Source organism: Pinus tabuliformis, chromosome J (assembly GCF_031772625.1).
Source record: "Pinus tabuliformis cultivar Carrire ecotype Pingquan chromosome J, CPIR1, whole genome shotgun sequence".
NCBI classification, from domain to species: Eukaryota; Viridiplantae; Streptophyta; class Pinopsida; order Pinales; family Pinaceae; genus Pinus; species Pinus tabuliformis.
This window is the reverse complement of record NC_142295.1, coordinates 585,948,844-586,020,932: the sequence shown is the minus strand read 5'-3', so window position 1 is coordinate 586,020,932 and position 72,089 is coordinate 585,948,844. Positions and strand designations below refer to the sequence as shown.

Genomic DNA, 72,089 nt, shown 5'->3' with positions numbered 1-72,089 from the left:
CTAGTGGCTCCTGGAACTTCCACGAAGCTAAAACACCTGAAAATGACCTCCGATGGCTGTGAAACCTGTGCCAATGGCTTCAGAAGTTCAGAGAGACCCAAAATCAAAAACAAATTCATCCAAAAAAGACTTTCCTAGCCAAAGTTATGGCCATTTACTCCCAACTGCCAACTGGTCCTAGAAAGACTCCAGCTAACTTTAGTTGGAGTCCAGTTAACTCCGCCAATTATGGCGGGTCCGCCCAAATTTGGTGGTACACCCAAAAACTCCGCCATATTAACCGCACATTAACCGTTAGTGGACTGCCAGTTCAGTTTGCATGTGAGCGTTTTCCGGCTGTGGTTAAGCTGCATTGAATAGCGTGCTGGCAGTTAGTGTTCTGGCCCACCGTTATGGGCGCGTAGTCACATGGTATGGGGGGCTGGCCACATAGGGGCTGGCCCCCTTCGAGCCCCGCCCATTCAAAGTTAAAACCCATATAGAATTTTCACCGCTATCCAAACAAGTCCCAACTATATGGCTCATTGGTAAGACGTGGTAATGCTGTTTGATTGGTCGTGGGTTCAAACCACAATTCGACCAAAATTTTAACGTACGCCCAAAAAACTCTGCTGACGTCACCCTGGGCCACGTGGCGGCCTCCAGGTCTGCCACATGGCAACCTGTGGTTGGATGCCCAGATGGAATATTCCAAAGAATATTCTACGGAATATTCTTTTTTAAAATATTCTTTTTTGAAAAATATTCAAAAATTAAGGGTTATTGAGCAATTTTGTTTTTGGCATAACTTTCTCATACGGAGACCTTTTTTCGAACCGTTTGTGGTGCCAGAATCAGGAAGATGAGCTATATCTGGTTGTTTAGGTTCAAATCAGTTTTGAGCACTTTCTTTTTTGACCATTTTACGACACTTGGTCCTAAGCTCCTGATTAGCCATCAATGACAAAAGGGGAGATTATTGATATAGATTGTCATTGATGTCAATATGGAAATATTCTAGGATACTAAATGATGATATGAAGCCAAGGAGAAGCAGAGTATATCCGTGAAGAAACAGGAGCAAGAAGCCAAGGAGCAAAGCCATCATGGAAGCCATTGGAAGTCAAGAATAGGAGCAGTTAAAGAAGAGCTATCAGAAGAGTTCATCAGAAGCAGTAGATCTATGAAGTAACGGGAGATATCAAAGAAGAGCTATCAGAAGTCAAAGGAAGACCTATTGGAGCAAGAGAAGCATATCAGAAAATTTCATCGGAAGTAGTTTATCGAATGCCATCATGAAGCCAAAGTGTAAGAGCGGAAGATTGAGAAGAAGCCATGGGAAATCCAAGCCATGAGTAAGAGTCTATTACAAACTGTACTTACTAAAATGTCGCATATGCTCAAGAGTAAGAGCCATATCAAAGATATCACATGAAATATTGGAGGAGCCAACATATCAGAGGAGTATTGCAGAGTATCAGAAGAGTTAACATCGGAGGAGTATCACATGTAATATATTCCCAAGAAGAACCGATAGGAAGAATTCATCAGAAGGAGCAAAGAGGAACACACATCGAGGAAAGATCCAATAGGAGCAACAGCTATCGGAAGAGTGGGGGTAGGAAAGTACGACTCAAGTCCCTCACTCAATCCTAACCGTCGATCTCATAGTCAACCCTGTGATCACGGTCAACTGCGAGGGTTAAGGCCAGTTTTTTAATCCATGTGCCAGTCGAAGTCCCACAAACCGTTGTTTGTGATAAAGTTGTGGACCTAGTTGATTTATCAAAAGAATCTTATTGGAATACCGCATCGCAAGTTATGAAAGGCTTGTCACATTGAATCCCCGACTGCGATATAAGGTGCGGACCCGACCACTCCATTATAAACCACCCTATTGTAATATCACATCCATGTGTATCAGAACCTTTACATCGTAAGTCTTAAAGGAATGTCACACTAAAACTGCGATCGCGATAATATATGTGGACCGGAACAGGCTATAGTAATAGCCCTAAGGTAAGATCGCATCTATTGAATAGCAAAGTTCAAAAAAGGATGACATGTTAAATCGGTCGATTGCAATATGTATGCGGACCCGATGCATCATTAAAATACCTCCTAAAGAAATATCGCATTCGTCGCATGTCACAAGACTTGAAGAAATGTAACGATGCTAAACTGCGATTGTGATAAGGCTTGTGGACCCGACAAACCACTGATTGCATTGGAAGCTATGGACCCGACGGATCTATTGACGACTGTTTAATATTATATCGCTTCCATTTCATCGGCAGTATGAATATCAGCCATGTTAAGAGTTGCGATTGCAGGACCTCTGAAAGTTGCAATTGCGATTAGTGATGTGACGTGGGACTTCCCTATTGGTATAGCCTCTCCTATGAAATCCTCCATAAATATTGAGTCTATTGTATAAATATTAAAAAGGGCCTCTCTGATATATGCAACACTTCTGTAATTTTTCCTCTCTTATATATGCAACACTTTTGTAATTCAGCCTTTCTTCCTAATGAACGTGTCTTTTGAGTATTGGTGAACTCGAAGAGATAGAGGAAGTCGAAGAGCGAGAAGTCGAAGATCAAGCAAGCGAAAAGGAAGCTAAAGGTCAAGCGTATCAGGCATCTATAACAGAGAACAAGGAAAGTTCAAAAAGGGTGAACTGGAAGAAAGAGAGGAAGCGGTAGGTCCAACAGGACAGGAGGAAGTTGAAGGTCCAGTAGGATAGGAGGAAGCCAAAGGTCCAGTTGGACAGGAGGAAGCCGAGGGATGAGAAACTATGTTGATCGAGTTAACCTTTGAAAGGCTCAGACCAGTGATAAATTAATTAGGTACATAACGTAACGTGAAGAACAATTCTGTGTAGGGAAAAAATAAAGTTTCATTTGACATCGCTTGAAGGGAGCAGTAGTCAGTACCAACATTGAAGCGTATGTGAATTTTTTTCTGGGAAGTAAGAGATCGCAACAGCAAGAACAGTGAGAAGCAGTCATACCGGAAGCATTTACCGTGACAATGATAATAGAGGCTTGAAACAGAGATTTGGTTTTTGTGCAGAGCTTAGTGAAGTTCATTGTAGACACACTCAAGTTGTGTGGAGACATTATTGGAGATCACGATGGCTATTTGAATTCATCGTGAGGTAACTTTGCAGACTCTGTGTGGGCACTATGAAGAGTTGTGAAGACTCCTTCATATGAAGACAAGTTTCCATTGACAATGTAGCATGGAGACTAAAGTGAAGCTATAGATTGACAGAATTCAGTGAAGAAGATTTCAAGAGTAGACAATGACCACCAAACATACCTTGACAAGATAGAGTTGGAGCCCTTGATGTTGATGCCTCAAAATTGGAAGGATTGGTGTCCTTGGAGTTAGTGCTCCTAAATCCAAGGTTGGTGCCTTGACAAGACAGGGTTGGTACCCTAGAGGTTGGAGCCTCACAAAAGACCAAGTTGGTGCTTGGCAACAGATTGAAGCCTTATATATATATATATATATATATATATATATATATATATATATATATATATATATATATATATATATATATATATTGTATCTGATTTATTGTAAATATTATATGAATAAAATCATTTATTCCTATTGTTCATTTGTGTGTTCCAAATATACATGATTTAACTGGTAAAAATAACAATTGAAAAAAAATATTGATTCACCCCCCCCTCAGTATTTCCAACAAACCAATGTGAAGCAAACTCACCATTAATTTCAATGAGTGCCAAGCAAGTACATCTTGCGAAGTGCGAATAGATGAGCTGATTTCGAGCACTTGCAAGATCCAATGATCAAGGGATATTGATGTATTCCCATGATTTTCAATGAGAGAACTTGTCATTAAGGCATACAAGCCTCAAGGTACTAATAAGGACTCTAGTCTTTATCCCAGATAAGGTGTTGAGGTCGATGGGTCAAGACTTGTTGAAAGGTGGTCCTTAAGGAATCCCACATCAGTCAACGCGAGTTCGTACAAAATGATTGGTAGGACTATAGATAAAATATCTCATGGTCAAACAGTTTTTATGGCAAGGAAAACAAGGCAATGTAGAGAGCTGGATGGTTTTATTCATAAGAAAAAAGATGAACTGAAAAGAAGGAAAAATGTATGCGACTCAGAAAAGTAGACATGTATGAAGTCATGATGGGTAAGGCAATGAATCAGTGGACTCCAATATGGATGACTAATGAGCTTTGAAGGAGAAATGTGGGTAAACATATCATGACGCAAAAGGTTTCTGTGTAGCGGAAAATGTCATGACATATGTAATGAAGAATTAGCTCCTCCAAGCTTTCAATGATGCATGTTTTATTGTGATTTCTGGAGATCATAGCTGCATGAACTAGAATCATCTGCGCACCTATAAAAACTTAGTACAAATCCTACATGAAAACTGTGAGATCTTTTTAAAAACATAAATGCAGAAATGCTAGCAACCAAATAAAATGAGATGCATCTTTCTTACCTGTTGCCTTTGCGTGCAAGTTCCTTTGAAATGACTCCAAGAAACAAGTTAGCATAAATTGTTTTCAAGAGTTATGAAATGTCCATTTGCGAAAAAAAATTGTTTTTTTTTGTTTTTTTTAATTGTTTCTTTTTGTTTTTTTTAATTGTTTTGATATTTTTTATTATTATTTTTTTTTAGTGTTCACACAACCCTTTATGAAACAAATAAAATCATTAGAAAAAATCTCAAGCACAAAATGAAATTTACCTATTCAGAGGCAACATAATTTTTTTACATATTCCTAGAGTCATCTAGATCTTTAGTCTCGAATTCAATGTTTTTATTTATTTATTTAAAACAATGAATTATTGTGTTGTTCTGCTAACAAGATTGACACTTTGTTTTTCATGTTTATGTTTTGCCTCAGAAACTAAATTTCAACTCTATGCAAAAGATATTGCAAAAATAATGGAATAATCACAATATGATGGCATTTTTTGTGTTAGTGGGGATGATATTCTTGTTGAGGTTTGTGAAGAGAACCTTGTTTGATCATAATGTTTTTGAACTTCATGAAATTTCATGTTTTCTTATCCCCGACATACATCCATATTTTTCATAAAGTGTTCATTCAAATTTTTATTTAGTGCATAGATTTTGATGTTCACCATATTCTAGTTGTTCAAGCTAGTAATACCTATGGTTCATTGAATGTTGCCATTCATTTCTTTCACAAGGTCGGGTATTTTGATTATTCAAGGTGGGGCAACAAACACCTTTTTAAACTGTCATTCAATGTAACCAGGTCGTGGATGCTATACCAAAGTGCTTTCTCTCAGTGAATCAATCAACAACGAAAATTGACCTTTTCGCCTTCCTTCCGTCGTCGGTACTCCCGAGGGCCTTGCCATACTACCTCCTTTTTCAAATCCTTACTATCTTCTTCTTTGGACCGTATCATACACCTCCTCCTTGGGAACCTCACACCACCCCTCATACATTCAGCCTTGGTTGGAAACTTCACCTCTTCCTTTGGTGGTACTATCCTTGGGAAACTGTTTTGCTAAGCTTTGTCCTGTACGAATGAGAGAGATTTGTCTTGTATGATAAGTGTGTTGCCCCAGATTCTGGAGGAAAAATTAGTAAATAAATAATATTTCTATCCATGATCTTTACTGAACTATTGGTGGAATAACTTATCGAAGTGATGCCTAAAGGCACAATAAGAAGGCAAGCTTACACACCTATATGATTCCTCGATCAATAGAAGGCATATTATTACTTGATTTACAACTCCTTGATCACTTTGGAAGGAAAGGGAGGGTGAGAGAAGCTGGAAAATAAAACAAATGAAAGAACTATTTCATGTAAAGCATCGACACATGAAAAGGTTGTGGCTTTCAATACATAAGCATTCACAATAATCGCACTGACAGTGGGGCATTGCCAATTGCGTTATCACTGATAAGAAGCATGCCATTAAGCTCATCTTAACTCTTACGAACATGTTGACATGATAAATATTAGTGTCACAAAGGAGAGGGGTGTTAACATTTGGATCATACCTTGAATGATGGTTTGTCGATGGAAAACATGCCCAGAGCCTCCGGTTGGCATGGCACTGATTTTCACCATCGTTGCCTTTGTGCAGCATTAAGTACGATGGATAAGGTTCGATGAGGTTGCACAATGCATGTTCAATTACAGTTACTGTTGCATTGGAATATTTGGATACTCCTGAAAAAGATGGATCAAGACACATTGTTGTGGCCCTTGCTGAGGAATCCATTTATATCCTTCTGTGTAAAACGCAGGTCTTTGATCGGATTGACAGAACTAGAATTTCCATTCGAATTTTCTAGGGAACTTTAGTGAGAAGTAGAGAGACATCTCTAATTCCCAATTCATCGTGTTAACACCTAGACTGTAAATCGCGTGAAGGTCTGCGTTCAACAATAGTGCAATATATGTCTTTTCCCATTCCTGAATCATTCACACACTTATGCCGATAATTTCGTCGATCTTGATTCCTTTCAATTCCTCTGCCTTCTCAAAAAACCCCGGAACTTCAAGCATTAGCAAGGAAGAGAGCTTGTCTCTGGCTGCTACATTAATGAAGAGAATGAAAACCCTGTGTAGGAAAGACAGGCCATCCTAGCCTAAACGAGGAAACTCGTCGGCGATCATCATCCTGCCTAAGGGATCAATCAAAGCAGCCTCCATGATCTGGAGAAAGGGGCAACATGTAGTGAAACAGTGGCCACAGCTGCTGCTTACAAAATCCATGGTAAAATTTACTTCGAAGCTCAGGTGACAGAAAAGCCGGTACACACTTGAAATTCTCTAGCAAAATCTAAGCAACATCATCTTGTTCTCTTGGATCTATGTTTGCCTTTAAACAACCAACATAAACCACCTCCAAATCCTCTGAAATCCCATCCTTGAGCTGCAATAGCAATGAATCCTCATCCCAACTAAAAGACCAACCTTTACCTTCCAGCCTTCTGTGAGCTCGCAAAGGAAGCTGGTTAGCTACAATGATAATGCGTTGTGAGCTGACATATGAGGGTACATCTGAGGCAATTCTATTACTATTTTTTTCATCAAAATCAGACAATATCCCTAGCATAATCATGAACCTCAAAAGTTTCTTTACACTCCTCCCAAAATTTGGGAGATCTCTGGAACATGCTTCATACTACAAGTGGGAGTGAAAGCCTCCGGGATGCCGAAAAGAACAATATTTCTCTCAGAGGCCAAAGAGTGGATGGAGACTTGCAAAATAGGCAAGAAGGTCATCTAGAATCTCATCATTGACTGTTATAGGCGCTATTGCAAACTCTCTCTTATCAAAATCTATCACAACGCAGTCACCATATCACCACCCATCGTGGCTCCATCGAATAGTTGTTGATTCTCTTAGACTAAATTTCCTCCTCCATATTTGATCCAACGATCACCCTCTTAGGAATATAGCTTAATACGACGAAATTGAAATTCTTCGATCATGTTGGAGAATATCTTGGCACGATATCTTCTTCTAAAAACTGTAACGTCGATGCTTCTCTTCTAAGTTCGAAAACTATGAAGGCTCTGGCAACTGTCCAGCATTAGAAACTTCTTCCTTATTCTGCGAATAGAAATTTTTCATCATGGATTTTAATAAGCTGAATTTCCACATAGACAGATGGATTTTGGGGATTTTTCTCCAACTAATTTTAGCGGATGCGTGAAAAATTGCGGGCAGTTGAAACCGCCACAAAGGAATTTGCAACAACTAAATTGCAATATGATAGTTTTGTTTCTAGCTGAGATCATCGTCGATGTGTGGGTTTTGACCTGAAAAGGGAAAAGTGGCTGGTTTTTTTCTTGTTAGCATAAGCGACTTCAAAGTTGTCAATTCCATGTGCATCCTAATCGCATGGATATTTGTCAAAATTTCTTCCTCGTTTCGCGAATAGAAAGCCCAAATTTCTTATGGACAGATGGGTTTTTGAGATTTTTGTTGGTCTCCTACTAAACTTTAGCAAATGCATGAAGCTCTAAATTGGCCCTGAGGTTTATGAAAGAAACGTTCTGCTTATGGATTTGGAAAAATGTCGGTGGAAGACATGTGTTCATGGACAAATGGGTGTGATTTGGAGTGTGGTCGAGATACTTGGGGAATATCTAGGCATGGTGTTAGTCGAATAATTTCTATGGCTAGCACTGGTACCTTCTTTCTGAACCTAGATGCGCCATCAGATTGTCGAAAATACGTTTTTTTGGTATTATTATTAAAAACTATAATTTAAAAAGAAATTAAATTTTATCCTATCTCTAAAACAAACTAGAAAATTTTTTGATTTAGGATGAATTTTTTTTTTTTAGTAAATGGAGACAAGCATATTGCAAACCCTTGATTTATTCATTCCTAAAAATGTTTATAGACATCCTACTTTCTGATCCTCGAGATCGTGCAAAAACGCAGGAGGAGAGCATACTTATTTGAAACTGAAAATAACATCCTACCTACTTTATGCTAATTGGAAATTACAAATCATTACGTGTAATTAAATTTCCAATGTAACCATTCACGCAATAGTAATAAAAATATATTCATTTCCAATTTTGCGAATTTAAAATGAAAATATACAAGAATGATTGAATTTAATTGTTGTGATTGTGATTTAGTGAAATAAAAACAAAAACAAAATTGATCTAACCTGGTATTTGCTTGAAACCATCGAAACCATCTTTCGATAAGGCTTTCATAGGCATGATTTCCACTCTGATTCAGATCATGTTGCAGCTCCTCTTTGTCCTCCTTAATCTCTTGTTCGAATAATTGTTCCTCATCAGATGTATAGGATTCTTCGAAGGTTGATTCTTTGTTTTCTTTTGGAAGAGTAGTTAAGATTTTGACTATCGTCAAGATATCCTCTTATTGGGAAGAGGAGATCCTAGATTTTGCTAGGACCTGAGTGAGTTGTTCCAAACTTATACTCATCGTTGAATCATCTTATTGATACACATATGGATTAGTGATATACAAATGTATTAGTGATATACATATGGATTAGTGATATACATATGAATTAGTGGGAGTGCCCAAAACTAAAATTTGAATGTAAAACTAAATGAAAATAAACTAGCTGCATGTACCTATTCTTGAAAAAACCATAAATTATACTTTGCAGAAATTAAACACACTTGTGGTTATCAAGCAAGAAAACTATGATAATCTAGAAAGCAGTAAGTAACAACTAGTGATTCAGTTGTCAAGCAAGCAAACTAGGATAACTAGTAAGCAAGCAGTTTAATGACAATCAAATCAAACCTAGGAAATGAAATCACTCTTCCAGAAAAGTAAACTAAACTTCAATTCATTGTGCCTCCCCGGAAATGGCGCAAAAATGTTGGGAAAAAGTATTGTCGTTTAATAATTTCCCAATCATTGATTGCCAACCGGAGGATTTCGTAGACTTACGAGACACAGGCACAATATATGCAGAATTGAAGCCAAATTAACCTAATCTAATGTTTGAAATTGAAGCACACAACTGAAATTGAATTGCATAAATTAAATTAAACTAGAAATATGAAATTACATAAAATAAAAACAACATATGAAAATCAAAAAAATAACAAATAGCAAAAACAAACACATGTGAGCTCACATTCACAATAAAGAAATCTCAATCTATTACATTACACTGACTTACAATCCTCTCCAACCATAACATAACATAACCTAACATTACATTCCTCTCATATCAGATCTCCCAAATAGAGAGAGAGCACTCATATTTATACATGAGTTGCTTTGAAAAGGAGATAAGCAACTCATAAATACAATTCCACTTTTCTCTCAACCAATTTCCATAATTACAATATATGATCCCTTCAAATCCTCACAAAAATCTTGTATGAGATATCCATATCCTCATGATCTTCTCCTTGAAATGGGCTTGAATGATTATCACCTCAAATCTCTTTGAATAATCCTTTATTGAGAAATTTTCTCCTATGAGATATGTTTGACTCCTCCCAAATCTTCTTTCAATCTTAAAGAGAATTCGAAATTGAACCTCGAAGGCCACATAAGAGTGTCTTGGAAGCTTCCAAATTAGCTACACATGTCACCAAACTTATTCCACCTTTAGGTATAAGTAAATACATGTTATTTTTCTACATTTTAATCATAAATCCACTCTAAATACTTGAAACTATTAAATTTGGAAAATACTAATGTCACCACATATGAACATGAAAATGGAGGCCAATGTAAGGTTATAGAGTTGCGAAATATGAGTGAAATAGTGGCGATGAAGATAAAAATGTATGACATTTTGAAGACATTTTGGAGGCTCAACACATATGGTATTAGTAAGTCATGTATTGGCCCATGGTATTGTAAGAAAACCTATTAATAAGTTAAGAATCTTTTTACATGTTATATATATATATATATATATATATATATATATATATATATATATATATATATTAACTCATATATTAATTCTTTTTTAATTTTTTGTAATTATAATAATTATTATTATTGTCTGGCCCATGAGGTTTGAACCCAAAACCTCCGAAGACTTAAATTAATAATAAAATAATGTAAAATAAAGTTATAATTTAGTTAATTTTTATGATTATTTTTAATCTTGGCAATGTGTGATGTATCATGAAGTAAGTGTTTTAATGTCTATTATTCTCTTTCCACCATTTAATTTATATAATTATAGTAGTATATTGTATAAACAAAATGTAATATAACTTATATGATCTTAAGCTTCAAAATTTTCAAATTTTTAAAAGTTTGGAAAATGTATAAACTTACTGGATGTTGTCCTCAAAGCTATGGAGGTCAAAATTATATGGATTGCATTGACATTAAATAATTTAAAAATTATATTATGTGAATTTGTAAATGTTTGCAAATTGGTCAATTTATTTTTAACAAAAAATTATGATTGTTTATAGCATTTTATTAATTAATTATATATATAACCCCCTTCATCACCATTAACAAATTCTTTATAGAGATATCGAATAAAAAGAACAAAAGAACTTCCCACACTTGGTATGATAAGGATTATAAGTTTGCTAGGAAAGTGATTATAGATCCTCCTAATGAAACTGTAAAGCTTGAAAAAATGAGTGTGTACAAAGCTCTTATCAAACGGAAGAAAATGTACTATATAAATAAGAGGCAATAGCACCTCCTTCACCTCTCTAAAGTTGATCCTAGAAAGTTCTGGAGGAATATTATTATTCGTAAGGCGAAAGAAGATAATTCGATCCCCTTAAAGGAATGGGATATTCATCTCAAGAACCATTATGACTCCCATGGGAAACATCATAAACACTCTTATAGAGGAATATATGTTTTCTTTGGAAGATGTGGAGTTCGGGATTAAGAAGCTCGCTAAGGGGAAATCTAGGGATATTGAAGGTTACCAACCTAAAATTTTCAAAATGGGAATGTTTATCCTCATCCCTCATATACACAAACTCCTCACTCTTGCATTGAAACACAGCTTCCCTAAGCCTTGGACACAAATATTTATTGTGCATATATTTAAAATTGGGGATAAGAATGTTCCCTCTAACTATAGGTCTATCATGATGATGCAACCATATGGTTGCCACAATCAAAATACCTTATCGGGACTCTTAACCCTCATAAAACTTTTATTACTTTGGCTATACCCAGACTTAACCCACAATTCCATATTATCAGTGCTTTTTCTATTATAAACTTTTTATAATAGAGCTACTCCACAACATAGGAAATCTTACCTTTTCTGCGCTTTCCTTCAGCCTTTGCATGGTTCTCGAGGCATACCTTTATCGCTATCGCAATATCCTTTCGCACTAACATGCCTCCCTTCACCCGCAGCCGAAAACTTAAGTCCGGGCTTCAAATACTATACACCCACTTCTATAAAATCGTCGGGTCTGCTCCACCTCCAGCCTTCTGCTGCACTTCGCTGGTCTTCGATACCTCTGATCTCTACTTTATCGGCTATCGGCATATCGCAATATCTCTATCGTCGATGTGTCACCCGCCATCACTTGACACCTCCGATTTGCGATTGGTGATTAAATCGTGACCGTCAATCTGGTTCCCGATCTGACGGTTGTTGATTCAACCGATCAACACAACTTGCATGACAATCCTCCACCGTTGATCTAACACACTTGATCCGTCGGCTGTCAGAGATTTTGGGTGGACAAATAGCATGGGGATTACCCGCCCGAAAAGTGGTTTCCTCTCTCCTCCTGAGTGCTACGTGTCACTCGGTTAGTGGAATCGGGTGCTCACCCTGAATTACCACTTACCACTTATACCTCGTCTGAAATACCACTTTTGTGTATAAATCCTCCTTTCTTCATCAAAGTATGTCATTGCGATGTTAATCACTTTGTTCTCTGCTTTTGATCTGGTTCATTGATCTTCTAGATCCAACGGCCATTGTGCATTGATCAGTCTATTCCTCTTTGACTTCGTTACGTTCGTTGTTTGATGGATTCTGTGTTAAAACACGTTCCCCTGCCATACTCAGTTAAACACGCACACTCCATATACATAACAATCATTCATTTACTCAATGGATCACCATCAATCCTACAATGATCGATGGTCGATCAACATGCCTACAGATGGAATTTTAGCCATCTACACAAATAAATATAACAGAACTCGAAAATGCACAATACACAGTTCCTCTGTCTCACTCTCCTCTCTGTAAATAAATATATAAACACATAATTACATATTTGAGGCTCTCCATCCCTCTCTGGCCTAATTCTTCTAATTAGAGCCTCTAGTTCCTCTAATCTGCCCGTAGGCTTACAATTCCATCGTGAATCCTCTCCAATCCTCCCTCTCTGTCCTTTTATAAAAGAAAGGAAATACAATATATCTAAGCTAACCATCTCCTCCACAATTGAAGGGATAGACTATACATTTAGAAATCAAATCCTATCCTAATCTAAACAAACTAAACTACTTGGCTTGATCTCCATGCAGGGAGGATCAACTTGCCACCTATTCTCTCTTTTCCTTAGTATTTGGCAACAATATAACTACTTACATACTTTGCAATTTATAGAAATTAAGTAACCAATTCTTCTTCCAAACTCTCGTTAGCCACAACATGTGACCACACCATCACATTGCTGGCTAGGCCTAGATGCTCCTGCATCAGACTCCCAAGGTTAAAAATAATCATGATCTCTTAATCATGTGCTTCTGATCTGTGTCCTCCTAGATTCCATACTTTGTTCGGTAGTCTGTCCTTGGTTACTGCTGTTGTTGGTTGTCATTCTCCAGGTCTCCATACTTTATGTTGTATCGCCCCATTAGCTATTCTCTCACCATCTACTATTATTTTTTCATATAACTTACTGCATTTTGCTCATCATCACAATTTATGCCAGGCAATTTGCAATTTACCATTACCTTCACTTGTACCAATATTTCCAGCCAATCTTCCTTTCTCCTTTTGTCCTGTATTTATTCTATTGGAATGTTGTTGCATGAGTCTCCAAAACTCATCAATTTCTTTGTCCACTTCACTTCTCAAATGATGATTACTATTCTCCTGCAACTGGATGTGTCCTTGCATATGAACATCATAATCCATGTGCCAATATTTTCCCATATATATTTCTAAAATGTACAAATTCTTTCTCCATTTATCTCCTGCAACAATTCTATTTCCTTCTTCTAGTTTCTCATTCATGGCTTCGTCACTTCTTACTTCAATTCCCAGTATACCTGCAATTCCACAAATTTCTTGAAAACTAAGAATTCTTCCTGCTTTCTTAGGTACTTGGAATACCTCTTCTTCTAGTAACTTAACTTCTGCACTCTTAATGATTATGGCATCATATTTGTTTGCTTCTGAAATGTCATTTTCATCCTCTTCTTCATCAATAACTCCCTGTTGCACAATAGTATTCTTGTTACTATCATCCCTTGAACTCATCTCCAGTTCAACAATTCCATACTGTAATTTCAACGTCATTCCATCTTTCTGAGACATTCTGATCTCATCCTTCCTTACTTCGATCAGATCTTCAGAATCAACTTCCTATTTTAAATTGACTTCACATTGCGTTGTTTCTACATATGAATCTTCACCAAAATCAATCAATTCATTAAACACAAATGATTTACCTTGTTTCCTCATTATGCCAACATTTCTGACAACTTCTTTTCCATATTTGTCATCCATGACAACTTCTTCATTCTCATTTAGTTCTAGTTGTACAGTCTGATCACTTATTCTTTGGTTTTCTTGCCTCTTCTCCAAAAGACTTGACTCATGCCACAAATCTGCCATCTCATTTGGAATTTCTCCTAAGAGCTCTGCACGATCTTTACTAACTTCATTGTCTGCAACATCTGTCTTTAGTCCTTCTCTACTCTGGCTTTCTTCAAGGTCAATAATCTTCAATAATTGTTTAACATCTACCAAGTCTTCTATATCAATCTTCAGTAGTTGCTTTCCTTTGGCTTCAGTCCTCAATAGTTGTCCAATATCTACATAATTCGCTACAGCTATGTTTAACAGCTGCTCTTTCCTCTGCATCACAAGATTATGTGAATTTCCTTCTTCTAACTTCTGAAAAATCATATCTTTACTTTTCCTTTCCCTTATGACAACATTAAACAGTTGCCTTACTTCAGTGTATCCTGCATTTACATACAAAAAATTAATTTCGAAACTATGATACAACAAGATCTCCTCAAATAATTTCATCATCAATTCTTCCAATTGACTCCCACTTCCTGAATACACCATAAGGTTCTCCATTTGGTTTGTATTAGCTTCATCATTTTTCCTAAGAAAACTCTTTGTTCCATATTCATATGAATGGATCTCTTCCTTTCCAAACACTTCTTTAATCTCAATAATTCCTTTGCCATCCTCCTTTTCATTTATCCTTTGGATGTCATCTGACTGGACATCTTCATTCACTTGACTGTAACTTTTCTCTTTATTCTTCATATGATTGTGGGTAGTCATCTTTTCACCTGTCTATATGACAGTTTCCAATAATTGTTTGTTTTTCCCTAAGCTTACATGACCTGCAAGCACACAACAATTATTAGTTTTAAAAATACAATACCTTTCATCTGCTTTTGATGCTTTAAGCACCAATCTTCCATCATAGATCTTCTGGATTTCAGCAGATCCTCTTTGTTGTGACTCCATTTATTTGAGTCTCTCCTTCTCTAACAAATCAATATGAATTTTTTCAAGTTCCCTAAACTCGCTTATCATCTTGCCATTCCACCTCTGTTGCAATAGCTTCCACTTGACCCATTTCTTCGTTCTCCATCTGTATCTTTGATCTTCACTTGTCTTTCTTTATAGGCCCTATATTATTATATTTACTCCTCCTCTCATTACTGCCAGATTAATCTCTTGTTCTTCATTCTGTTGTTAGTCGATATACTCCTGCAATCTAATGCCTTCCTCAAATTCACTCTCATCTTGTTGATCATCTCTTTTAAATTGCTGGTTTCTTCCATCTTTATCCTGTTGGATTAATACTTTTGTTTCCTTCATGTCTCTAAGGATATAACTTTCTTGTTGCTCCTGATCTTCCATCTCACCTTCAAATAATCTCTGCTAAATTTCTTTGGGTTCAGCATCATATTTATTAATGTTGTCTTTCATACCTACAATGACATCATTAACTGAAGAGTCTAAACATTTACTTAACTCTATAAATGTTTGATACATTTCATCCTTATCATGCATGGTAACCATAATCTCTTCTTTATTAGGTTCTGAAAGATTTGTTTCTCCTTCAGGTTCCTTGAGCAATCTTTCCAAGAACTCTATTTCCATGTGAAATCTTTCCAGGAGTTCATCACAACTTTCATTCTCAGCTTCATTCTTTTCCTGGAAATCCTCCTAAGTTATCATATTTTCTGCACTATCATATTGCAAAGTTCTTTCATCAATTTCATCAGACAAATTGATTTGCTTACCTTCTTGGAATACCACTATGTAAATTTCATTAGACTTCTGGTCCATATCAACTTCATCTGACTGTCTTACACCAAACAGAAATTCATTTATGAACTCTTTCTGCTGCAATAAATCAGCACCTTCTTCCTCTAAAAGGCATTCTCCATCATACTTCACCTCAAGAGTTTCATTCCTGTTTGTGACAGTTTCACCAGACTGTCCATCATCCTTTTCATATCCTTCAAACATACACAAACTATGAGAATTAAAATCACAAGGCTTCATTGCCTCATCTTCTTCCCTTGTCAACATATCTTCTAATTGTTCTAAACTATTCCAATAGTTCATGAGATCTTCAGATGACCTCTCATTATCCTCTTCACCTAGAATTTCTCCCTGTTTTGGTCTACAAATGGAAACTTCCATTTCTGCTTCTGCTTCTTTGAGGTTTTCCATCAACCACTTTACCTGTCTTTGTTGTATCCTTTTTTACAACTTAGGCCACTTCACTGGCTTCTTCTTCAAGACCCAACCTAGTCTTTGGTTCTACTCTAGCAGCATTACTAACGCATCGAGTTCTTCTCTTATCTCAGCTATTTCCTTATCAGGCTCTACTTGACTCATCTATTTCCTATGGATTGTTTGAGCACCCTTCTCCTTCATCTTGTAGCCTTATTCTGAACCCTCCATATGACTTTCCGTAGCCATCTTCTCTTATGTGTGAGTTCCTACACTTACAACCAATCATCTTCCTTCTAAGTTGATCTTCTCTCCAAGCTTCTCCTCTGCCTGGTCTCCAAGTCCTCTTTCCTTAGAACTTGTACTGAGAAATCTTGCTCTCTCTCTGGTTGCTACACTCACTACTCTTAAGGACTCCTTTGTTCCTATCTATTCCAAGCCTCAGCTGAAATGAGGTTCTGCTATAGTCTCTAAGAAGTTCCCAAAGTTCTTCCTATAGTCTTACTGTTGTAGTCCTGTGCCAAACGTTGTCATTCATTCAACCGTTGCTACTGTCATACCTTTGTAATCATAACTTCGTAAGCAAGAAAACCTTGCTCTGATACCAAATGATGCAACCATATGGCTGCCATAATCAAAATACCTTATCGAGACTCTTAACCCTCATAAAACTTTTACTGCTTTGGCTATACCCAGACTTAACCCACAATTCCATATTATCAGCGCCTTTTCTATTATAAACTTTTTATAATAGAGATACTCCACAACATAGGAAATCTTACCTTTTCCGCGCTTTCCTTTAGCCTTTGCACAGTTCTCGAGGCATAACTTTATCGCTATCGCAATATCCTTTCGCACTAACATGCCTCCCTTCACCCGCAGCTGAAAACTTAAGTCCGAGCTTCAAATACTATACACCCGCTTCTATAAAATCGTCGGGTTTGCTCCACCTCCAACCTTCTATTGTGCTTCACCGATCTCCGATACCTCCGATCTCTACTTTATCGACTATCAGCGTATCGCAATATCGTTATCACCGATGCATCGACTGCCATCACTTGACACCCCTAATTTGCGATTGGCGATTAAATCACAGCCGTTGATCTGGTTCTCAATTTTACGGTTGTTGATTCAACCGATCAACACAACTTGCATGACAATCCTCCACCGTTGATCTAACACACTTGATCCATCGACTGTCAGAGATTTCGGGTGGACAAATAGCACGGGGATTACCCACCCGAAAAGCAGTTTCCTCTCTCCTCCCGAGTGCGTGTTGCTCAGTTAGTGGAATCGGGTGCTTACCTCGAATTACCACTTACCACTTCTACCTCATCCGAAATACCACTTTTGTGTATAAATCTGCCTTTCTTCATCAAAGTCTGCCAATGCAATGTTAATCACTCTAGTCTCTGCTTTTGATCTGGTCCGTTGATCTTCCAGATCCAATGGCCATTGTGCATTGATCAATCTATTCCTCTTTGAGTTCATTACGTTCGCAGTTTGATGGATTCTGTGTTAAAACATGTTCCCCTGCCATACTCAGTTAAACACGCACACTCCATATATATAACAATCATTCATTTACTCAATGGATCGCCATCGATCCTACAATGATCGATGGTGAATCAACACACCTATAGATGGAATTTTAGCCATATACACAAATAAATATAACAGAACTCAAAAATGCACAATACACAGTTCCTCTGTCTCACTCTCCTCTCTATAAATAAATATATAAACAAATAATTACATATTTGAGGCTCTTCATCCCTCTCTGGCCTGATTCTTCTAATTAGAGCCTCTGGTTCCTATAATATGCCCATAGGCTTACAATTTCATCATGAATCCTCTCCAACATTCCATCTCCGTCCTTTTAGAAAAGAAAGGAAATACAATATATCTAAGCTAACCATCTCCTCCACAATTGAAGGGATAGACTATACATTTATAAATCAAATCCTATCCTAATCTGAACAAACTAAACTACTTGGCTTGATCTCCACGCAGGGAGGATCAACTTGCCACTTATTCTCTCTTTTCTTTAGTATTTGGCAACAATATAACTACTTACATACTTCACAATTTATAGAAATTAAGTAACCAATTCTTCTTCCAGACTCTCGTTTGCCACAACTTGTGACCACACCATAACATTGCTGGATAGGCCTAGATGCTCCTGCATCACATGATACCCAACATTTTAGCCAAATTGTATGGGCTCATTTTGGAAAACAAGATTCATGTCTGGCTTGAAAATCATGGTAAAAGAGCTAAAGGGCAAGCTGGTTTTAGAAGGCATCATTCAACTACTGACCACCTTATCACTCTAAGGATCATTTATGAGGAGTGTCGCAATAGTAAAATTGATCTCTTATGTTGTTTTGTTGCATTCAGAAAAGCTTTCAACAATGTTTCTCAGGAGAAGTCATGGAAAAGGGTTGATGAGATAATTGTTCCTCTCGAGTTGAGGGTTGTTGTAACTAGGTTATACGAGAATTCTATTACCAAGCTTAAGACCATCGATGGTTGGTCTAGGGAGATGAAATGAAATATCAGAGTGAAGCAAGGTTGTCCCCTATCCCCTACCCTTTTTCGCATTTACATGGTTAAGCTAGAAGAGAGGTTAGAAGCTACATGATGCGATGGACCTAAGATCGTTGGTATATTCATTACTCTTCTCCTTTATACTGATGATATTGTTCTTCTTTCCAGAATCCCTGATGATCTCAACAAACATCTTAGAATCCTCCATGATTACTACTCCAAGATGGGTATGACTATTAATACCAACAAGACTAAAGTCATGATAATTAAATCCAAAAGGATCAACTATGATAATTTCATTTATGATAACAATTACTTGGAGAAGGTTTCCTCATACAAATATTTAGGTATTGACATTCACCATCAGCTCAACTAGAACTATAGCATTGAGAAAAGGATTATAGGAGGCTGGAAAGCTTACTATGAGCTTGAAAACAATTGCAAGTCAACTGATCTTTGGGTTTGGAGTAAAAAAAAGTTCCTCTTCGAGACTCTCGTCACCCTTGTTATTTTATATGGATGTGAGGTTTGGGGTTGCAATATATCTAGAGAATCGTGGATAAATATTGAGATGATCCAAAAGCAATTTATAACTTACAACCTCAAGATTAAAGGAAATGTTCCCTACCCTATTCTCTTTATTGAAGCTAGCCTCTCCCCCGTTGAAAGCATGGTTACGTTTAGGTATCTGATGTACAAGAAGAAGTTGTATAACATGGAAGTTAATATGCTCCCCAATATTGCTTCTAACTCTAGTCAAAACTCCCACCTCTGGCTCAAGGGGATTGGTATAAGGATGCCCAATCCTAGCTTGACCATTGGGGGATAAAGGAGGAGAGGATGTTGGAGAATAAATATAATTTTAAAAACACTATTATTTCCAAATTCAAGGTTAAGTTGTGGAATAATAAGGAGTTAGAGAGAAAAATGAAGCTAAGAAATTATAAGGAGGTGATCAACCCCACTCTTTCTAACCATAATTATCTTTCTGTCTTGACCAATGCTAAGAAGAAAATGAACATTGCAAAGATAAGAACTAATTCTCATGAGCTTCAAAGTGAAATTGGGCGTTAGTCTATTCCCAAAACACCTTGGGATGAAATAAGTTTCCCCCTTTGCGATACCAAGAGATTTGAAGATGAAAATCACTATTTATTGGATTGCCCAGCCCTTACTCACATCCATTCTCATTTTCAAAACATTTTCCACACTACCAACCTTCTTGACTTGTTAAGTCATCAAAACTAAAATGATCTCGCAATGCTCCTCTTCTACTTTTTTTATCATAGAAATCAACTATTAAAGAGCCTTAGTTAATCTATTTCTTTCTTTAGGTTTGATAGACCATATTGGTCTTTGTGGATGTTAACCACCACCACCACCATCATCATCATCATCATTATATATATATATATATATATATATATATATATATATATATATATATATATATATATATATATATATATATATATATATATATATATATATATATATATATATATATATATATATATATATATATATATATATATATATATATATATATATATATATATATATATATATATATATATATATATATATATATATTTATATATATATTATATATATTTAACATGTAACATGTCAAATGTAACATTGTATGGGTTATATATGTTTATGAAAATTTTAATACAACTAAAATAATTATGTTTATAGGCATGCTTATTTTGGAATACAATTTCCATAATTTTAATTTAATTAACCATAATTATTAGGTGGATGGTAGAGTTTTAACCTCAATGGAATATTATAGAATATTCATCGCAGTATACATTGATCAAGGGTTGATATTTATCTCCAAAACAGTTATGTCATTTTTTCCTCTTAATTAAATTGATTAATTAGAAAAATGTTATATGAACAAGTCTTATGGTTTTTTTGGGCACGTGTTGTATAATCCATGGTATTGACCCATATTATTGTAACAAAGCCTCTTTACACATTAAAAATGTCCATAATAAAGTGGGGGTAAATATTCATGGTTAATAATCTTGTTCCATGATTTTTTAATATATTTGTTTAAATTATATGCCAATTCATTCATGATTAATAACTAGTGCGGCCATATAAATTAAATGGTTGGTATATGCAGATACGCATCAATCCATAATAGATGTGAAAATACTTACTTCACCATACATTTCAAGTTATTAAAAAAAACAAAACAAAATCATAAGAATTAATTAAATTATAAATTATTTAAAAGTATTACAAAAATAGATCCATCTTAACCACAATCTACCAAGGGCCAAGAGAGGTCAAATCTTGGAAAAATATTTGCAACTTGAGAGATTTGATCCCTCTCAGTGCTTAGTGCTTAGTGCTTGATAGGCCCATGGTGAATATGGACTCTCTCTCTCTCTCTCTCTCTCTCTCTCTCTCTCTCTCTCTCTCTCTCTATATATATATATATATATATATATATATATATATATATATCTGTGTGTGTGTGTGTGTGTGAGAACAAATCCACACATACTATGTGAAATCTCTCATTATATAAATTACTTTTTTGACTTTATAAATAGATTTAAAGCCATGAGAAAACAAAAAAAAATAAGGATGGAAATTTATTTTAAAGTTTAGAAATCTATGTAGTCTATACAAATTTTTGGCAATTTTCAAGGTAAAATATTTGTAGGGAGAAACACTTTTAGAAAAAATGGCGATTGGTGAATTTGTTTTTGGAAAAAACCTGGAAATTAGCCCATGTGCAAATATTAACCCCTAAAATTTTCCTCGTTTGAAATTTTACTTGACATGGGCACTCAAATATTTTATTTATAAACTATATTGTACAAGTAAAATGTTTTTTTTTTATTAATATATTTTTAAATACATGTTAATATTTGTGTGTAGGTTTCCACAATCAGTGATCATATGGATAAGTGTTTTCGGAGTAATTCCTGATACTTATCACATTTATGTTGAACACTTCACAAAAAGTTGAGTTGTAAGATGAGAAGAGAGAGATGAATCATAAATAAGATAAGTTGAGGGGAACATCATTTATCATTGGTCTCCCTCTTCTCATCTTACATATAAACTTTATGTCACCATGATGAATGAAGTGTTCCCCAAAAATGTAGGATGTTTCAAGAAGAACAAACGATGTTAATATTGTTTAACTTTGCATATTGAAATTTTTTATTTCTGACATATAATGATTTCTTTTTATTAATATTTTAAATGCAACATATTAATTATTTGAATGAATTACACATCCCTTGTATTACTTTGATCGAAGTAATTGAACTTTTTTATTCCCAATTACTTATTCTCTTTGGGGATTGAAATATTTTATTATGGTACCCCCTCTCTCTAATTGAAATTGATATTCAAATAATTTATTTATATAGTTAAATATTTTTAAAAATATATACAAATTATACATTTTTAATACTCAATAGAGAAAATATAAGTTTTTTTATTTTTAATAACTTTATCTCTCTTTAAATTTGTTATAAAATCATGTTACTTCATATGGATATTGAAAGAAAAAAATATTTATGGTTGAGAATCACAGTGAAGGATTTTTACATCTTCTTCACACTGGATCGTAATATCAAGTAACCTAGCTGGCATAACGATATAATTAAAACTAACCAAACATGTATATTCATTATTAATTTTTATTATACCTTACTTTGTATTTTTTCTATGTGGTTCTTGGAACCAGGAGATCAGTGGTCATCCAAGAATAATTGTACCAGGAAAATCCTCACTTCTTATCAGCTCAACCATGGAGTGTGAGCCTTACAGTGTCTAGAGAATCTGACTCGTGATCTCTCAATAGCAAAGGTGCTTTAACTACAGGACAAATAACCCTTAGGGCTGCCTAATTCATATTCTTGTTTAGAAAGGGACACATGTCAACTCGAAGTTGAGCACAAAAGGAATCAAATGTAGTCGTCATACTTGATTATAGACTATGCCTCTTGGCACACTTAATTGGCATTATTAATAATGTAAATAATTAATATAAAGTTAAAGATATATACATTTAAAAAAAAACATGTAACAAGATTCTTCACCATGAGATTCTCCCCCTCTTTGTTACAATAACATGGGTCAATACCAAGGTAATACCACATGCTAGAAAAAACCATAACTCATTTCATATGCCACTTGTTCATATGACGCTTTTCTTAATTAATGAATTTAATTAAAAGAACAAAATAAAAAATAGAAATAGATCCCAACCTTTGATCTGTGTACACTTCTAAGAAGATTTTAGAATTTTTGAAATTGTTTTTCCCAATTAGTCACATAAAAAAAATTGATTCGACCTTTGAACCAACCAATGCGGTTCATCCTCAAGACAAAGATGAAAAATCAAAAATCCAATCTATCCATCGAATTAAATAGTAGAGATACATCATGTTCCACTTATAAACATTGGAGAAAGTCAAATAAAATTAATTAGATTTAATACTAAATTAATAAACAAATGTTAGGTTATAAAGTATTTAGTAAATTTTTACTAAGAAATTAATGATTCTATTTTATAAGATAATATTTAATAGCGCATGGTTAGTTAGGAAATTGGCCGTTATGGAATTAAAAAGTATTTAAAAACTAGGATAAAAAATAAACAAAATAACAAATTTAAATTTAAATTTAAAAAGAGTATCAATGTAAAGAAAAAATAATTTAACCCAAATATCTATAATAACAATTTATATTATCCTTTTTTATGATAAATTTTCGAATTAGAATATAGTTAAGTAATCAATTAAGACAAAATATCAAAATGTTGTTATTATTATTATTACTAAAATATATATATATATATATATATATATATTATGATTAAAGCCACATATGCTATGTCAAATTATAATACATTATATAATGAATAATTACTAATTAATGAATAATCTTATATATTTTTTTCCTTGAAAAAAATGTGTATAATTTCATTCATAAACTGAAATCCAAAAACATTTTGTATATGCAATTGAGGTTCACTCCCATGGATTTGCCCCAATCCCACATAAGGCTAAGAAAAAAATCATAAAGCATGCAAAACAATGACCTAATAATGCTAGAAAGATATGTACAAAACAAAAATAAAACATTATATGGAAGATCAAGTAGAATTAATCTTCCCCTTTTTTCCTTTTTTTTTTTTTTACTTTCTGCCAGACCCCCAGGTCAAAGCCCCTATGGACCAAATCCAAGGTACTCGCTGACAAATACGGATGATGTTCTTTTTCTAAGTCTGAGCTATCAGACACGTGGACTCGTTTTGTATCCCCCAGATCTTCCTCCGTGTTTATCTCAAAACCTTGATGTCCTAAAACCATAAGAGTTTCGGGATCTAACATTTTTTGTTATGAGTAACATCAGCAAGGGTGTCTCCACCCTCCTATAAATCGTGATGTGTCTGAGCTTCCTCTTCTATTTGCACTGGTTGATTTTCCGTAATTTCCTTATCGTTATCATCTGTAAGATGTGGCTCTGTGTACTACCATCCTTTTTTTATTTGTTGGCCTCCTCTTCTTTTTTGGGTTCTTCTTTGCCTGGGGGCATGTGTTCTGTAAATGTCTGATTTGAAAACATTCTTGGCATCGAAAATTTGTGTTCTCATAATCTAGAACTTGTGTCCAACAAATTTCCTTGTGTTTCAGAAGAATATGTATAGGAAGCCCTTTACTAAGCTCAATCTCAACACATATTCTGGGAATAGTGAAGATACCTTTCTCTATTCTTTCATTGTCCATTTTCTTGAATTTCCCAGGAGTGTTCCCAATGTCCTCTATGAATTTTAGGTGCTAAAAAGGAAGGGGAAGATTTGGGAGTCCCACCCAAACCGGCATGGTGAAAAGTGGGTGGAAACCACCATAGTTGTTGCATCAAATTCCAGAAACTATGGAGTAATAAAGAGGCCCTCCTTACCCCAAAACCATGGACCCTCATTGAGCAATGAATAATGTTATGTATTACGGAATGTATACACATATATATGGGCAAACATGAAAATTTATTTATCAAAAACATATAATCAATTATAGGTAATGATATCTAAATAAAAAATTAAAGAATAGTATTTATATAATACATATGGAAAAAGAATTTTAAAAAGAGGAGGAAAAGAAGGGAACCTAAGTCATTCAAGAAGAAAGAGGAGGAATCCAACTTTCACTTAATTTCCAATCATCATCCCTATTGATAGTATTCTCCCTCTTCTCAATTTCGGTGGCCTCCCTTAACTTCATATGATGGAAGTGAGTAATTCTTGCAATGACGCGGGAGTCCTCAATGCAGACATGGTGTTTAGTTTTCTCAGCATGCTTGGCTATAGCTAAGGATTGGGATTGATTGTGTTTGATTTTTGTTCCATGCTCTTGAATTCTCTGATTAATGGAGTAGCTGGTCTCCCTAATGTATGGAATCCAACAGGAGCAAGGGATTGAGTAAACTCCTTTCATATCTCTAAGGTTTACTAGGTCTTTTATTGATCTAAGGGAATTTTGAATGCTATTAAGGGGCTTGAAAGTGGTAGAGACTTTATTCTTCTTGAGAATATGAGCAATATTATCAGTGGTCCCATGGACGAAGGGAAGTTGGACATTGGTAACTACGTTATCAAGAGCTTTTAATCCTAGGTCCTTTACTAGCCCTTCGAAAAACTCTAAGGCCTTGATGTTTGTTATAGCCATTATTTTAAAAAAAAATCAAGGCATGTTTTTTTTCATCTTCCAGGTGATCATCATCAGAAATCCTTAGAGCACGGGCAGTCAGTGTGTTAATAAATCCAAGTTTTTGAACTAAAAATTATGAGAACTAGCATGAAGGTATTGATTATATGAACAAACTTGTAAGTTCTATAAACAACCATGTGGAGTGGCCATGGGTTTTCTGCTATCCCCTATCATTTCCAACTCGTTCATGGAAGAATTTGAGACCAAGGATTTAGCTTCTGCTCAATTCCTCCCTAAGATTTAGAAGAGTTTTGTAGATGATACTTGTGTCATTTGTCCCCATGGTCGGGAAAAGTTAAATTTGTTCCTTCAACATCTTAATTCTCAATCTGAACCCATAAAATTCACAATGGAAGTTGAGGTAGACAATAACCTTTTCCTTGATGTTCTCCACTCTAGAATCAAAGATGGCTCCTTGTCACAACAAGATTTTCATAAAAAAAAACTCACACGGGTCAATACCTTCATGTTTGTTCACATCATTTTCAACCGCAAAATCTCGAAGTTCTTAACACATTGACTACTCGTGCTCTAAGAATTTCTAATGATGATCACCTAGAAGATGAGAAACCCCATTTCCTAAAAGTTTTTGAAAATAATGGCTATAGAAAACATCAAGGTCTCAGAACTTTTCGAAGGGCTAGTAAAGGACCTAGGATTAAAAATATTCAACTCATGTTCATTCATGGGACCATTGGTTAGATTGCTCATATTATTAAGAAGAATAAAGTATCTGCCACCTTCAAGCCCATTAATACCATTCAAAGCTCCCATAGATCAGTCAAAGACCTGGTAAACCCTAGACACGTGAAAGGACTTTACTCAATCCCTTGCTCATGTGGGATTCCCTACACTAGGGAGACCGATTATTCCATTAATCAGAGAATTCAAGAGCATGCAAGAGATAGCAAACACAATCGATCTCGCTCTTCATTTATAGCCGAGCATGCTAAGAAAACTAAACACCATGTTTTCATTGAGGACTTCTGGGTCATTACAAGGATTAATCACTTCCATCATAGGAAGCTAAGGGAGAGCATTGAAATTGAGAAGGAGGCGAATAATCTCAATAGGGAAGATGGTTGGAAATCAAGCAAAAGTTAGATTCGTGTTCTTCTTCATGAATATCGTATGTTCCCCTTCTTCTTCTTCCTCTTTTTTTTCCTTTTTCTTTTTCCTATATATTATATAAATATTATTCTTTAATTCTTTATTCAAATATCATTATATGTTTTTTATAAATAAATTTTTCATATATACCTATATATGTATACATTCCCTAATCCATAACTTTATTCATTTATTAATAATTCTTCATTATATTATGTATTATAATTTGACATAGCATATGTGTCTTTAATCATAATAATATATTAGATATTATATAAATATGGATATATATAATAATAATAATAATTTTATTATATCCCGAATGCTTGTGCTTGAGATGGCAATTAATTCGACGGGACAAGGTTGGGGCGAGGCAGATCGCCACCTAACCGCTCAGTACAAGGTGTTAAAGAGTGGTTTGGCATTTGGCGCATGGCATGAGCGCAGAGTGCGGACTATCGGCTTTCAATCCAAAGGTTTCGGCTCTCACATCAGGTTCAACATTATGGTTTCTCCCTCCGCACGCTCTAGCCTGCATCAGAAGGTGAGATCCATCAACGCGAAAGTAATGGAAGGAGCCTCTCGAGGCATGCCAAAGGAGGATAAGGCCAGGGGAGGTCCTGGAGAGGCGGTGAACGTGACATTGCTGTTTTATTTGCTTTTCTCTCTTGCCTCTGGTCTCACTTCGGACTTCTGGTCGCCTGATGGGATTCGGGTTCCTCTGTCGCTTGGCTCCGCCCTCTTGGCGGAGCAAACTCTGCTCCTCTTTGCATTTCTTTCTGGTATTTTGTGCTGTTACTTTCATGTCCTTATCTCAGTTATTCATCTCCTTCTCTGGTTGTTGGTTTCTGGTACAGGCAGGGATTTCTCTGAGATAAGCTTGGCTCTCCTGGAGAAAAGGTTTCAGCTTCGCAAAGGTTGCTCGCTCAGCAGGAAAAGCTGCTGCCACCCCCCGGTTCGTACTGCTGTGCCGCATTCCTGGACCTCCGCGGTTGCTATACCACAGATGGATCGATTACGACAAAGAATGGGCTGTCATAGAGGCCAGCCAAGGCGAGCTCCCACCAGTTCGTCCTCTTAAGCGCCATCCCTTTCTAGTGATCTGTCAGTAGGACGTCGCCCCTTTACCCGAAGTGGGAGAAGGTGGTTCCGAGCCACCAGTTCCCACCACAGACCTGCATCCACTTCTGGTTCGGCCATTTTCACCTTTAACAACACTCTAAATAGACCCAGGATAACTGCTCATTTCACAGTGGTTTTCCATGAAGACAACCAAATAGAAGATACTGGTACCCATCCTGGGGGCTCAGGGGCAATCTCGGCTCCTTCTTCTTCCCTCCAATTGAATGTCGGAAATGCTCCTCGGCCGGAAGCGAATGATCAGATCTGCAGAGCTCAGGATGTGATGATGGCTGACCCTGGTCCCTCTGTTCAGAATGCGGCTCAAGCAAGGGATTTGCCAGATTTTTTATGGTGCCGAATCATAGAAGAGCCTCTTGATGACTAGCTCGTTCCCCCAAGCCTCTTCTTCTTGAAGTGCACCCTTCACCATTGGGCATGATTGTAAGGCAAACAGCTTAGGGGTTCTCTGGTGTTTCTTAGTTTTTTGGTTAATTTTGTATTGTCATGTGAATCTCAGTTCGGTCCCCTGCGAGGGTCCTAAAAACAGACAGTTTTTTCATCTGCTTTTCTTATAGTTCTGCCTCTTGTCAGCGTAGAGTTCTTGACTCCGGTCACACTGTAATTGTACATTTACCTTGTTAATAGAAATAGTCTTATGCAGAAGAAAAATAAATAAAATAAATAAATAAATAAATAATAATAAAATTAAAATTAAAATTAAAAATTAAAAATTAAAAATAAAATTAAAAATAAATAAAAAAATAAATAATAAAAAAATAATAAAAAATAATAAAAAATATAAAAATAAAAATAAAAATAAATAAATAAATAAAATAAAATAAATAAAATAAAATAAAAATAAAAATAAATAAAAAATAAAAAATAAAAAATAAAATAAAATAAAATAAAAATAAAAATAAATAAAAAATAAAAAATAAAAAATAAAATAAAAATAAAAATAAATAAAAATAAAAAAATAAAAAATAAAAAATAAAAATAAAATAAAATCAAAATAAAATAAAATAAAATACAAAAATAAATAAATAAATAAAAATAAAAAATAAATAAATAAATAAAATAAAATAAAATATGAGTCATAGGAAGGCCTCAAAGATATTGGAAGCGGCTCTGCAATATGGGCTGATGGAACCTGCATGATAGGGGTTACAGGCCGTTTTACGGCCCTGTAGCCACCTCGCCCCCGTACACTCCTTTGGATACTGTGTCGGGTCTTCCCTCACGGCCCGCGGTTTCACTCCATTTTACCCTCTCACCCCCGCTTATTTACCCTAGTGTTTTTACCCGGTCTTCGTCTCTCTACACCCATCGGAACAGCGCTTGGGCATCCTGATCTGCCGACAGCTAACGGCTGCAGTCGCTATCTTTCCAGCCTGCGATCGATCTGTGCTTCAGTTGATCTACTTGCAAAACCCTAACGGTCTTCCCCACAGTCGGTGCTGGTTCAAGACGGTTACCTGGTTCCGAGGCGGGTTCAAGCAGCTGTCGATATGGATATTGAAGAGGTGGATTACTCGGATTCCCCGCTGGCAGAAAGCTCCATCTGGCGCTCCACGTTCACGTCTTCTGGGGGTTTGCACAGTGGAAATATGTCTGCCAGCCTTGAGAATCTCTCTCCGTCGATCGACCCGTCTCTCCCCTCCTCACATTTCCCTGGCGAGCCCTCCTCCTGGAACTCTTTTGTCGTTCCCTCCCTGGCTTCTCTCGGTTTCCTTGCGGAATGTTTACAGTCCTCCCCGAACGGCACCGCTCCCCTCTTGCCGGTTTTACCCCCCCTTTCCCATCTCCCTGTTGATCCCGTGGAGAACCCTCCCCTGACTGACCCTAACCCTCCCATTGCCCCCCCCGTCCCCTCAGGCAGCTATCATGCTATCCCCCTTCTCCCGGAGGCCATCCCCCCCCCGGTTCGATCCCAAACCCTCCCCTCCCTATTTCCCCCCCGGCGGGCTCCAGGGCACCTGAGATCCCGGGCCGCATGTCCTCCCGCCCCTCAAAGAAACAGCACTGCTTCAAATCCAGAGCCGAGGACGTCTTCCTAAGGCTTGAAGAAGACATTCAGTGGGGGGACGCTATGGATTTGGCGGACCGAGTCCTAGTAGGCCGTATTCGGGGCAGGCATATCACAGCGGCAAAACTGAAGCAATGGGCCACGGATATTTGGGGCCAATATCTGGTGGAAATCCCCTCCGTCCAGACTTTCGTGCGAGGATGGTTTGCACTACGGTTTGCAAGGGCGGACCACACGAGCTGGGTACTTTCATCATTTTGGCATTTTGAAAAAGCTCCGGTCCTCCTCAAGCGATGGACGCCCCTCTTCGACCCGGAGACGGAACAGCTGGGGATCGGACCAGTCTAGGTCAGACTACCGGGCCTGCCCCTACAGTATTGGTCTGAAGACATCTTCAGGAGAATTGGGAACTCTCTAGGCACATTCATGGAATCTGACAAATCCTACATCTCGACGGGCTCGATGGCTTATGCAAGGATCCTCGTGCATATGGATACCAGGGGGGGTTTGCCGAAAAATATCACCATACAATGGAAATCCTCCTCAAGGAAGCAGAAGCTCGACTATGAGGGAATCCCATATCGCTGCAGAAGGTGCCATCAGGTGGGCCACCTCTTCAATGACTGCCCCCTCCTCCAGAAAACCCAGCAGGCAGCCACAGGCCAGGACCTGCCCACTTCAGAAGGTCTACCTGACCCTCCAGCAGCGGTGGCACCTAGGATGGAGCATAACATTACCTCTAACACGGTGGAAGTGCCTCCAGCACCTCGTCGCAAGAAGCAAGCTTCGAACCCGTCCAGGCCTCCTTCTCCTCCACTGACGCGTTCAAAGGCTGCAAAAGGAGCTGTTTTCTCATCGGGTACGTCTTTTCCTTCGTCTGTCTCTGCTTCTCTTCTTGCTTCATTGAGTTTATCATCCCCTGGCATGCCCCCCCCCGATCAGGATTCCCCCTCCCTCTTCCCCGTCTGCCCTCGACCTGGTAAAGGTCGCCCATCCGCCCCCTCCCCCTCCCCGCTCACTATATTTGTCTTGCCCCATCCCGAAGCCATCGGGCTTACCCACCTCCTCCTCCCTCCCCTCTTTCCCCCCCCCCCCCTCATTTCCATCGCCCTCCCCTTCGGTAAACTCTTCGCCAAGGTACTCCACCCGCTCGACCTCCAAGCAGAAAGAGGCGGACACCATTGGGCTGTCGGTGGAGTCCCTTATCCTCTCGCCCAAGCAAGGGCGCGGCCGACCAACCTCGCTCTCTAAAGCGCAGAAACAAGCGGGGGATGATGTCCTCCAAGGCAGACAGCATACTCTTGATAGGGTTCTTAGAGCACAGGACACCCTCCCACACCCCCCTCCATGAAAATTCTATCCTTCAATTGCAGAGGGCTGGCCAACCCTGAGAAAAAATTGGCCCTGAAGCGTCTCTTATTTTCGGACCCGGTGGACATCATCTTCTTACAAGAAACCCTATGCAAAGCAGACTCTGTCACCTCCACTCTAGATTCCTGGTTGCCAGGGTGGACCTTTTCCGCCATTGATGTATCTGGCCGATCAGGGGGCATTGCTATTGGCTTTAAGAACTGTTCCATAAAACTAAAGAATATCTGGGGTGGAGGGGGTTTTTTGGGTGCGGACATATACTCAAAAGACCTGGAGGAGAATCTAAGAATCATCAATGTCTATGGACCCTGTCTTAACAGGGAGATCTTTTGGCAGAAGCTCTTCAGCACCCCACTATTCCAAGCCGGGAACACTATTTTGGGAGGAGACTTGAATTTCTCTATGGGTTTCTCTGAATCATGGGGACACATGGCACAAATCGATCCCCTCTCTGATTTCTTCGAGCAGCTGCTCGAGGATCACCATTGGATCGATATCCCATCGGCCAAAATTCAGCACACATGGAAGAACAACCGAACTGGGGATCAAAGCCTTGCTAGGAGGCTGGACCGCTTTATCATCAAGGAGGTGCTCCACAGCAATCACCCCAGATCTAGGCAATGGGTTGGAAGTGGTGGGATCTCGGACCATAGACCAATATATCTGGAAATAGGAGGAAGACAACAGATTCCCAAGGCCCCCTTCAAGTTCAATTCCACTTGGCTCCGGGACCCCTCATATATTAAATTAATAACATACTTCTAGAAAGCACATCCGATCCCTGAGGATGCAGACCCAGCCACAGGCTTTGTAAGGAACCTCTCTGAAATCAAAGTGCTTTCAAGAGAATGGGCCAAAAGTAAGAGACAACGGGATGATCAAACGATATCTCTTGTTGAACAAGCTATTGCGGTTCTTGAATCCCAATCAGAAGGAACCTTCATCTCCCCTGATCAGAAAATCATGTATGAAGGCCTCATCAATCGGAGAACACAAGTCCTCAGAGATCGCGAGGATAGCTGGAGACTAAGAAGCAGAGCCATTTGGCTCAAGGAAGGGGATGAGAATACAAATTTTTTCCATCGCTTTGCAAATGGTCGGAAAGTGATCAATACCATCTGGGAGCTGCAAGACGGTCAAGGAAAACAGGCCAGCAAATCCGAAGAACTTGCCTATCTAGCCTCTTCACATTTCAGGAACATATACAAGGCCCCGAGAGAAGCAAGTCTATTAGAAATTATGAGAGTGGCAGAACTCTTCCCCAGATTTGTGGATGATGAGGATGCAGAGGAGCTTACAAACGATATACTTTGGAAGAGCTGGAAGCTACCATCAGGGGTTTCCAAAAGGACAAGAGCCCGGGACCAGACGGCTGGACCATCGAATTCTACCTAGCTTTTTTCGAGCTGCTGGGCCAGGACATCCTTAAGGTAATCAATCATTGCAGCCTCACAGGAATAGTCCCCTCAGCCATCAAAGCCACATTCATTGCCCTCATCCCAAAATCCGATAAGCCGGAATCCTTTAATGATTTTCGGCCTATCTCGCTCTGCAACTGCCTCTACAAGATCTTGGCCAAAATCCTTGCTAACAGGCTCAAGCCCATCCTCTCTGCCAACATATCCTCTGAACAATTTGCTTTCCTCCATCATCGCCAGATCCATGAAGCTATTGGCACTGCCCAAGAGCTTCTTCACTCAATGCAGAGCATGAAATTGAAAGGAATGATCCTTAAAGTAGACCTCTCCAAAGCCTTTGACAGGGTAAATTTACTATATATCAGAATGCTTCTTACCCATTTGGGTTTCCCCTACATGTTCATTAAGAGGATTATGAGTTGTATCTCTGATGTGCCATTCAGTGTCCTCCTAAATGGCTCCCCCTCCCCCTTCTTCACTGCCGAAAGAGGTCTCCGGCAAGGATGCCCCCTCTCCCCCCTACTGTTCCTACTCATCATGGAAGGGCTTAGCAGGCTGATTGCATCTGAACACAGGAGAGGCAGAATCAAAGGGATTAAAATTACGGACAATTGCTCCCTTACTCACCTTCTGTTCGTGGATGATGTGCTCATCTTCCTCAATGGAAGCATGGCTGACACCTCAGCTTTACAACAAGTCTTTGATCTCTTTCAGAAGACCACAGGTATGATAATAAATGTTCAAAAATCCACCCTAACTGCTACAGGTTGCTCGCAGAATGAGATCATCTATACAAAAAATCGTTTCCCTTTCCAAATTCACCCTATGGAGGAAGGGCTGAAATATCTGGGCTTCCGAGTGAAACATGGAGGATACAAAATAGCTGACTGGATATGGCTAATCACAAAGGTGGAGAAGAGATTAAATGTATGGTATAATAGATATCTCACCAGGGCAGGAAGACTCACTCTTATAAAAGCTGTGCTGGAAGCTACGCCTGTATACTGGATGTCTCTGGCTTGGATACCAAGAGGAACCTTATCCAGGCTCCAAAAAATATGCTGCAGATTCCTATGGAAGGGGAACAAACAGGGGAACCTTTTCGCATGGGTAAAATGGGACACCATAGCAAGGCCTAAGAAATGGGGAGGCTGGGGCATAAAAAGACTAGATTTTTTTGCAAAAGCTCTGGCAGCAAAGCTCAGATGGCAACTTCTCACATCCCAAAGTCTCTGGAAACAAGTAGTAGTGGAGAAATACATTGCACCGGAAAGCATATTAAGCTGGATTCGCAGGGAACATAGGGGGAGTGGAAGACACTCAATCATCTGGAAAGCAGTTCTCATCTCCCTTCCCCTAATTCGGGAGGGTCTAACATGGAGAATCCATCAGGGGAACTCTGTCCGCATAGGTATAGATCCCTGGATAGGATGCGGAAATGCACATCGTCTACCGGATCAGCTCACGGCACATCTAATGGATCAGGGTGTCACTCATATTGCACATATTGCAGATCAAGAAAACTCCAGTTTTCTACAACAGGCCTGGAAGACACCACTAGATCTCCACATCCTGGAGCAATGGAGGCAAGATTGGGAGTCTTACACTAAGGCCCTTACACAAGCACACATAAGGATAACGGAGGAAGAAGATGAGATCGTTTGGGCACTAGCAAAAAATGGATCATATACTCCAAAGGATGGATACCAAAAGCTCATGCAACAATATCAGCCTGAAATTACTCAGCAGTGGTGGAGAGCTATATGGCATCTAAAAGCAGCACCCAGAACGCGTATGCTCATGTGGGCCATCCTCTACAACAAAATCCCCACTGGTGCAAACTTGAAAAAACGATCCTTCCATGGACCTTTCTGGTGCCATTTGTGCAGGAACAATGAGGAAGACACTGAACACCTCTTCCTGTCCTGCCCTGTAGTTAGTGAACAATGGTCCCTCCTCTCTTCACGCTCCCCCTCCCTCAATCGATGGCATGGTCAGACCATCATCGATGCCTGGAAAAATTGGCAGGAGCAACACTCTGGAAAAGATAGAAACATCCCTCTCCTCATGTGCTGGTCTATCTGGATGGCGAGGAATCGCGTGATATTTGACCAAAAACTTCCATCCTGGCCTGTCATAATGGCCCATATCTTTGCAGATCTCGCTCTCATTCCTGATGATCCTCCACAGGCCCCTCCTCGGACCATATCCCCGGAATTCATTGACAAATCCTACCCCTAGGCTTATTTTGATGGCTCAGCTCAAGAGGAGGGCTGCGGGGGAGGGGCCCTCCTCTACCTCAGAGAAAACCACTACTTCATGCTCCAAATACATCTGGGACGGGGCACAATTAATTATGCCGAGCTCACTACTGCCAAACACCTCATATACTTTGCACTTGAGAAATGATGCACAAAACTACAATTGTTTGGAGATTCAAAACTTGTCTGCAACTGGCTCAACAGAAAATCAACCTGCTCTGCTTTCTCTTTGAGACATATATTGGATGAGACTCTCAGACTAACAGATGCTTTTGAAAAATTTGACTGTTATCACATTTACAGGGAGCGCAACGCTCGGGCGGACTACCTATCCAAGCAAGCAGCGCAGAGGCAAGAAGAGAACTGGCTAATTCAGGAAGAATTGGATGGAACCTACTATCAACACTATCACAGGCCCTTTGTTGATCTACAGGCACAAAGGGAAGCACAGCACTGAAGGGGTTCCATCATACACACTCACTGTTTCTTTGTTACTTATTTTCTGCTCTTTTTGTTTCGACCCACGGGGGTAACCTTCCTTCACGACAGCGTTCTACAGCTGCTAGCAACAGATGACAGATATTATAGAAAATTTTTCATAACAGTCATGTATATAAGTCTGGAGTAATATCCTCAGTTTTTTTTTATATTTGTTGTTTCATACATGTCTCCCTGCGCGGAGCTCACTCCCTGCATGGAGGCAAAAACAGTTGGGATATGTTTACGTGCCGTTTTTTGTTCATGGTTGGAACAACTATCTTTATTTTTTTGTCACTATCCGAGAGGCAGCCAGCCTCAGTATGCATATGCTCAGACATCTACAGAATGTAATTTCTTTTGACTTAATAGAAATTACGACTTTTTCTACGGGAAAAAAAAAAAAAAAATATATATATATATATATATATATATATATATATATATATATATATATATATAAAATAAATAAATAAATATAAAATAAATAAATAAATAAAAATAAAATTAAAATTAAAATAAATAAATAAATAAAATTTAAATTTAAATTTAAAAATTTAAAAATTAAAAATTAAAAAAATAAAATAAAATAAAATAAAAATAAAAAATTAAAAAAAAATTAAAACAAAAATTAAAATAAAATTAAAAATTAAAAATTAAAATTAAAAAAATAATAATAAATAAATAAAAATAAAAATAAAAAATTAATTAAATAATTAAATAAATATATATATATATATATATATATATATATATATATATATATATATATATATATATATATATAATTATATATATAATAAAATAAATTAATTAATTAACTAAATAAAATATAAATAAATATATATATATATAAAATATATATATATAATATATATATATATATATATATATAATAAAAATAAATTAATTAATTAATTATATATATAAAAATTAAAAATTAAAATTAAAAATTAAAAAAAAAAAATTAATAATAATAATAATAAATAAATAAATAAAAAATAAATAAATAAAAATTAAAAAAATAATAATAATTTTATTGTAATAATATAAATATATAAGAATATTTTGATAATTTTGACATTTTGATGTTTTGTTTTAATGGATTACTTTACTATATTCTCATTAGAAAATTTATAATTAAAAATGTATAATATAAATTGTTATTATAGATATTGAATTTAATTATTATTTTTTTATTAACACCTTGTTAAAATTTATATTTATATTTTTTATTTTGTTTATTTTTAGTCTAGTTTTTAAATAAATTTTAATTCCATAATGTAAGTATCCTAATTAACTATCTCTTATTAAATATTATTTTATAAAATAGAATCATTAATTTCTTAGTAAAAATGTACCAAATACTTTATAAACTAATGTTTATTTATTAATTTAGTATTAAATCTTATTAATTTTATTTGGCTTTCTCCATTGTTGATATGTGAAACATGGTGCATCTAGATTATTTAGATTATTTAAATTGGTGGATAGAGCATATTTTTCATCTTTGTCATGTTAGATAGATCATATTTTTCATCTTTGTCATGAGGTTTTTCATGATGGAGAACCACAACAAATCCAAAAAAATTGATTATGTGATTAATTCGAAAAAACAATCTAAAAAAATGGATCACACAAGCTTGAAATCAAAAATTCTATAATATTTTATGGAGATTAAATCCCTATCATCCACCTAATAATTATTGATAGCTAAATTTAAAGTTTGAAAGTCACACAATAATAATAATAATAATAATAATAATAACAACATATTATTTAAAATAAAGTTTTAATTTTGTTAGTTTTTATGATTTTTTTAAATAAGTCGATAGATGCCCCCTATTGGAATTTGGGACTCTAATATTTTTGTTAATTATTTTTTATCAGATAGCCTAAATTGAAAAATGTGGGTATATTCTCGTCATTGTCACTCCATCAACAAATGTTATTGAAAACCATAATTTCCTTGCATATCTAAATCATATGTTTAAACCATGCTTAAATTATTTATTTACAGAACATGATTAAAAATTTATTATACCTATTTACTGTACATATTGTTGATAACCACATATGTTAATTAGTGAGAAATAAATTTTAAAAAAAAACTTGAACAACCTACATTGCAATGTGGATTCATTGTAAAAGTTAAACATCTTTGTATTCTCAACTGTATGGAACCCTTTTGTCCAGTTCATTAAGTGAGTGGTACGCAATCATTTTGTCGGCCAAGGTATGGCCACATGGAAACCATATCTATCGTCCATTTTTCAGAGCATTGAGCATGGTTGTAACGAATATTATTAACGAAGGGAAGCCATAACAAAAATTAACGAGACGGGCTGCGCGGCAGCTAGTCCCTGCCCTAAGCTATTGTTGGCTATCCAAAAGCTAAAAAAACTAGTGTTTTCTTTAGAATAGGATAAGAAAAAAAAAATCTACTAGGAAGCAGCAAGAAACACTTAGTAACTTGAAAACAGAAAACAAGAAATTGAAGGCAGAATCTAAAAATGTGGTCAAGAATAGCATTCCATGCAAAACGGAGTGAAAGACCACGAAGAGGAGAAAATAACCTTAGAACAAAAACTATAGTTATCAATTCCAAGGTTGAATCCTGAACATGTCAAATTAAAAACCTGCAGTTACTGTTCTGTGAATATACAAGTGGAGAATTAAACACTTGAAGAGAATTGCCAACTACTTCTAGACGATTTTGGCGCCATTGAGGATAACTTGGACCTGTTGCAAAACGATTGTCTGCTTTTGACGACAACAGCTTCCGCAAGAATGATGCATCACAAACTGTAACTGTAACTGTAACTGTAGTAAAGCTTGGAAGTAAAAAAACCAACATTCAAACTGAAAAAGCCACGTCATAAGTCAATGGTGTTGGGCTAATTTCCACCATTAAGTTAGAAATTCGCCGAAATCCAAGAGATTTTAAACCAATATTACTAACCATTATTCTATTCTCTTTCTTCATTTCCAGAAGAATTAAACACATTTATATAACCACGATGTTGAGCAACAGCAGAAAGAACCACTAAAGACATTAAAATAATAACTATGCATGTTTTGTAACAGGTTAAAAACATGAAAACATTCTCTTCTAAGTTGGGTGTTTTTATATCACACATGAACACATATCCAAGCATTCTCTTCTCAGCTGACTGTTTTTATATCAGACATGAACGCATATCTTCACCCATCAGCACATATTTGAATGATGTGAAAGAAATAATACCCATAATCACCTTATTCATAGATATTTCTAGGTCTACGATATGCAAATTTCACAACCCTGAGATTCTAATGCATATATGTGGAGACCTGTTCTAGATCGAGTGCTTCCCTAACTTCTAAGGATCCTTTGATTTCTATGTTTATGAACTTATATTAAGTAGCCGAGGCTATATCGACATTAAAATAATAACTATGCATGTTTTGTAACAGGTTAAAAACATGAAAACATTCTCTTCTAAGTTGGGTGTTTTTATATCACACATGAACGCATATCCAAGCATTCTCTTCTCAGCTGGCTTTTTTTATATTGGACATGAACGCATATCTTCACGCATCAACACATATTTGAATGATGTGAAAGAAATAATACCCATAATCGCCTTATTCATAGATATTTCTAGGTCTACGATATGCAAATTTCACAACCCTGAGATTCTAATATGGAACAGATGGTAATCACTGCCAGTAATAAAAATATAATTAAAATAGTAAACTAATTCATGTTATAATATATTTGTAAACACCACGTGCATTGCATGCAAGCCATGTGCTTGTGTGTGCCATTATCATACTCTCTAGACTCGCCGCATACATTACATGTGTTCGCCTGTGTAAAACATATGTTGGGTAACATAGGCGTGATAGCGAAACCAAATTATGAGGTTTCAAAGACTTATGCCATCAATGCAATCAAATCAAGTTTATGGACATGAGCCTCAGCCTGCGTTGCATCTTGTTGTGCCTTCGCTCCCCTTTCCTCTTGCTCCCGGTGGCTCTCTGCATCCGCCGCTGACTCCAACAACTCCCTTCTCGTTTCTACTATTTGTCGAAGGGTTTCATTCAGCTACCTGACTGAGCTACTCACCTCTTGAGGAAGGATGATTGCTCGTCCAGACATGTCGCAAGCTTTTCCTTGGTCAATCTCAGGGTCTCATGCACTTATGCCTTGTGTTCCTTTCATCAGCAACATGTTTGTTGAAGTTCTCGACAGCAGCGACACTTTCTGCGGCTTGGGTGGTCATAGATGCATATCTAGTTCCTAGGCCCGCAACATACCTTCCAATTTGAGAGCCATAACCTGTTCCAGTTGTTAAACCCGTCGATTTAGTTAGTTTCTGTTGCTAAGGCTGTTGTGTTGATTTATGATGGTTCTACCTCTAGTACTTACAGGGTATAGTAAGGAAAAAAGGGAGATCTTATTCTTGCTGAGGATGATTTGAACACTTAGCTGAATTTATTGTCTCTGTGAACAGTTTGCTGAATTTATCATCTTTGTGCCTTCTAGAGTATGTGCCTTCTGGAGTATGGCCGTTCCAAAGTCATCCTCTCACCGTTTGTTTCTAGGCAGGTAGGTATACTCTGCACTTTGTTTGTTTACTCGGGTGACTTGGGTTCAATCCCCAACAATGGCGATTCATTTATTTTTCTGTTATGTGATCTGCTCATCTTTTGTTGACAACAGCAATCAATTTCAATTTTATCCTATTTTGATGAATGCAATTCTGTTTACTCATCAACTCTCACTGGCAGCTTTTCTTTATGTTATCAAAGCGATTTCCACTCAATATGTTGTCCATTAACAAGCATATTTCTACAGTCGAACTTTTGGATTAGTTACCAATTAAGTTCATTCTCTCATAAATACAAGTATAAAGGATAACGAATGGAAATCTCTATATTGAAATGATATATTGCATAACTAAGATCAAATTTCTAAAGAAATAGAATTGGGTATGAAACATGTACCAGGTTTTTGTTTAGCAGAGAAATTTTCAAAGAGATGATTGCAAAATAATAACAACGTTAAGTATATTGTTATATTGTTTCAGTAGAGAATTTTAAGATTGCATACTCTTTGCTGATTGTTGGGTTGTTTTGCAGTTTTACCCAGAAGAAGTTATGCAGAAGGTACGAATATGACCAATCTTTTATTGTCTACGAATGTGACCAATCTTTTATTTTCTTGCTCCAAGCTCGCATCCCTGAGCCGTCCACCGACTATCGATTGTTTCTCTGGCTCCAAGCTCGCATCCCTGAGCACATATGAAAAGGGGTAAGTTGTTATTCCTCCATAAATCCTGATAGGTAACTTACATTGGATGGAGCTACTTCTAAACCTTAAACGGCTTAACCAATAAAATCAATACATAATACATATTTGTGCTAATACATAATACTTGTTTGTGCTAATAGTATCATCATTAAATGCATACTGAATTGCTTGCTCTTGCTTCCTCTCCTTGCTTACTCTCCTTGCATGTACTAAGAACCTACCTACAAAAAGAAGTCGAGCGTATTATCATTTTTCTCTTGCTTCCTCCTCTGTGCAGGTGCAAGTACGAAGAACCTACCTGCAGAAAAAGCCAAGCGAGGGAAGCCAGCTTAAGAACTACTAAGAGAATTTGAAGGACTAAGAGTCCAACCCATTGTAACCTGCCTGGCCACGCCACGACACAAACATGCACTCCCGCCATGTGGCTACAGATGTGTTGTGCAACCGCCATGTGGTGTAGCCAGCGAGGTGCTATGTCCTGATGCTTATATAACAATTGCTGAGCTAACATTTAATGCCCTTGATTTAATGCCAACATTAGTTTAGGTAGTATTTTACGAGTTTGAAAATATCAAACAAACAAAAAAATTATAACCTATTCTTTTAGCTTCGGATTAGCTTCAGCCCTCGGGAAGAGGCCAAATAACATGATAAACCAATATGCGTCTAAAAACTTTGTTTATAGTTGATGAGCAGGGACTAAAAACAGGTGAAATAATACTAAACTACTCCTTTCCGATTACTATAGTCCCATGCAGGGACGGCAGGGACTAATAATGAAGCCATGCAATCGCAACTTTTTAATATGCTTATTCACTTTATTGTGTGTATTGAGGTCATTGATATTGGATATTTACATTATTAGGTTTTTAAGTTTCGTTTAATGAGATTTTATTAGGTTTTTAAGTTTCATTTAATGGTCAGTTGTTCAAGTTCCACAAAAGAAGTTTAGTAAAAAGGCATATAAACAGGTTTGTGAAGAGAATTTCAAAACTTTTTCACAAAGTCGAGGTTCCCCTTTACCGCTCAGGTTCAATTTGGCATTCAGGTTTCAATTTGGCATTCAGGTTTGTTGAGGTTTATCAATAGATATTTGTTTGTTTTTATATTTATGGTTGTTTAATTTTATTAGGTTTTAATAAAATGATTGTGGTTAACAAGTTCGTAGAAGTTCAATACATTAGGTTTTAATAAATTGATTGTGGTTAACATGGTTGTAGAGGTTCAATGCCCATAGAGAGGTTTGTCAGGTCTGATTTGATAGAGAGTTTTGGTTGCCAGTTTCTTTCAAGCAAAGACAAAATTGTGAGGTGTGTAGAAATTTCAATCATAAAACCTATTTTATGAAAAAATTAGGGATGATGCCAAATAGATTGACCCATTATTGTACTGCATGTGACAGATTGGGAATTAAAATATGTAAGTTTCCATTTAAATAGGATTTGGTTGCAGATAATCCCTTCGTGAAGAGCTACTATTTGTTTACAATTATAGAAGCTTGTAAAATTCCTCTATGTAGAGGGAAACTCAGTCTTCTATATGCATTTCAAAAAATTCCTTACACCATTCATATCATGGTTTCATAATTTTCTATGGAATTCCATGCTTTACAATCCATAGTTAGACATACCAATTATACGTTCTAGCCTAAATCAATAATTAGAAAAGATTTCTGAAATGCTTGGAATTTTGAATACTTTTCATATTTTCTATCTCCACATTTTACTTTTTCTTTATTACCTTTACTGCAATATAATGCTACACGATATATATATATATATATATATATATATATATATATATATATATATATATATATATATATATATATAATCAAAGTTAAAGTGATCAATTACCCCTAATCGGGGTTAGAGCCGGATGGAAATCCCATCAAAATCAAATTAATGAAAGGTACTTCGAGGTACTTAACCACCACCCCCCACACGCTCAAGGCGATGGGTGCGGTGGCTCCCTGCATGTATAAGGTTAATACCTCCACAGAAGGTGGCAGAGGTAGTAATTTAGTGTATGAGTATGGTGTAAACAGCTATGCGAGATCTGTTGAGTGTTTCAGTGTTTAGGGGATAGCAATGTGGATGAGGAACTTCGTGGGGAGAGAAGAGTTGCAGCTCCAGGAAAGGCGATGGACCATTTTTCTTCGGGCGATGGTAACCTGGTACATTAATTTTTTTTCTCCCCCTCCTCCATGCGTCTAAGTGTTTGGTTATGGGAGTGGGTTATGCATGGGGTTGAAATGTTTACGAGTGGGAGTAAATTGAGATGCTAGAAGCTTATGGCGCCAATAGTCTAGCAGTTGTATGTTATTCTCACTGGCCTGATCTCTGTGTCGGTTTGCTTTGAAATACTTCTTTCTCGCATGGGGTTATATGGGATGCGAGATAGTAGAGCCAACCCTGGGGAATGCTACTGTCTAGTTTGGTTCGAAGACCCTAGGGTCTGGGGATGGGTCGCCTTCAGCTCTACCTGTAGGGTCTATTTTACTATTTTTTATGGGGTTGAGGGGAATCCTTTCCTCCTGCATAACTGGGGGTTTCTGCATTGTAAATATTGGGTTGTTTGGCTTGCTTCGCCTTGCATCCTTGACCCTCGTGGAAGATTCTGCAGGGTCGCAATCAAGAGTCAACACCGCTCTGGGGTGGGGATTCATTATATTGTTGTTGGCACTGGTTATGGTGGGATCCTAAACCTTGTCTCTGGTTACTCTGCAAATTGGTCTTGGGGTAAGGAAAATGAATTCCTGTGTGGGTTGAAGGACCATGATTGGATGCATGGGCTAAGATTGGCAGAGATTCAACGTTTTATGATATGGAAATTATGGTTTCGTGCTCCCATGGCAGGTGCGCAGGGAGTTAGGCTCACCTGGGAGCGCAACACTTCTGGGCTTGGGCCACCACTAGTACAGGTATCTAGCATCACCCATTTTCACACCAAGCACCATGAGCAGGCTGTGATGGCAAGGGAAGCGAATGCTAGGAGCTATGGTAAGAGGCCTCGGGTGACAGTGCAGGAAGAACAACCTAGTTCCTCAGGTGGAAGAAGATGACGGAAGTCAGTTGTCAACATTATTAATGATGCAGCCAATGCATATCATGAAGGGACCAGTGAAGAAATCGAGAGATTGATCGAGGAGTGGGAAGCAGATCTGAACCGCGAGGCGAGCTCGATAAATATTGAGATGGAGGACTAGCGAGTGATGGTGTCGGATCCTAGGCATACTCACAAGCAAGTGGCCCATTTTAAACAGACTTTGTATTTGTACTAGACTATGAAAAGCTTCTTCGGCAAGGCCTTGTAGTAGATTTCAGTGAGAATGGTGACAGTGGGTCAGGACTTCCCCAATTACAAGAAGGACTTCCAGAAACTGCAATTCCAACTGCAAAAACAAGATGGGCGACTCCGCCAAATTGAGGATCACCTTGCCTGTCTTCTCTCATAGACAGTTCTGCCTAGTTCCAATGTTAAGGACCCAGTCCCAGTCGAACCTGCTTCTGATGAGGGAGATGAATAGGATGCTAGCTGGTTTTATTTTTGTTTAGTACAAATGTGGATAGATTTTACTTTACAACATGATGTTTTATATGTGTAAAGGAAAATAGAGTATGGACATGGTCATGATATACAAACTTATATAGCTTGGATAGAAATACTTATAATATTTTGCTACTAGATGGCTTATCACACGATTTGGTGGCCAACAGACTTGGTTTCCCATTGGGAAAGTTGAGGCCACCTAACCAATTATGTGTGGTTGTAACTTGCTTATATATAATGAAAATCGAAGGATCTACCAAGCTTACAAAAGAAAAAATTGATGAATTAATATTTGGAATCAAGCATTCTATCACCACATGAGTAGTTTTTATGTCCTCAATGACGCTTAACGAAAGCCAGAAAGCCAACAAAAAAACATTTACATTATAATATTTCATTTTTTGAAGTTTATATTGTGTATAATATATTGAAAGAAAAGTGATTAGGATAATATTAAAGGTTATGAGGAGTATTATATTTTTTTACAATGTTTAGAAATTAATGGCCATTCTTATGTTGCAAATTATGGGAATATCCTAGAATCTACAGTGAGAGAGATCAATTGTCTGACTCCTCTCCTAACTATGAGATTCCAAGAAATTCTAGAAATCTACAATCCATATAATTTTAGAAATAAGGCATCCTTATAGATTCTGGGAAAAAGATAGATCAATTTTTTGACCTCTTTGACCCATAGAAAATTTTAGGGGCGAATGTTCGCCCTTTGGCGAAATTAAGGGGTTTTAAATTTTTAGTGGGCGAATATTTTGTATCATAGTACATTTTTACAAATCACCTCAAATAGCCCACCTTATTTTAAGGGAGAGGGTAAAAAAGGTAAATTTAGCCCTTGAAATTAGGAGTTACAACCTTCGATTCGCCCATTTTCAAGAATAGGTTTTATTTAAGTGCATCCATTCGTCCATTTCCAAGAATAGGTTTTATTTAAGTGAATCCTATGGGCCAAAGGCCCAAATACCATATTTATAAAAGAGGTATGGTAAATTAATAAAAATATAAATAAATGAGAGGTATGGTAAATAAATAAAACATTTTTTATATTTACTCCATAAGTCACCTTATATACATGCAAGGGTATAAACAAATAAAAATATGAGTAAAGTGGAAGTATGGTAAATAAATAAAACGTCTTTTTATACTTACTCAAAAGGTATGGTAAATAAAAAAAAATATAAATAAACTAGACGCATGGCAAATAAATAAAACATCTTTTTATATTTAGTCCATAACCCTCGTTCTATTTATGAAGGCTCAAGAAAGAGGTTTTATTTAAGTGAATACTATGGGCCAAATACCATATTTGTAAAAGAGGTATGGTAAATTAATAAAAATATAAATAAACGAGAGGTATGGTAAACGAATAAAACATTTTTTTATATTTACTCCATAAGTCACCTTATATTTACGAACACTCAAAAAATGCATTATATTTAGGTGAAACCTATGGGCAAAATACTATGGGACAAATACCATGGACTAGATTGTTATTAATACCATGCAAAAAAACATTATTAAGCCTAATATTAGTATTAATAAAAATAAAAATGGCACATGGTATTGACCCATGGTATTCACCAAAATGGCACATGGTATTGACGGATGGTATTCACCTGGAATGTAGCCTATTTAAATGGGGGAATTAAACCAGCATAGATCCATATTTACTCTAGATCTACTAACTCCTGAGAGGTATCAAATATCATGATATGTAAACTAGCATAGAGTGAAAAAATATTTGATCCGATCAAGAGTAAAAATGGATGTTGTAATTTAATGTATGTTAAACATTTTAGCTTGGTTAAAATAAAAAATAAAATAAAAATCAACTATCAATTTTATTAATTTTTATAAATTACTAATAGTAATTTTTAAGCTCCAGGTTTATGATAACCCATGGTATTCATGTGAGCATAGACTATTTAAAGGGGAAATTCTATCATCTTAGATCCATCTGAATTCTGGGTCTACCAAGTGCTCAGAGGGATAAATAGATTTCACCCCCCTAAGAGTGGTAGATGTGGAGTTAAGATGGATATAGGTTGGTTTTTATGATAATGAAGATATTAAATAGACTTAGGAAATTATATTGTAAAAACATCTTAAGGTGAATGGTTAAAGCATAGACATTGGACAAGTATATTTGTATACTTCTGTTTTAAACTAAAACAAATCCAGGGCTAAAAGGAATGGATTGATTGCACTAGTCATCCTTCTATAACTTTCCAACATATGCTGGAGTAAACAGATTGTAATTTCGGTAATTTTTCTAATTGCAAACAGGAACATACTTGTGTATTGGCAGGGTGGTTACGAGGTCCCTAGAAGTGATGAATTTGAATTTTTCTTGGTTATATAGTATTAGGTTTTTTATGATGCTTTCTGTGAATGGCACGGGTGAATTTTATCCTACACCCACTAGGTTATCGATATGTAATTTCAGTAATTTTGATTTCAAAAGATATTTTAAAGAAATGCAATGATTTCATTTGTGTATTCAATAAACACAAGATTTTATAATTGAGTAAAATATTCGCCATGCCTGGTGAGAGAATCGCCAAAAATTATATATACATATCATATTATTAATAAAATCGCCTTCCATTTTTCCTATATACCATGGAGATTCGCCCATTTATTATACATGTAAATTTAGGGAGGGTTCTTAAAATTTTCCCTGCTTTGACCCCTCTCGTAACCATGAGATTCTAAAATATTCCAAAAAATTGCAATGGACATAAGTTCAAAAGAAAATAATGGATCAAGTTAATAATAATAGATACAATAATATTTTAGTAAAGGGCATCAAATAGGTCCACTTGTTTATGAAACAAAAGACCCCACCTTTATAATGATTTGATTATTTAACTCATAGAAGTGTGCAAATCATACTACCACTTCCATTTGAAACTATAATCTTCTGGAAAAAAAAAATTCTTAAACCCATATAATTTATACCATAAAATATGCATTTGTAATCCTTTAGAAGAATAGGTTTTCTCTCGAATGATGTTATGCCTTTGAATCATGTAAATCATAATACTATTGATTGAAATGTCTATACCATAGCAGTATCAACAATAACACATCAAAAAAGAAATCCAAGAATTAGAACAAAAGAAAAACATAGAACCAACAAATGGATGGTAAGTAAATAAGCATGTATAGTAAATCCTTCAAAGAAACTCTTATTCTTATAAAGGTATAATAATCAAATGCAAAATATCCAAAATGCAAGATTGAGAATATAATATTGATCCAATAAAGGTATAATAATCAAATGCAAAATATCCATAATGCATGATTGAGATTATAATATTGATCCAAGAGGTTGATTTTCAAGAATGTCCTTCCATATAGAGATAAATACATCTCTTCAATCTTACAATAGTTAAACTGATATCTTATGCATTAAAACCACCTTATATCCATGTTAACTCTGGATTTATCTAACTTGAATATATTGAATAAAATGTTTTGAACTTATTCAATAGAATATATTTCATTTTTTTAATTGATTTTATATATATATATATATATATATATATATATATATAGATAGGGTAGATATATAGATTGTATATGAAATGTCTTTTTAATAGATATATATTGAACTGATATATAGATTGTATATGAAATGTCTTTTTAATAGATATATATTGAATTGAATTTATCATTGGCTAATATCTACTAATAAATTTATATAATATATTTTATTTCATTTAAATTTTATTTCTATTGGTTTGCAATCCAAGAATTAGAACAAAAGAAAAACATAGAACCAACCAATGAATGGTAAATAAATAAGCATGCATAGTAAATCTTTCAAAAGAATTCTTATTCTTAAATAAATACAAAAATCAAATAAAAAATAAAAAATATGCATAATGCAAAATTGTATATAATAAATTTATTCAATATAAAATCACAACTATATTTACCAATATAATTTATTTTATGTAATAAATTTATTTAATATTAAATCTATTTTATATAATACATTTAATTTATTTTAATTTAATATCAAAATATTTTTATACTAGACTTTAGTTTTTTTATTTGATTCAATAGATTATTAGATTCGAATTTAGTTTATTTGATTTGATTCAATAGATTATTAGATTAAATGTACTAAATGCATTAGATTTATTATATTTTATACATTGCATGGATTTCTCAAACATGTATGGTTATTTTTTTTCTTAAGGGCCTTCATCATCCCATAACTTCGTATTTGAAATGATCGATACTTCTCCCACGGCAATATCCCCATTTAAAAAGATGGAACTGATCACATCCCCACGTGCCAACTTTGTATATATACAATAAAAGAATATGTAGAATAATACCAACATTAAATTATATGTTCAGGAAAAAGAATATACAGTATAATGGATAGGTACAAACATTTCTATGTGGCTCATGTCTATCGATTAGTCTGCGTTCAGAGAAAGCCAACGATATAACTTCTGTTTTGAAGTTTAATATTGTTTATAATATTTTGAAATAAAAGTAATTAAGGTAATATTAATGATTATATGGTGTATTATATTTTTTAAGAATGTTTGGAAAATAATGAGCATTTTTATCTGGTTGATTATGAGAATATCTTAGAATTTATAGTGAGATAGATTAATTGGTTGACTTTTTTAATTGTGAGATTCCAAGAAATTCTAGAAATTTGCCATCCAAATAAGTTTAGCAATAGGATATCTTTATAGAATCTGGGAATATTCTAAAATCTGATGGTCTAAAGAAAGAATAATTGTTTGACCTCTTTGACTTCTCTCCTAACCATGAGAGTCTAGAATATTCCATAAATTTTCAATGGACATAAGTTCAATAGAAAATAATAGATCAAGTTGTTGTATTGAGGCTTCTGTGATCCATACCAAGTTTATGAGAGATTCTTCGGCGTAAATCACATGATATTTCATTTGTCGACACATTTCGAACCAACAAGTGTGGTTCATCGTCAAGACAAGTTGAATGAACAAATCAGGCAAAGCGAGTTAAATAGATAGAGCAGACCTCCAACGGCTATATTCTGACAACGGCTAGATTTGACCAGTTAGTTAGGACAGGAAATAACCATTATCAAAAAGATAAGTTACCCCTGTTAGTTATAAAATGGACCCCTTTATTTTATTTTATTTTTATTTTTATTTTTTTTACCATTTTAAATATGTATTGAAATAAATTAACTTAATTTAATAGCTAGTTAATAAAGATTTTATATCTAAAAATTAGAGTATTAGTTATAAAAGTAATATATAAAAAATATAACTCAAAGGGTTGTTTCATACCCTTATTTATAAATAAATATTAAAATAAATCAATTATAAACTAGTTTAATTCTAGAATAATAATTAATTTATAGAGTAATTTAAGGGTATTATAATAATGATATTATAAATATATATAAAATAAAATAATTCAAATTAATGGTAAGTGATCCAAGTTACCCTAGTTAGTTATAAAATGGACCCCTTATAAATATGTATTAAAAAATAAAATGAATTAACTCAATTTAATACTTAGTTAATAAAAATTTTATATCTAAAAATAGAGTATTACTTATAAAAGTAATTAAATATATAAAAAAATATAAGTCAAAGGGTTGTTTCATACCCTTATTTATAAATAAATATTAAAATAAATCAATTATAAACTAGTTTAATTAATTTATAAAAGTTAAATAAATATAGAGTAATTTAAGGGTATTATAATAATGATATTATAAATATATGTAAAATAAAATAATTCAAATTAATGGTAAGTGATAAAATCTGAATATTAGAGTCGTTAGTTATAAAAGTTATAAATATGAATAATTAGTTATATTTATATTGAAAATGGACTTTTTTAAACACTTATAAACATATTTAAAATAAATTAATTAAAAGTAAATTAATTTCCAAACTAATCTTTACAAAAGTTAATATATAAATATTAAAGTAATTTAAGGGAAGAAAAAATATTTTAATATTTAACATAAAATTTAATTTAAGGGTTAAGATTATCATAGATTCATTACCAGACTATTATCTTTATTAACATAAAAAAACGTCACCAAAGGCCACAAGAAACAGTAAACCAGGGGAAATCTACAAACAACTAAACAAGAGGAGGGGAAGACAGGAAGACAACGACTAGGAGGAGAAGAAATATCATGTGATTTACGCCGAAGAATCTCTCATAAAAATAGATCAAGTTAATAATAATAAGCACAATAATTTATTTAGTAAAGTACATCAAATAGGTCCACTTGTTTATGAAACAAAATATCTCACCTATACAATGATTTGAATATAAGTGTACAAATCATACTCCCCCTTCTATTTGAATCTATGATCTTCCAAAAAAAAATGTTCTTAAACCCATATAATTTATACTATGAAATATTTATTTATCATCTTTTAGAAGAATAAGATTTATTTTAATGGTGTTATGCCTTTAAATCATGTAAATCATAATACTAGCACAACCATATTAATAAATATGGTTGATAACCCTGATAGGCCCATATGAATTGATATCATGAATTAATGTTATTAATGTTATTATCAATAATATTAATATAAATATAAAACTATATTAATAATAATTAATATTATATTATTACTATTATATTAAATAATTATTATTATTATATTATTACTATCATATTAAATAATAATAATAAATTATGTTAATAATCATTTAATAAATAATAATGAAGAAATTACCAAATAAACATTTAATAAAAATCAAACAACAATTTAAATGTGGTTGATATGAAATTCAACTTTAAACACTCCACTAGAACACAGTGATTAAACACTAGACCCTTCCAAAACACAATGAGAATGGATGAAATTTATTTGCACCCTACTACTTAGGAAAATACCTTGTTATATATTTTCTTATATATAAATGAATGTTATAAATAATAATGAGGAACTTATCATTAAGGAATTTCTTAGAATTGGAATAATCTCAAATCCCTAGGAAATTGGTAGGGTGGCGAGCCACGTGGCACAAATCTAATTTTTTTAATTTATTAAAAGTAATGGACCATTTTGATCAATAAAATTTGCTTATATATAAATGAATGTTATAAATAATAATGAGGAACTTATCATGGAGGAACTTATTAGAATTGAAATAATCACAAATCCATCTAATTTTTTAAATTTATTAAAAGTCAATGCAACCTAACAAACTTTTCCCTTTAGAATCAATATAGGCCCTCAACTAAAAATAAATAAAAAATCAACAAATCTCCTTCCATCTAAAGTTCATATATATAAGCCTATCCACGAATTATTGATTGAAATGTCTATACCATTGCAATATCAACAATAACACATTAAAAAAGCAATCCAAGAATTAGAACAAAGGAAAACATAGAACCAACAAATGGATGGTATATAAATAAGCATGTATAGTAAATCCTTCAAAACAACTCTTATTCTTATAAAAGTATAGTAATCAAATATGGTATAGAATCACAACCACATTTACAAATGTGATTTATTTTATGTAATAGATTTATATAAAATCTATTTTATGTAATAGATTTATTCAATATAAAATTTATGTAATAGATTTATATAATACGTTTGATTTAATATAAAAGATTTTTGTACTAGAAATTAGTTTATTTAGATTTAATTTGTATCGTTTGATTTTGATTTAATAGATTTATTAGATTCAATGTGTTTGATTATGATTTAATAGATTTATTATATTCAATGTATTAAATGCATGAGATTTATTATATTTTCTGCATTGCATAGATTTTATTCAATAAAAAATATTTTATTTAATTGATAGATTTTTTATTTTAGTTTGTTTATGTGCTACATAGATTTTTATGCAATAGCAATAGCAACAACAACACATACAAAAACAAAAAACAAAAAACAAACCTAGATTTAAATAGATTTTTATGCAATAGTAATATTAACAATAACACATCAAAAAAGCAATCCTAGAATTACAACAAAAGAAAATCATAGAACCAATAAATGGATGGTAAATAAATAAGTATGTATCATAAATCCTTCAAAAAAACTCTTATTCTTATAAAGTTACAATAATCAAATACAATATAAATCACAACCACATTTACCAATGGGATTTATTTTATGTAATAGATTTATATAATATCGATTCTATGTAATAAATTTAACTATTAGATTTAACTAAAATATATTTTATGTAACAGATTTATTCAATATAAAATTTATTTAATATACTATATTTATATGCATAGAATATAATTTCATTTTTACTTCAAAAATCCGTTATGCAGATCGTATGCATAATATATCTCTGCGGTGCGTAATAAGTTTGTATGGGTTTAACTCTGCGATGCATAAGGGTTTATTTTGTCTACAGTTCGTAAGGTTCATCTGCGATCTCAGAGTTTTATCATCCAACTTCGCTCTGCGCTGCTCAAAAGGGTGTAATGCTACAACTTTGCAGATCGTATGCATAATATATCTCTACGGCTTACGAATCCAATCTCTCCACGACTTGTATGAATTAGATCTCTCTGTGGCAGATGTGAATAATATATCTCTGCGACTTAGGGACAAGATCTTTCTGTTGGACGATTTGCGGATCTGTGGCTGGTTTCTCTTGGGTCTGCAACAACACTTTTGTGGTCTCTTCCAAGTGTGCAATCTCAGGGACTCTCAGTACAACTTTGACAGATCCAATCCAGTCTTCGGTGCCATCTTTGTGAAGAATCCAATCCAATCTTTGCAGTCTTATCCATTCATCTTTCTAGATCTAATCAGGTCTGCGGGCTGCAGTTCGATCCAATCCAGGGCACGTGCAGTCTGTGGTCTGGTTTGCTGATATCAGGTGCACACATTCCTTATCTTTTTCTAATACATATTTGCTCATATATTTTCAAGTATGAATAATTCACCACAACTTCCAAATATTACCAAAGGTAGACTTAGCATAGTTACTCTACAAAGCCTTTATGAGTATATAGAGTCTTTAGAGAAACGTAGAGAAAAAAGAGAAGTCAAGCTACAAACAGAGTTAGAAGCCATGCTGGAAAATAAATTCACATCTCTTGAAGACAATATCCAAAAACAAATAGAAAATAAAATAGAACTATTGGAGAATAAAATGGAGGCAATGGAGACTAGGTTGCAGGTTATAGAAAAACAAAACCAAGATACGAACCAAACATCCCAACAAGGAGATGTTGATAAATTAGAGAGTCTCAAAATGAAGGACATGATTAAAGATCTAGAAGAAAAAGTTAATAGCCACCTCACCCTAAATAGTGTGGCGGGTAATTAGATATCAAACCAATTAAAGATGAAATGAAAAAATTGATAGAATTAGACCATAAACATAACAAAAGGGCCTTGAAACTTGTAATATTCAGTTTGAAAGAGGAGGTAGACAAGGATACTTTAGCCATAGCCTAGACAGAATTACATAATAGATTACAAATTGAAACAACGTGTCCCACAGAAGCAACAAGGTTGGGGAAATTAACTGAGAATAAAGGAAGGCTAATCTGAATAAAGGTGAGCTCTACTAACCATAAGTATGACATACTTAGTAAAACCTCAAATCTAAAAGGAACGGGAATATTTATAAATGAAGATCTCATTCCAGAAGATCAAGCAGAATTAAGAAAGGAGGTTCAAAAGATAAAAGAATATAGGAAGGAAGGAAAATGGGCAATAATCAAAAATAGAAAAGCCTTTATTCGAGATAGAAACCAAAAAGATAGTAATAAATAGCAATTCAACATGCTCCGAGTTCTTTCTTGGAACTGTCGGGACTTTCCATGGAACAAAGGCCCCAAGCTAAGTTGGATCTTGAATGATGTTGATATGATATTGCTTGTTGAAATTTGGGAGCATGAAGAATATAAGGTCCCTAACATAGATGGCTTTGCACTATGGTCTACCTGGAACAAGCGATCCTCCCGTAGAGGCATTGGGGGTATAGCTTGTTACATTAAGAAGAACATCTCCCCCCATGCTAGGATTTATAAAAATGACCCTTACAACCAATATAGTTGGATAGAGATTACTGACATTAATGATAAAAATACCTACATAGCAATCTGTTATTCCCCCCATCAATTCTAACTTCTATAAGAAAAAGAATCTAGATAAAAATAGTCCTTACAATGGTTTAGAGAATGATATTTCTAGCCTAAGGAATGAAGGTAATATCCTTTTAATAGGTGACTTTAATGCTCAAACTTCAAGCAACCAAGCTATTCTTCTAAGCAAGCATTCCAACCCTAATCCTCTTTGGTTAGACGAAGACCTTACTCTGACTAGCCGGTACAAAAGGAGCTCTGAAGACCTCAGGGAGAATTTGTTTGGGTCAAAGCTAGTCAAGCTCTGTAGTGATCAGGATCTCATAATTTGCAACGGTCTAAAGAAGTGGCCTAATTCTAGCCAGATGACCTGCATCCATGGGCTTGGTAGTAGCGTGGTAGACTATGTTATTTATGATCTCCCTTTATACAACGAAATAATAAATTTTGACATCTTAAACAACCATGAGCCTGACTCTGATCATAGGCCTTTACTTATAACTCTCAATTTTGCCATGCATAGAGATCCCATAGAAGATAATCCTTATAGCCAAAAGAACTTAATCTTTGACAGAAATAAAAATGATCTCTTTCTAAATGAATTAAAAACTAATTTTCTTCCTTTATATAGTATAGGCAACATAGAAGACCTCTATCATAATTTTACTACAACCCTCTCATATTCTATTAACAAGTTATCAATTGAAGTTTCAAGTAATAAAAGAAATAGCAAAACCAACCCATGGTATGACAAAGATTGTAAAAGTACGAGGAGAGCAATTAAGGAAGTTGTTGATGAATCTCTTAAAATTGGAAAGATAAAAATATACAAAGCCCTAACTAAAAGGAAAAAAAGGCAGTATATTCGTAAAAGACAAGAGAATCTCTTACACCTCTCTAAGGTAGCTCCTAAGAAATTTTGGAGGCAGATTCTAAGTAGGAAAACTAAAGACAATAATAAAATTGTTTTACATGACTGTAATTCCTATCTTAAAAAGCTTTATGAATCTCCAAATGTCATGGATAACTTTGAAACCCTGCTCACAATGAAAGAATTTTTCTCATTAGAAGACATTGATTTTGGGGTTAAACGCCTGGAAAATGGGAAATCTAAGGACATTGAAGGTTACCAGGAGGAAATCTTAAAAATTGGAGGTCATGTCCTCATCCCTCACATCCACAAGCTTTTCAATCAAGCAGTCAAGCAAGGTTCCCTAAACCATGGACTCAGAGCCTCATTATCCCTATTTTTTAAAGTGGGGATACAAATTAACCCTCTAATTATCGAACAATTATGATCAGCCCTCTCTTAGCCAAGTTATATGGTATTATTTTGGAAAATAAGTTGAGCATATGGCTTGAAAGTGAAGGTAAGTGGGCTAATGGCCAAGCGAGTTTTAGAACACAGCACTCAACAACAGACCACCTCGTTACGCTTAGGATCATTGTGGAGGAACACCGCAATGATAAATCCAATCTATTTTGTTGCTTTGTGGACTTTAGAAAGGCTTTCTATACGATTCCTAGAAACAACCTATGGAATAGATTAGAAGAGCTAAAGGTTCCTTTCGAGTTTAGAGTTTCCGCTATAAGGTTATACGAGAATGTAATTACCAAGTTAAAGAGCAATGAGGGGTGGTTGAAAGATATTAAGTGTAATATCGGAGTTAAACAAGGTTTCCCCCTCTCCACTACCCTATTTTGCATTTACATCGACAAGCTAGAAAGTTGTTTAGAGGAAGCAGGTTGTGCTGGCACGATCTTAGCTGGGATAGTCATCATCCTTCTTCTCTATGATGACGATATTGTTCTTCTTGCAAGGTGCCCATCTGATCTTGATAAGCAACTTAGACTTCTTCAGGATTTTTGTTCTACCATGGGTATGACTGTTAACACTGACAAAACAAAAGTTATGATTATCAAATCCAAGAATGACACTTACGCTAATTTTATGTATGACAATAGTAACTTGGAGGAAGTGTCTTCTTGTATGTGCCTAGGAATTGATATTCATCACAAGCTCAACTAGAAATATAGCATTGAGAAAAGGATTAATGGGGGATGGAAAGCTTATTTTGGTCTTGAAAACAATTGTAAAATGGAAAACCTCATAATGTGGGATAGAAAGAAGTTCCTCTTTGAAACTTTAGTCACTCCTGTTATCTTATATGGATATGAGGTTTGGGTTGCAGCATATCTAGAGAATCATAGAGAAAGATTGAGCAAATCCAGAAGCATTTTATAACATATAACCTCAAAATTAAAAGCAATACACCCTATCCTATTCTCCTTGTAGAAGTGGGTCTTTCTCCTATCTAGAGCCTAGCTATGACTAGGCTTCTGTTGTACAAGCACAAACTCAATAACGTAGGAGACCATAGACTTCCTAAGCTAGCTTTAAATTCCAGCCAAAACCACCTAAGGCTCAAACGAGGTTGGTATAAAGACACCAGGGCCTGGTTAAACCATTGGGAGATCAACGAGAATGTTGCACTGCAAAACATTAATAACATTAAAAATATTGTTATTTCTAAGTTCAAAGAAAAATTGTGGTGTGAGAAAGATTTAGCAGCTAAAAGAAAATTAAGATATTATAAGGAGGTCATCAACCCCACCCTAGAAGATCAAAAGTATCTCTCTGTTTTAACTAGCTCAAAGAAGAAAATTAATATAGCCAAGATTAGAATGAACTCTCATGAGCTCCATAGTGAAACGGGTCGTTGGGCAGTTCCTAAAACACCATGGATGGAAAGGATTTGCCATCTCTATGAGAATATGAACATAGAGGATGAAAATCACTTCCTCGTAGAGTGCTCTGCGTACAACCACATTAGATCTTAGTTTCATAATCTTTGTTGCAATATTGACCTTCCTAGCCTTTTACGATGTCAAAATTATAGTGAGCTCGGGAGGCTTCTCTCCAAGCTTTTTGAGCATAGGAATAAAATCTTAAATCAAACTAAATAATTCGTTTCTTTAGGTCTGATAGACCAAAGTTTGATTTTAGTAGACGTTAACCATCATCATATAATACATTTGGTTTATATATATATATATATATATAATTATAATTATAATTATATAATTTCAATTAATTCAATAGATAAATTGTGTAAAATATATATTTCGCTAAATTGTATAAATTATATATTTTAAATGTTTCGTGAATTCAATTCAACATTTTTAAACCATTAGTGTCAACTCTATAAAAAGTTCAATATTTATGTTTATTATTAATATTAATAAACATTAATAATAAACGTAAATATTTAAATTTAACATAAAAATATATATAAGCATAGATATATCCCCTAAACATAAATATGAATATTACCATTAAACATTCACACAAATACTACCATCTAACATTTAATCTAGCATGAGGTTTGATAAAATTATCCGTAAACACTCTAAGTTGAATATTAAGTGGATATTAGGTTTATTTATAGCATTAGGCTACTAGGTTTAGCAACCTGAAGTAATTTAACATGAAAATTATTTAGATTTAATTACATTAATTTTATAACAGTGTTTTATTTTATAATATTAAGTTTATTAATATTAATATTTATATTTATATTTATATTAATATAAATTATATATATATTAATATAATATTAAACAAAAATATTAATACAAACTTTTTTTAACTAAATTTTTATTATGCAATCATACGATATTATTAATATTAATGTAAAAATATTATTATTATTATTATTATGTTTTTTTTTATATCTATTAATTAATATGGATATTGGTGTTGATGTTTAATATTAATATGAAATATTAATAACAATATTAATATTAATAATGTAAATCAATATTAATATTAATATTTAACATTTTTTTAATTAAGACTAACTTAAGTACCCACAAGGGATTTGAACCGGTGACCTATCGCAAGGAGTGGCTTAACAGCGCACCCATTCACTATCAATTCAAAGCCCCGTGAGCAATATTAATATTTAACATTAATATCTCTATTAATATCAATTAATATTAATATTAACATTTAGACATTAATATTATTGTTGTTGTTGTTATTATTAATATTGGATTGTAAACATTAAGTTCACAACACTCTGAATTCTTATTGACTATTTAATAGTGTTCTTATCATTCATTTAATTTTATACAATATGTATATGTGAAGTTTTCTCTATGTGTATATGGAAAATTTTGTATGTATGTTACTTTTAATTTTATTCAACATTAATTGAAAATTGTTTTGTTGATATCATGTGTGTTTATTTTTATTTTTATTTTTAGTTTTTTATGTTAGGTGATCTCAATGTTTGATCATGGATCCAACTATTTGGAGTTGTCTTCCATATGAAATTCTTGAAATTGTCTTCCTTTGGCTCTCTTTATCGGTTGTGATAAAGTTTAGCACTGTTTGTAAGCAATGGAAGAATGTTTTGCAAAAACCTTCTTTCTTATTGTGTTGCAAGCATGTCTCCACAAACGAATCTGGATTAATGGTTATGTTCCTCAATAATGAAGACAATTATTTTGTTGTTGAATACCTTAATTAAAATGGACACATATCTCATTTTCATTTGCGATTCATAGATTCAAGATATAGAGTAGAGTCTATTGTTAGATCAATGGTAGTTTTATCCTTACCAACAGAATGCTCCCATTCAGACAACTATTTTGTAATGATAGTGCTAATATGAATTGGAGATTGACGATTATTTTCATTGTTGGAAAATGTACGCAGGATAAAATATGACTGGGTTTTTCTGAAACATATGTATGATAGAATGTAGTATAAATTTTATGCTTGCAGTAGTCTTGATAGGGTTTGGTGATGGGTTGATCTTCCATTTGGTGGCACTTTACCCCCTAAGAATGAAAGTGTTTTATAAAAGTAAATTGTTTTGGCTCTATTTGGACAAGGAGTATGAAGATTATCCTCGATATGGGTATATAATCTACTGGTTTGATGTAATAAAAAATGAATGGGGTTTTTCATTTGTTCCAATCATTGGCATACGATGTATGTCATTAGCAATATACAGGAATTAGTTAATATGCCTTGTCAATGATGGCTCCACTTCTGTATGGTCAATTGAAGAATTAGATAATTTCCAATTTGGTCAACTGTGCGTTGAACAAAGAATTTACTACTTTGAGGATGATTGGGGCTTCAGATAGAAGATGTCGAAAGAAATTTCTACAAATATAAATAGCAAATGCCTTGGTTATCTTCCATTTCAAATAATCCATGGTGTGGTTCTTATGTGCAACTACAATGAAGTTCCTTTCCTATTATATGACATGATGACTGGCATATGTTTTCCAATAGATATTGATAATTCAACTAATCAACCGATGCCTAGGTTTTGGTACCCAATGTTGCAGGATTGCAATGATCTAATTGAGTCTGGAAATGTTTTTGCAATTGCTCCCCGTATGGATTCTATTGATGAGATTCCACCATTAAATATGGATATGGAGTCTTAGGTTATTAGTCCTATTAGGAGTTCTTATAAATATTTTCATTTTATATACTCTCTATGGTTGTGGAAAATATTTCCATTTTTTATACTTTACATACTTTGGGTCTATATTAAAATACTTTAAAATTACGATTGTATGGATATTTATATGGCTCTTGCTGAAATTTCAAGAATATGTGTATGTATCGAATGTTGGATATTTAATCCCATTGAAATTTGTTGGAAAATCTTTCACATTGTATCCTTAAGTTTCTTTAATTACATGTAAATGTGTTTGGATGCTCTACATTTTTCTTTGTTTGTATAATTATAATTACTATGAGTTATGTTATACATGTTATTTCTATTAGTTTTTTCTCATTGATTCTCAAACAATGTTATATATTTATGCACATTTTAGTATTTACATTTATATTTTGATAGTATATAGTTCCAAATATTCAGATATACTTCCAAGTCATATAATTCTTATAGTATTATGTTCCAATTATATGGATTTCCCATTATGGTTCTAATATGAAACGGGAAAATTTAGCTTTTTTATTTTAGCCATTTGGAAAAATCCTTATACATTTTGATAAGTTATATGGTTGGCAAAAGACCATATATGTTTTTCATGTTTTTATATGGTTACCAAGAAAAAAACTTTTTCCTTTTCCATTCTTCTATGCTTTTTTATATTAGATTTATATAATGTTCCATGTTTATGGTTCCATAATAAATATTTTATTATTCTTTGTAGACATGTCATATGAAGGCACAAGCAAGCGTACAAGAAAACATAATATGTCACCAGCATCATGTGATAGGTCTAATGAAATTCATCGCTTACGATGTCAACAAAATAAGGACGCAATAAATGAGCATAAGAGAGCTACATATCATAGAAGAATAAGTGAAACCACTCTTCAAAATGATTTTCTAATTCCTCGTACGTATGGTACTATGGATGATATCATGGAATGGACATTTCCCATTAATAGTTGTCAGAATATGTTCCTCGTCAGCATAATTTTGTTGTTCTATGCTCTCCTAATAATATTCCTAATATTGGGGAAACATCTTGCAATCGGGAAGATTATCATATTGATAACATGGATGAAAATGTCCACCATAACCCTTATTTGTCTATAATTGCAAGTTTCGAGAAAGGCCAAAGGTTGCAAAGTGTTATACGAGATTTACGATTGCAGACAAAAGTAGCTCCCGCCAGTTAGTGGCTAACCTAGAAAAACAGAGAGACAAGGAACACAATGATTTTCTTTAAAGTAAATAGATGACAGAATGAGGCCTACCTAGAATCATTTACACACTTCACTCCTTATTTAGCTTGGAAGCTCCAAGTCTAGCTCTGATTGCCAAAATTAAAACCTGCACAGTTAGATAACACAGGCCAAGAAACTGTGAGATCTATGCAATATCATCTAAGCACTTCATTCAATATATCAACATGGTATTGAAAGATATGAAATAAAAACATCACACATAGGAAAACAATGAATTCTTTGCATTAATATAAATGGAAGGAAATTACAACCATAAGTAGCAGTTGATCATGTAGATGACCTCCTCCAAGTTGTTGACTTGTCCTTTCCTTGTCACAATATGCACCTCCAATCGCCTTAAATGCATGAGATGATGACCACTCACTACAATAGCATAAGGGAAGAAGCACTATCTAAAAGTCAACCCCCAACAACATAGAAGGTTGGGAATATATAGACAAGTAGGATAAGTTGGGAGTTATTATCCAATTACCATTTTATTGTTTGAGATCCACCTTTGATGGAGGGATAGGATCAATGAATAAGTGGTGAAAATTCCAAAGTAGTGTAGGATAGGATCCGAATGTTTTATCAAAGTTAAGTAATTAAAACAACTTTTGGAAACTCCTAGAAGGGGAAGCTTCTGGAATCCTGATCATTCTCCCATATTTCTAGAACCAACATAGGTGCAAAGGGGAGAAACCTGTTGGTGACCAACCCAGGCCACAATGGAGCAACCTGTAGGTGATCACACTCCAGTAGGCATGCAGGGAACGTTGGTCCTAAAACTGGCTCAGATGATGCAGTTTAGGGCTAAAATTCTAGCGGATGAAGGGAACATGCTTAGGGATTTGCGCAAGATGGTGGCAAGGGGGAATAGGACGCTGATTGATCCCATTAGGAGGCTCACTGATCAGATGTGACAAAATTCCATATAACAAAATTCCCCCTAAAGTGCAAATTCAGAGATAATGGTTGATGACTGAAGTGCTTTACCTTGTGACAAGTAGGGATCAAGGACAACTAGCGAGCTTCATCTGTTACAATACATTTACAACATGTAACCTTTTTTTACTGAGGGAAGCGTGCCTATACTCAGCTCATAAGCTAGCATAACATGTAAAATGATCAAAAAACGTGTCCACAGATGAAATTGGTGGACCCATGACTAGATGACTATCTATATGACCACGACCATCATACATTGTGATTTTTGTATAACTCTTGAAATCGCAACCAGGATGGATGAAACTAGATATGGGGTCTTCTATCTCATTAATACGACCAACCAATGTGTGATTCTTAACCATGGGAATCAATGAGCTGGAGTCGAACATGGTAGACACCATCTGAGTACCATCCAGTGACGTAAGTTCTTAACAAACATGAGAGAAACCATCGATGATGTTAATGGCTCTCAAGGTATTATAGTACAATCTGTATCATGTGAATAACTGAGTTTATGTTGAACACCACATAGAACCTTTTGGTCAAAGTTCATTGATGTAAACATGTCGCCAAGAGCGAGGAAACTTTCCATTGAGGTATGCAAGCACCAATGTACTAAGGGGTGTTCCTAAGTCAACTTCCTAGATGATGTGTTGATGTCGACAGGAAGTGACCCGTTGCATGAGGGTCTCTATGTATCCCCCATCAACAACATGAAACAGGTATGATGATTGAGACAGAATGATCATAATGATGTTGATATGGAACTGGATCAGGAAAGGCAGGAATGAAATGAAGGCTTAAGATTATTGTAGCAGAGATCAATTGAATGACTTCTCTTGAACACACCAGTGACACTGAATGGAGTTGGTAGCATTGACCCAAAACTGAAATGGAGGCGCTGAAAATGGTAAGATAGCCAATAAGACCAGAATATTACCCAACCCAATAGCCATGGAGATGAAGTGGAGAGTGTCGTGTTCAAGAGCGACTCACTGCCATTAGAGAAATAGAATCCCTTGTTTTCCCAATTTCCCCAACCATACTAGTCAGTACCTCTTTATTTTTTAACAAGCTTGAGGAGGATAGCATATGCTTGATCCGTAAGTTCATCCTTCGGATGAATCCCTCTGAGTATATTTAACAAACCCTGAGAAGGAGTGGTTCGGCCTCATCATGATCAATGATTCCATCATTTTTTTATTTTTTAATGAGTCCAATGAAGATAAAACTCGACATATTTTTCATGTTTAAAGAGTTTGAAAAAGAGGTGAAAAAGAGGTAAAACTGCATATGTCTCTTTTTGTAGGTAGTCCCTTAAGTTTGAAAAGGTAAAATACAATACCCAAGAGAAATTCTTAGCCATGTTCGAATAAGGTATTCATTTTTCGTAGTTAGTTTATCCCAGTCCAGAAAAGGGTTAAACTTATAATGAGTAGACGTTTTTTAATTTACTTTTAAGAAATCGAAAATACAAGTGCTCAGTAATCTTTTCATATTTTGGGAGTCTGAAAAGAGTTGAAAGAGGATTCGGAGGGGGTTCGTTTTTCGTAGGTTTAAAGAGCCCAAAAAAAGATAAAATACTCTGTGGTCAAAGTGACATGTTCAAAACATAATGAAAACCTGCTAATAGTTGGTGACCTACAAAAAGCACCACAATAAGGATTAAAATTACCTATTTCATAGTAAAAATAAGCATATCTAGGTCAAAACACTAAAAATGAATAAAATAATGATAAAATGACCATAAATATTCAAAATGACTTGTCATTTTTACCATTTCACATTTTACCTTCAATAGTGAATATTTGGAGTCCTTTTTCCCTCGATCTTCTGCAATTGATTGCGGCCAATCCAAGGAACCATTTCAATTGTCGTCGCTTCCAGGTAGGAACTGAAACCTTTCTCTATATTTCTATGGTCAGTTTTTATTATTTCATGCAAAAATTTTAGATTTTGAGGCCCCTAGGGTTCATAAAAAATGCCCTGGGACCAACGCACCTACCTGTATCAAAATCTATGTTGCACCTAGTCAGAGGTGCAATGCCCTGGTAGAGACTGCTGGGGTGCGTTGGGAGCATTTTCCTAAGTTGTTTCTCAGTTTTGCCTCAAATTTTGTCAGGATTTTTGCATGGGAAAGAGCATAACAGATGCCTTGTTGATGTTTCAGGTACCCATCAGCACAAAATGGCATTCATCTAGAGAGAAAGAGAACATGAGGAACAAGATTTAAATGCGGAAAATGATCCCACTACAATCTAGGTGCTAAAAAATTGTGGGTTATTGAAATTATTTTGGCTTCCTGGTATGAGGCAAAAAATGGAGTTTTTGAAATACCTTATCTGTTCATGGGATATCCAAGCACAGGTTTTCAGGTTTTGGGAGAATCTTCTCAAGATACAAATAGAGGATATTTACTTTTTAGCAGGATTGTCAAAGCAAGGTGCCCCCATCTCTCTTCTAAGCGGAAGAAGTGGCGGTGAGACGGTGAAAGACTATATCACTACCTATTGTAGACCTTGAGCCCTTCCTAATGGGGATGGGAAGATCAGCATAAAGGATGTGACCCAATTACTTCTGAGAACAATATTGTTCATTATTGCAAGATTGGTAGGCATCTCTACACTACATGTATCAAGAAAATCTTACATGCAATATGGGATAGAATGTCTAGAGCCAAAAGTATTCAATCGTAGTGAGGGCATCTTCACCAATTTGAAGGATAAACTTACTAAAGAAAAGGAGGGGAAGTTGAAGAACTTCGGTTATGGTGCGATCTTAGTCACTTTTTCTCTAGAGCGGGTGTGACTACTACAGCCTCAGCAGATTGGACTTGAGCCCATCGATCCGAGGGCCTAACAGATGAGGAGGTGGATAGACCATATGAGCCAACATGTAGGCCCATCAGCGATCAACTTTTCACCAGCCTTCTTTGGGTGGCTACGCAAGCAGTCCATCATCATTGATGAATATCCTTACGTTGGGATGGATTTTTGAGATGATACCAAGCTCGAGTTCCTTGAGGGTGAGCAATGGGATGCTTCAAGTAAGATACTTCAACCGTTAAGTTTTGAAATTTTTAGGATTTTTTGTGTTTTTTATGTTCCCGAGACTAAATTATTTGCTTTTTTCATGTAGACATTAGACCTATTCGACTAGTGGGTGCTACATATCTTCGTCGCACAAAGAGATAGCCAAATGAGGAGGCAGTTGGACTAGTACAGGTCGTTGTAGTAGAATGGGATGTGCTACAAGATCCAGATGTAGCATAGATCTTATCAGAGGTGGAATTCCACATGGAAGGACTAACACATGGGATTGATGAGACCGTGGTTGATTAGCTTCCATTGCAACTTCAGCGACACACAATCGAAGTGCCTAATCATATTAGTCGATTACTGCACAAGATAGCTCGTGTAGTGTCATTTTATCATGAGCACTACTGATTTGTCTACTTAGATTTTTTTCATGTAGTTTTTATATGGACGATGTAGCCATATGTGTCTCAGGGCACACATTTTGTAAAACCAAACTATATATATATATATATATATATATATATATATATATATATAGTGTTTCCTAGTTCCTATTCCGCTTTCAATATGATGTGATGTGAATTGAAACTTATTTACATTCTTTGCCAATGTTAATCTAAAACAAAATTAGCTAGGGCATCTGCTAATGTGTTTAGATTTCTAGAAATATGTTCATATCGTATGAAGTCGAAATGCCTTTCCAGAAGACGCACTCTCAAAACCATGTAAAGGATGGCGGGATTTCTCACTGAATAGATGTTCACGAGTTCTAGTACTACGAGCTATGAGTTAAGCTTGATGACTTTACATCGGATACCATGTGAAATAGCATCAGAAAGTAGCTCAACCACTGCACTATCTCAATTATGTTTTTAGTCGAACGACCAATGCAAATCCCTTGCATACTCACTAGCTCGCCATTCAGAGCAAAAATAGCCCACGCTGCGAAGGATAGGTTCCAAGTAATACGGCTAACACCTTTGGCATAACCATTATATGGTTCGAGAGAGGTTGAAATCTACAATCTAAAAGTAAAAATAAAGCATGGGAAACTCTAAAAAACACACTGCAAACACACCTATAGACAGTATGTACACAGTGTACCATGCATGGGATAAAGCATAGTATTTTTTAAGTACATCCCATTTCTAGGCTACGCTAATGGAACTCCATTGAGTTATACTAACTCGTAAGCCCCTTTTCCAAGGACTCGCTTGACAATGTATGGGCCCAGCCACATAGGTTGGAACTTTCCTCAGCCTAACTTGTTGGCCTCCTAGTCATATAAGAGAACCAGATCTCCTTCCGAGAAGATTCTAGGCTTGACACTTTTTCATATTGTGCTTTAATGTGTCTTTTACGGGCTTCATTAGTTAATGCATCATCGCGTCAGGTTTCATCCAAACGTGTTAGATGTAAAAGACGCTCTTCCTTTGTAGAAGTAGCAGGAAGAAGTTTGATAGCTAGTTTCAACGATGGAATTTCACATTCGATGGGGAGGATCGATTCTAGACCATACACCAACTGGAAGGGTGTGAATCCAGTAGCAGTCCTAACTGGAATTCAATATTCACACAAGGCAACAAATAGAAGCAAGTTCCAGTCCAATTTGTGGATGCCTATCATATGTTGAAGCATATTCTTAAGAACTTTGTTGATCGCCTCAACTTGTTTGTTAGCCTGAGGATAATAGGGAGTGGAATTTTCATGTGAAAGTCATAATTTGGAAACTAATTCGATCATCATATGATTTTGAAAGTGCTTCCTATGATCCATTACTATTGCTTGCGGAACACCGAACCTAGAAATCACGTGGTTGAAGAAAAAGTATGCAATCATTTCGCTGGTATTATTGAATGTAGGCATCGCTTCGGCCCACTTAGTAAAATAGTCAACAACGACAATGATGTAGCCATGCCCCCCATCCAAGTGAGGGTTACATGTCATAAAAGCGATGCCTTGTTTCACAACGGTGACAACAGAGTGCAACAGAGTAGGCGGAGCGCAGAATTTTAGATCATAGATCTGTCATGCATGACATTTATGGACTACAAGGATACAGTCGTGGAAAATGGTGGGCCAAAAGTAATCGATGCGTAAAAATATTTGTGCGGTAGCGTAACCAAATGAAATTCCGTTGTATGCCCCTGAGTGATATTTATTTAAGACTTTCTTGGCCTCCTCAAGAGTGAGGCACCTCTGTAAAATCATATCGATACCACGATGGTAAAGGTTGATGTTGATAATCACATAGTTTCGGGATTGGTACCAGATACATCGCTGCTCTGAGCGAGAGGTATTAGGATGAAATTCTGGGTCTAGATTTAGATGAGAAAATATCCATACCTTATGTCAGATGATGAGATCAGGAACAATGACTCGTCTGGGATGGAATCTTCAGATGTAGATTCAGCATCAAGGGAAGGGAGATCACACATTAGCTCGACAAAAACTAAGGATTTCTTCAACTTGGATTTGATGAATTCTAGGTCAAACTCTTGGAGAATAATGATCCACTTAGAGTATTTCCCCCTAGCAATTGACGTGACAATATGTATGTCATAGGGTTTCAATCTGAAATGACCGTAGTTTTGCAAAGCAAGATGTAATGGTGAAATCTCTAGACGGCTTGAACAGCCACCAAAGCTAACTTTTCCACATGAGTATATCGGATCTCAGTATCGTTGAGGTTCTGACTCAGATAATAAATGGGATGTTCAGTCCCGGTATCATCTTGTTGGACCAACACCATAGCTATAGTAGAGATGATAGCCGAGTGGATATAAAAGAGATGCCCAAACCAGTACATCTTTCAAGGCATCAAATGCTTTCTATGTAGCGTCATCCTAATGGAAGGGAATCCCTTTTTTTAGTAAGCCAATAAATTCTTTGGCTAGTTCAACGTAGCTAGGGATGAACCTCCTCAGGAAATTGGCTTTCCCTTGGAGGCTTTGTAACTGAACAAGAGTGGAAGGTGTAGGAAAATCAATGATTTCCTAAACTTTTAAAGCATCAATATGAATTCCTCATTTCAAAATGACAAAACCAAGGTTCTTTTCGGATTTTATCGCATGAATGGAAACAAAATTCATAAAGGGTTCGTGTTACAGGTCAATTTGGGCACATCAACCCCAGCTTCCAGATCCGTATTATTAGGGTCCATCAACCCCTAATTCAGTTGTTTTGATTCCCTAATGAATTTAACCTACATCATGTTTGCCTCCCGAGAATTTCACGTCACCATTCATCCAAAAAGTGTCCCTAAGGAGATCATCGTGGGGAGCCTTCTATCAGGTTGCAATGCATTGCAGGAACTACACTGTCTGGGTGATATGCATTGCACCTAGCCTTTATTTCACCTGTGATGAGTGAGATTCATCGAATTTTTGAAATGAATCCATTGGATTCCCCATCCAATGGATGCTTCTGGAAGTTTCCAGATGGACGGAGCTCACTTTTGGATGAGGAAAAGGATGAATGAACCTTAATCCATTATCCCTTCCTCCATGGAACCACTTCCCAATTTTAGCAAAGCATTCATTAGGGCCATTAATGGCTTAACCTCCATTCAGCTATAAATTGACCAAGCATTCAAAGGTTGGTCAAGGTTGGAATTTCTTGAGCTAAGGAAATGTTGTTTGAATGGGATTAGTAAGAGTATTGTAATGATGTCGAATTGTTGCTTCATGAGGAGAGAAGAGTTTGAAGCTGGAAGGATGACACTGAATCGAGCATGCATCTACATGGGTTGTAAACTTTCCTTCTATCAATAAATAATTCTAAGCTTTTTCCATTCATGTGTTTATATGATGTATATCGTATTCTTGATTCTATGATATGTTTAGTTAACAAATCGTTATTGTATGCTTTGATGGGTTTATGCCTCGGCTTGTATGCAGGTACTTTCCAAACAAGTTAAGTACAGAAAGGAGCGGCGAAACCGGTCAAAGGAGAGAGTGATCAAGCGAAAGTTATAGGTTAGTACCTTTGTTCTTCTTTCTCTTATCTGTTAACTATAGGAAAAGCGACGAATTACTTTGTTTGTTGTTTCTAGACTAGCTACTAGGTCTAGAGGGTTAGACGTTTGAAGAAACACTAAATTTTCCCAAAACAAATTCGCAACTCCGCTGGGGATTGTCCTATCCCTTGTAGTAGCTTATCAATATCTTAAAGCACTTTGACATACTGTACTTCCTGTCATTTATTGAATTCAAGTCTAAATTCACTGAAAATTGAATTAAATTCAAGCATAAAATTGCCTTTAGTAATCATCGCACTTATATGACTGACACAGTGCGATGCAGTGCACTTACCTCATAAATGCGATGCATCACACTGTCTCTAACTGCTGCCTGAGATGATCCCTTTAGGGTCAGTTTTCCCATCTAGGAACATAAAATTTTTGTCAATTTTCATCAGTTTGAATTGCTTGTTGAATGTAAATGATGTCTTATCTCTAAAAACAGTCTTCTCATCTCCTTAATCCAACCCTAATTTGATTGGATTGATTAATTTTTCTTTAATGTTTTCTTCGTCATTATCAGTCTATAGTCAAAGTAATTTTTGATCGATTATTTTTTTTGATAGAAAAGTGTCGTAAAGTCGTCATTTTCTTCTAATAATGAAGTGTCATATAGTCTTCCTTCATAGATAATCGATTGATTCACTTGTACATTTGATTTTTATTTTCATTCAAAGTGTTGAAAATCTTCATTTCCTTAAAATCGAAATTTTCGTACAGTCTTCCTTTCCCTTTAAAAGAAATTGAAGCAAATCGTCATTTTTATGAAAAGAGATTTTTGATCGATTGTGCATATTTCCTTTTTGTTCATCATAACATTAAGGGATTTGAAAAGAAAAACATGCATTGTGCATATTAAATTTTGTGAATGCTTGAAAGGAATGGTTTAGGGAATTGCATTAGTTTGTGCTCTTTGTTGCTTGTTCAAAAGGTACTTGTATGCTCTATCCCTCATAGCTAGGATTTTCATTGTTGAAATAAATGGAAAGAGTGCTTCTCATTCTAGTTGCATTCTTAGGAATTTCGGAAAACATCTCGTGGTGAACCTTTAAAGGAAAATTTTAAGCAAGATCAACCTAAAATTTACATAAATTAATATAATAACTCATTGGAACCTAACAAAAACATCTATAGGTCTAGGCTAGAGATGTGTTCCGACATCTTAAAACCTAGTGGCTATCGTTTTCATTGAGGTTGGGTGATTCCTCCTCTCTGATTCGATAAGTGCTAGTACAGACTTCTACTCCCTGTACCATCGAGTATATGGTGGGAGATCCCAATAGGTTGAAATCCTTTATCCCTAGGAAGCCAAGTCTGTCACCTTACCGATCGCCATGCACCAAACACAGCATTCGGGAAGATTGACTGTCGTACGTTAAATCCTTGGTAATTTCTCCTTCATTTATCACCAAGGTGTATATTGTAGTTTTGTGATTTGTCTGGTAAACCCTCTTGTCTAGAATCTCTAGAGCAGTCACTTTCGTTCCTTTTCAACTCCTTAAAAGAAAAGGTTCATCTGAGCACTTGTCCTTTCAAGCTCATTAAACATCGAAAGCGACTAGAGTCATCTTTTGTTTTTTCTCGACTCTTTAAAAATGAAAAAGTGAAGTTGTGTTCCAGTGTCGTAAAAATTAATTGACCGCGATAACATCCTCCATGCTCGCTCCTTAGTTGATCTTAGGTTGAAACATATGGCGACAAATCCAGATTCCACCAATCAAGGAATTCCTTTTGATGGGCATCCTAGTCCTTTTCCTCCATTTGGAAATATTGGTGCTCCATATATGGCTGCATTGTCCCTTCTGAGATTTACCATTGTCTTACCAGTATGGTTGTTTTCAACCTCCTTGGTTCAAAATGTCGTGATTTCTCTGCAATCGAGTACATCTCCAACTGGACAAAATCAACCTCTAGTTAATCCTAAAGTTGACCCTTTGCCTTCTTCCTCGGTTGTTTCTTCCTCCCCTTCTTCCTCTTCGCCTGGTGAAAGTATTGGTACTAGTAACCAGGTGGCTAAGAAGAAGAAGAAAGGGAAGAACAAGATGAAGAAGCAAATTCAGCAGAGGAGCAACCAAGCAACCATTGCTTTGAATGCAACATCTGATGAGAAAACTTCCCGTCAAGCCTCACAAAGTTCGATATCCATGCAAACTTTGTGCAGGAGACCATCTTCTTCGAAATTGTCTTGATATTCCTCAGATCTTAGAAGAATGGTCTTCCCGTTCACATCATCCTGTCTCACCAACTTCTAGAGATCATGTTGGTGACACACCATCAACTAGTGCTAGTAAAGTTCATGGAAAGAAGGGTGAGGTTAAGTTTCCATGTAGGTTATGTGAAGGGAATCACCCCATTCACCTTTGTCCCTATCTGGATGAAGCCAAAAAAGTGTTGGATAATCGTCCTGCTTCACCACAGCGACTTCCATTTGGTTACAGGAGACTATCCCTTAATCCTTCACTAGTTGATGAGTTGATTGACTCAAATCAACCATCAGTCAAACCCACTCTCTCTGAAAGTGAATCCTCTGAGTCTACACCCGACCCAAATCAACAGGTCGAGGTAACAGTTTACTCGATTTCATCTTCAGTCAATCGTACCTTTCCCGAAGAGAGTGAAAATGATACCACTCAAGTTCTTTTTTATTCTTCATATTCTAACGAGCTTGGGGGAAGTCCTCCTGTTCCATCAAGACAGGAGGAAAATCCTCTAGTTCTGGTAACTCAAGGGGTCAATTCTCTCATTTCTACGGTACCCCCTTCAAGTAGTCTAGTCACTTCCTTTGATTGGAATTGACTAGCAGGATTTCGCCTTCCTTCTTATGTGCCTTTCTAGATCATAGTATAGGTTTGTAATATGATTGTATCGGGAACTATTATAGATGAAGGTGCATCTGTGAGTATCCTTTCCTCAACTGCT

The 72,089-nt window shown here is 35.4% G+C and overlaps 1 protein-coding gene across 1 annotated transcript; it reads left to right on the top strand.

Annotated features, from left to right (window-relative positions):
- Positions 1 to 31,312: 31,312 nt before the first annotated feature.
- On the top strand, positions 31,313 to 32,731 carry LOC149228342 (uncharacterized). The gene is made up of 2 exons (XM_089380744.1): positions 31,313 to 31,924; positions 32,102 to 32,731. Exons 1-2 carry the CDS (start codon positions 31,313 to 31,315, stop codon positions 32,729 to 32,731), a joined length of 1,242 nt encoding a protein of 413 aa, XP_089236870.1.
- Positions 32,732 to 72,089: the final 39,358 nt, after the last annotated feature.

Bases quoted from the DNA above. Each gene is read 5' to 3' on its own strand.
- LOC149228342 (XM_089380744.1), top strand. From the start codon at position 31,313: ATGAAAATTCTATCCTTCAATTGCAGAGGGCTGGCCAACCCTGAGAAA. The intron at 31,925-32,101 runs GTGCTCCACAGC...ACATACTTCTAG, and splicing joins ACCGCTTTATCATCAAGGAG to AAAGCACATCCGATCCCTGA.